At 43.1% G+C, this 72,089-nt stretch overlaps 3 protein-coding genes across 3 annotated transcripts; all 3 read left to right on the plus strand.

The window, feature by feature from the left end:
• Nucleotides 1-35,271: 35,271 nt before the first annotated feature.
• Nucleotides 35,272-37,315, plus strand: LOC147984769 (uncharacterized). Its single transcript, XM_087539800.1, has 2 exons — nt 35,272-35,290; nt 36,690-37,315. Exons 1-2 carry the CDS (start codon nt 35,272-35,274, stop codon nt 37,313-37,315), a joined length of 645 nt encoding a protein of 214 aa, XP_087395926.1.
• A 1,910-nt stretch (nt 37,316-39,225) lies between these two features.
• LOC147984770 (uncharacterized) lies at nt 39,226-41,269 on the plus strand. Its single transcript, XM_087539801.1, has 2 exons — nt 39,226-39,244; nt 40,644-41,269. Exons 1-2 carry the CDS (start codon nt 39,226-39,228, stop codon nt 41,267-41,269), a joined length of 645 nt encoding a protein of 214 aa, XP_087395927.1.
• Nucleotides 41,270-43,179: 1,910 nt separating this feature from the next.
• LOC147984771 (uncharacterized) lies at nt 43,180-45,503 on the plus strand. The gene is made up of 2 exons (XM_087539802.1): nt 43,180-43,198; nt 44,881-45,503. The coding sequence occupies exons 1-2, from the start codon at nt 43,180-43,182 to the stop codon at nt 45,501-45,503; spliced, it is 642 nt and encodes a 213-aa protein (XP_087395928.1).
• Nucleotides 45,504-72,089: the final 26,586 nt, after the last annotated feature.

Raw genomic sequence — 72,089 nt, forward strand, 5'->3', positions numbered from 1 at the left:
GGTGACATAGGAGTTCATATCGTCGTCGTGCTCAATGAAGAGTGGGTTGGTAGAAGTACTTGGCCTATCCACCATTCCAAGAGAAAAATGTTAGTGGTAGAAAGAGAAGAACGAATACCAAATGTACCTTGACCGAAGTTGAAAGTGGATCAATGATCACTCCAATGTGGACAAGGAAATAACACAATTGGTACCAATTCTTGTTGGTTTCTCACACCTACACAAGTAAAATCTTATGGTGGAGCTTGGTTAGGATGGTGGCACAAAATTTAATGCAATTGGAAGTGAGCTTCAATAATGCTGGAAAAGATTCGCAAGTTCGCAATGCAACAAGTAGACCAAGCAAGATAAGGTACACGGAAACACAACGCAAAAAGATAAGTGGGGTCGTGCAACCAAGGATGAGACAAAATGTGGAATCCACAAAAATGCTCTTGTTGCACAATACTAGAGAGACTCTAGCACGATTGCACAATAGGCGGATACAAAGACTTGTGCACAACCTACTAAGCAAAAATGCAACGACTTCTATCCCAAGTATGCTCTATGCAAGGTGTTTCTATGAGATGATCCAAGATGAGCTAATATGACAATCTTAATGTTGTATGATGCTATGGTTCTTGCTTTAAAAGCTCTTTGCTTATCTCTCCCTTTTGCTTAAAAGCTTGTTTGGCTCTTTGTTGTTTGAGCTCTTTTCTCATGCAATGCTTCACGAACCAGGATAGCAATTGTGTATGCAATGACAACCTTGTGACACAAGAGATGATACCAAGATATACAAAACTTATGTATGTATGCTATGGGAAGTATGATCACTAATGTGCACAAGTCTCATTGCCGGCAATACTCAAAAGCTAGTCTCGATGGGTAAGCGACGCAAAGGAGTAAGGCTACGATGGCTATCAATGTAATGGCAAGAATGATATGTCCAATACCAAGGTGAGGTTACCATTTCTTGCGTATGGTATGGTGTCAAAATGGTGGCGCAAATACCAAGATGTAGTCGAGGTGGTCGTTGTTGATGACACGTCTGTGGCGAAGATGAGCGGAGGCGATGTTGATGTCGAACCGTACCTAAATAGCCGAAACACAAGTAGGACACGGAACCGCAACTCAAATTCTCAAAGCAAAATTGGACCAAAATTGTCGGAGTAGCTGTTGGTAAGCGGTGGTTGTGTATGTGGTATATGGTGGTGTTATGCTGAAGTGGTGGTGGTATGCGGAAGTATATGTGGGCACCGGAACAAAATTTGGCGAAATATGGGAGGAAAACGGGCGGTGGAGAGGAAGTGATGCTGCCAGGGGCCGAATGTCCGGGCTTGATGGCCGGATGTCCGGGGTGCCGGATGTCCGGGCTCGAGATCCGGGGACGAATGTGATGAACACCGCGTGGAGAGGTCAAATCCGGGCAAAAATCGGAGGAATTTGTGGATGGAAATTGGGGAAGAGTGGATGGAAAGCTAGATCTACTTGCAACACACGAAATCCGCGGATCAAATCCAACAAAACTTCATCGCACCAACAAATCACAAAAAAATTGTGGCCATTTTTGTGGGGAAATTTTCGAATTAGGGACAAAATCAACAAAAACTAGGCTAGAAACACAATTGGGAGGCTCCAAAATCGTGATCAACGTGGCTCTAAATACCAAGATGATGTAGGGTAGAACTCTAATAGTCCGATCTTTCACGAAAGAAGCGGATCCCACGATGAACATGAAGAACACAAGGGGGAAAACAAGGGGCAACACGGGAAAATCACTAAACCAACAAAAAATAGTCACACATGTGCTAGATCCTCGGGTACATAAGAGATCACATGATCTACGGACAACTAAGGACGATGCAAAGGTAGCCGGTCTTCTCTGTGAGGAGGTCTTGATGTTCTTCTCCACAAGGAGGTCTTGAATCCAAAGGGATCTTCTCCGAAGAGGGGCCGCGGTCTCTCTCGTGGAGTAGGTCCGATGTGGATGAGCAATGCTCTATCTCTAAAATGAGCTAAACCAATGCTAACCCTAAAATGTAGGTAGGAGAATATTATATATAGTCTAGGGGGGCGAAGGGATACACAGGCCTCGGCCCTTACACTGTGCGCAGACAGGGGAGGCCGGACGTCTGGGCGTCGGGCCGAATGTCTGGGCTGTGGAGGCCGGATGTACGAGCCGGTGAAGCTGGCCATGTCGCTCTCAAGTAGGTGGTGTCCGTATATCCGGGCTCGAGGCCAGATTTCCGGGCCGGGCCGGATGTCCGGGCTGGGGACGGATGTCCGGGGCCTGTAGATGCGCGGCGGCTGGTAGGCTTTTGTGGTCGAGGTCTCCAGCGGCCGGATGTCCGGGGTTGGGGCCGGATGTCTGGGTCTTGGAGCTGCCTTCTTCTCCTCTCAGCGTTCCTCTTCATCTGTGAACTTGGGGACTTATACATCTTCATGTGCATCCTCGGGAGGGTCCTCTTGGTACCTAATCATGCACAACAACTCGGACTTAGGTAGTAGCCATGTCTCATGCATAGAAAGTGGAAGTTCGGAGAGGAGAGAGTTCACCTTATCTTAGATAGCCTTGGCTCTGGCTCCTGTCATTGGTCCAAGTGGTGTCATTGGAGGTGTAGGTACGTCCATGGGGATGATCGTGGGATGCTACGCATCACTTTCACTTTGCCATCCTTCTTATCCGCCAAATACTTGGGGCAGTTCCGCTCCAGTGACTAGTCCCTTTGCAGTAGAAGCACCCAGTCTCAGGCTTAGGTCCAGACTTGGGCTTCTTCACTTGAGCAGCAACTTGCGTGCTGTTCTTCTTGATGCTTCCCTTCTTCCCTTTGCCCTTCTTCTTGAAACTGGTGGTCTTGTTGACCATCAACACTTAATGCTCCTTCTTGATTTCTACATCCGCAGCCTTTAGCATTGCGAAGAGCTCGGGAATTGTCTTATCCATCCCTTGCATATTATAGTTCATCACAAAGCTCTTTTAGCTTGGTGGCAGTGATTGAAGAATTCTGTCAATGACACTATCATCAGGAAGATTAACTCCCAGCTGAGTCAAGTGGTTGTGGTACCCAGACATTCTGAGTATATGTTCACTGACGGAACTATTCTCCTCCATATTGCAGCTGTAGAACTTATTGGAGACTTCATTGAACATCTCATATGCTCCATGATGTTCAAAACGTCATTGAAGTCCCGGTTCTAAGCCATAAAGCATGGCACACTGAACTATCGAGTAGTCATCAGCTTTGCTTTTGTAGACATTCTTAACATCGTCAGTATAATCTGCAGCAGGTTTGTCACCCAACGGTGCTTCCAGGACGTAATTCTTCTGTGCAGCAATGAGGATAATCCTCAAGTTACGGACCCAATCCGTATAGTTGCTACCATCATCTTTCAACTTAGCTTTCTCTAGGAACGCATTAAAATTCAACGGAACAACAGCGCGGGCTATCTATCTACAACAACATGACACGCAAAATACTATCAGGTACTAAGTTCATGATAAATTAAAGTTCAATTAATCATATAACTTAAGAACTCCCACTTAGATAGACATCCCTCTAATCCTCTAAGTGATCACGTGATCCATATCAACTAAACCATGTCCGATCATCACGTGAGATGGAGTAGTTTCCAATGGTGGACAACACTATGTTGATCATATCTACTATATGATACACAGTCGACCTTTCGGTCTCAGTGTTCTGAGGCCATATCTGCATATGCTAGGCTCATCAAGTTTAACCCGAGTATTCTGCGTGTGCAAAACTGGCTTCCACCCATTGTATATGAACGTAGAGCTTATCACACCCGATCATCACGTGGTGTCTCGGCATGACGAACTGTAGCAATGATGCATACTCAGGGAGAACACTTGTACATTGAAATTTAGTGAGAGATCACCTTATAATTCTACTGTCGAACTAAGAAAAATAAGATGCATAAAGGATAAACATCACATGCAATCAAATATAAGTGATATGATATGGCCATCATCATGTTGTGCCTTTGATCTCTATCTCCAAAGCACCATCATGATCACCATCGTCACCGGATTGACACCTTGATCTCCATCGAAGCATCGTTGTCGTCTCGTCAACTATTGCTTCTACGACTATCGCTACCGCTTAGTGATAAAGTAAAGCAATTACATGGCGACTGCATTTCATACAATAAAGCGACAACCATATGGCTCCTGCCAGTTGCCGATAACTGTTTTACAAAACATGATCATCTCATACAACAATTTATATAATCACGTCTTGACCATATCACATCACAACATGCCCTGCAAAAACAAGTTAGATGTCCTCTACTTTGTTGTTGCAAATTTTACGTGGCTGGTACGGGCTTCTAGCAAGAACCATTATTACCTACGCATCAAAACCACAACATATTATAGTGATTGCTTTTTGATCTTCAGAAAGAACCCTATTCATTGAAATCGATTCAACTAAAGTTGGAGAAACAGACACCCACTAGCCACCTATGTGTGAAGCACGTTGGTAGAACTAGTCTCGCGTAAGCATACGCGTAATGTCGGTGTGAGCCGCTTCATCCAACAATATTGCTGAATCAAGAATCATCTAGTGACAGCAAGCAATATGTATATACTCATGCCCGCAACTCCTTTGTGTTGTACTCGTGCATATAAAATCTACGCATAGACCTGGCTCGGATGCCACTGTTGGGGAACGCAGTTATTTCAAAATTTTCCTACGCATATGCAAGATCTATCAAGGTGATGTATAGCAATGAGAGGGAAGAGTGTTATCCACGTACCCTCGTAGACCGAAAGCGGAAGCGTTATGACAACACGGTTGATGTAGTCGTACATCTTCACGATCCGACCGATCCTAGCACCGAAGGTACGTCACCTCCGCCATCTGCACACGTTTAGCTCGGTGATGTCCCATGATCTCTAGATCCAGCTAAGGTCGAGGGAGAGTTTCGTCAGCACGACGGCATGATGACGGTGATGATGAAGTTACCGACGCAGGGCTTCACCTAAGCACTACAACGATATGACCGAGGTGGAAATATGTGGAGGGTGCACCACACACGGCTAAACAATCAACTTGTGTGTTCTAGGGTGTCCCCCTGCCCCCGTATATAATGGAGCAAGGGGGAGGCCAGCCGGCCCTATAGGGGGGCGCCCCAAGTAGGATTCCTACTAGGAATAGGAATCATATTCCTAGTAGGTTCCCAACAAGGAAGAGAGGGGGAGGAAGGAGAGGGAGAGAGGGAGAAGGAAAGGGGGGCGCCGCCCCCCTTCCCTAGTCCAATTCGTACCCAAGGGGGAGGGGGCGTGCAGCCTGCCCTAGCCGCCCCTCTCTCTCTCCACTAAGGCCCATGAGGCCAATTAGTTCCCTCTGGGGGTTCCGGTAACCCTCCGGCACTCTGGTTTTATCGGAAACTTCTCCGGAACATTTCCGGTGTCCGAATATAGTCGTCCAGTATATGAATCTTTATGTCTCGACCATTTTGAGACTCCTCTTCATGTCCGTGATCACATCCGGGACTTTGAACTACCTTCGGTACATCAAAACACATAAACTCATAATACCGATCGTCATCGAACGTTAAGCGTGCAGACCCTATGGGTTCGAGAACTATGTAGACATGACCGAGACTCACTTCTGGTCAATAACCAATAGCGGAACCTGGATGCTCATATTGGTTCCTACATATTCTACGAAGATATTTATCGGTCAAACTGCATAAAAACATACGTTGTTCCCTTTGTCATCGGTATGTTACTTGCCTGAGATTCGACCGTCGGTATCTCAATACCTAGTTCAATCTCGTTACCGACAAGTTTCTTTACCTGTTCCGTAATGCAACATCCCATAACTAACTCATTAGTCACACTGCTTGCAAGGCTTATAGTTATGTGCATTACCGAGAGGGCCTAGAGATACCTCTCCGATACATGGAGTGACAAATCCTAATCTCGATCTATGCCAACTCAACAAACACCATCGGAGACACCTGTAGAGCATCTTTATAGTCACCCAGTTATGTTGTGACGTTTGATAGCACATTAAGTGTTCCTCTGGTATTCGGGAGTTGCATAATCTCATAGTCATAGGAACATGTATAAGTTATGAAGAAAGCAATAGCAACAAACTAAACGATCATCATGCTAAGCTAACGGATGGGTCAAGTCAATCACATAATTATCTAATGATCTGATCCCATTAATCAAATGACAACTCATATCTATGGTTAGGAAACTTAACCATCTTTGATTAATGAGCTAGTCAAGTAGAGGCATACTAGTGACACTCAGTTTCTCTATGACTTCACACATGTACTAAGTTTCCGGTTAATACAATTCTAGCATGAATAATAAACATTTATCATGATATAAGGAAATATAAATAACATCTTTATTATTGCCTCTGTATCATATTTCCTTCAGCTGCTCCCTCTGAAGGTCTTGGCGTCGTCCGCCTCGCGAGGGTCTTGTATTGTCGATGCCGAAGATGGGCCGTACCTGGCCGTCGATGGAGCCACGCTGTGGGCAGCAGGCAAGCAGGTCTGGGTACCCTGTTTCCCAGAACACCGACATCGGCGTAAGCATATTTTTGCTCCTGATGTTGATCATTCCATTATACTAAATGATGAGGCCACATTCAAAGCTTTAACGGGCATCGACTGGACAACGTCTCATCTTTAGATGATCGACGAGGAAGAGCCAATGCAGGATGAACCACAATCTTCAAGGCGGCAGGAAGACAACTAATCATAACACTGATGATCCAGGCGGCTCTCAGGCCGGGTTAGGGGAGTGCTCTCCAGAAACACTTGATTCAAACCTTTTTTAGCTCAACATAAAGCCTTGTAATAGGGTAGTGTAAAACAATGATCTGCCATGTCATGCCTTCGTGCATGTCAATCTTGAGTTTTGATCCGCCAGTTTAATCTTTATGACAGGCCTAATGTGATCATACATATGAGCCATACAAGTACTCTTATTTTCATTTGAAGTTTTGCATGTCCTGCAAAAAGTTTAAACAACATATGTCCTGGCGACTTAAGGTCAAGGGCAGGTGACAACCCGAAAAGATGTAGCCTTATATGACCACTAAAAAGTCTATAATCAAGGCTATTCAAGCCAAAACATACTGGCGACATAAGGTCAAAAGCCAGGGCGGGTTACCAAACCCGAAGACTCGTAGTCTCATATAATAGTTGAAAACATACCTGTAGAGTCGAATCATGCCGGCAGCTTAAAAATTAACAGCCAGTGCGGGTGACAACCCAATGACTTGCAGTCTCATGACCTCAACTGTGCAAACCAAAATATACTGGTGACTTTATAGTCCAAAGCGAGGGAGGGTTATAACAGAAAAATACTCAAACATGACCCATATAATCCGCAGCCTCACGACTCAGATAGTCAAAATTTGCACAACAATAAAATCTTAAGATAAACAATTCCAAAGAAATCAAAAGAGAGATACAAAAAATCTCAAATAATTGTTGGGCCGGTTTTCCAAAACACGACCAAACAAGTTGGCTCACAGGCCTTGTGCTTTCAAGGCCGCACAGCCATTGAGTTTATCCTAGCTCATTGTAAGCTGATTCTCACGTGACACAAGCCATCGTTTTAACCTTAACAAGTTTAGGGTCTTAAAAAGATTGAGTGTTAAGAGTTCAGTGGGTCACTTGGCAGAGTAGCAAGTTGCAAACATGCAGGTGTAACTCATAATATGGTGACTCAGGCCGGTCAAGTGGGTATGAAAGGTAAACCCGGTGGGTTGGAAGCCCCCAAGTGACCTTATGACCAATTAATAAAGACTTAGATACACAGAAATGAAACAACAGAGGCCTGACTTTGTAGGGATGTCAGCTTTATTATATTAATCATAAAAAGATATATACATCAACAAAAGTATGTACAATGGGGAGAGCCAGGGGCTCAAGTATAGTAAGGACGAAGATGAGCAATATTCCACGGCCTGTTGGTGTCCTGTTCAGAGGTGTGTGACTTCTTGTGCTCATGTATATCAATGAGATAATATGAGCCATTATTAAGATTCTTACTGACCACGAAAGGTCCTTCCCAAGGTGGGGATAACTTGTGCATATTTTTCTGATCTTGAATCACCCGGAGCACCAAGTCGCCTTCTTGAAATGCTCGAGTCTTGACTCCACGGCTATGATAGCGATGCAAGTCTTGCTAGTATATTTCCAAACGAGCCACCGCAAGGTCACGTTCTTCATCCAAAGCATCAAGTGCATTCTGTTGTGTCGTCTCATTATCAGTTTCCACATAAGCCGCCACTCATGGCGAGTGAGGGAGTCCTGGACTAAGGGGTCCTTGGCCGTCCGGCCTATTGGACATGGGCCGGACTGATTGGCTATGAAGATACAAGACCTAAGACTCTCACCCGTGTCTGGATGGGACTCTCCTTGGCGTGGATGGCAAGTTTGGCATTCGGATATGAAGATTCCTTTCTGTGTAACCAAATTTGTACAACCCTAGTCCCCTCCGTGTCAATATAAACCGGAGGGTTTAGTCCGTAGAGACAATCATAATCACATAGTCTAGACTTCTAGGGTTTTACCCATTACGATCTCGTGGTAGATCAACTCTTGTAATACTCGTATTCGTCAAGATCAATCAAGCAGGAAGTAGGGTATTACCTCCATAGAGAGGGCCCGAACCTGGGTAAACATCGTGTCCCCTGTCTCCTGTTACTATCGACCCTCGATGCACAGTTCGGGACCCCCTACCCAAGATCCGCCGGTTTTGACAACGACAGCGAGTCATGACGGATGTCACTTGGGAGAACCGCCTCTACACCATAGACCATGAAGAAAGGCGTATAGCCTGCTGACCTGTTGGGGGTAGTATTGATACTCCAAAGTACTGAAGGTAACTCAGCCCAGCAACCCGACGTTCATTCCAGAAGAACCATAAGCCGGGGCTTGATGCCTCTCAAAATCTACTGGTTAGCCCTTTCCGCCTGACCATTAGACCGTGCATGAGCCACAGAAGAAACATCAAGACGAATATACTCTCTTTGACAGAACTCCTTCATAGCACCTTTAGACAAATTAGTGCCATTATCAGTGATAATATATGAGGGTAACCAAAGCGGAAGATCATCTTTTTAACAAACCGAACTGCAGTCGCTGCATCACACTTGCTAACTGGCTCCACTTCTACCCACTTGGTAAATTTGTCAACCGCCACCAAAAGGTGGGTCTTCTTATCCTTAGACCTCTTGAAAGGTCTAACCATATCAAGCCCTCAGACTGCAAACAACCAAGTTATTGGAATCATCTGTAACTCTTGAGCCGACACATGAGCTCGTCGAGAAAATTTCTGACATCCGTCACACTTACTGACGATATCTTCCGCATCGGCATGAGTCGTCATTCAATAAAACCCATGAAGAAACTCCTTAGCCACTAAAGATTTTGAGTCGGCCTGATGACCACAATCACCTTCATGAATCTCTCATAAAATTTCATTGCTCTCTTCAGGAGAAACACAACGTTCGAATACCCCTGTCACACTACAGTGGTGCAACTCGCCGTTGATGATAGTCATAGACTTAGACCACTGGGTTATCTGTCTTGCCCAAGTTTCATCCTCTGGTAACTCGCCTCGGGTCATATAAGCCAGATAAGGAAAGGTCCAATCTGGAATAGTGTGAAGAGCCACCACCAATTGCGCCTCCGGGTCAGTAATAGCAAGGTCTTCTTCAGACGGTAATTTGACAGAGGGATTGTGTAGCACATCTAAGAACACATTAGGAGGCACCGACATACGTTGAGACCCAAGTCGGCTTAAGGCATCAGCCGCCTCATTCTTTCGTCTGTCAAGGTGATCCACTTAATACCCTGAAAATGGCCAGCAATAGTATCAACCGCCTGGCGATAAGCCGCCATGAGTGGGTCTTTAGAATCCCACTTGCCAGAAACTTGCCGAGCTACAAGATCTGAGTCGCCAAGACACCTGACCGGGCTTAAATTTATCTCTTTGGCCATACGAAGGCCATGGAGTAAAGCTTCATACTCAGCTGCATAATTAGTACAAGGAAACATTAGCCTCAACACATAACATGATTTATCACCTCATGGGGAAGACAAAATAACTCTAGCCCCCGAGCCTTCCAATTGCCTGGACCCATCAAAGTGGATTGTCCAATACGTGTTGTCAGGCTTCTCCTGAGGTGTCTGCAACTCGGTCCAGTCATTAATGAAATTCCCCAAAGCTTGAGATTTGATGGCTATCCTTGGCACATATTTCAAACCATGAGGCCCAAGTTCAATTGCCCACTTAGCCACCCGGCCAGTAGCTTCGCGGTTCTGAATAATATACCCCAAAGGTGCAGAACTGACCATAGTAATAGGGTGACCAAGAAAATAATGCTTCATCTTACGACTTGCCATGAACACCCCATACACCAATTTCTGCCAATGTGGATATCGTTGCTTGGATACAATCAACACCTCACTGACATAATAAGCCGGCCGTTGCACAGGGTACTCCTTACCCACCTCCTAGCGCTCCATAACTATCGCCACACTAACAGGTCGACCAATAGTTGCACAGGGTTCCTTGTCAACTGGAGCCACAAGGATGGGCGGCTCACCTAGTTGTTTCTTAAGCGCCTCAAATGCCTCATTGGCAGCATCGCTCCAGATAAAATGACATGTCTTCTTCATCATCTGATATAAACGACCTTAGGAGGCCACCTGCTTGATCGTGACTTGTAACGCCCTCGATGCGACTATATCTCCCACGTGTCGAAGCACGACTTAGAGGCATAACCGCATTGAAAGCAATGTCGCAAGTGAGTTAATCTTCACACAACCCATGTAATACATAAGGGAAAGAGATACATAGTTGGCTTACAATCGCCACTTCACACAATACATGAATAAAGCATTACATCAACCAGATACACACAAGGTCTGACTACGGAACCGAAAATAAAAGAAGACTACCCCAAATTCTACACAGATCCCCGATCGTCCCAACTGGGCTCCACTGCTGATCAACTAAGAATCGGAACAACAAGACGAACACGGTCTTCAACTAGCTCCTCCTTGAGCTTGGTTGCATCACCTGCAAGATTTCATCGACACCTGCAAACTGGTTTTGTAAGTATCTGTGAGTAACGAGGACTCAGCAATCTCACACCCTCGCGATCAAGACTATTTAAGCTTATAGGTAAGGGTAAAAGGTATGAGGTGGAGCTGCACCAAGCGACTAGCATATTTGGTGGCTAACATACGCAAATGAGAGTGAGAAGAGAAGGCAAAAGCACGATCGAGAATCTATGATCAAGAAGTGATCCTAGAACAACCTACGTCAAGCATAATTCCAACACCGTGTTCACTTCCCGGACCCCGCCGAGAAGAGACCATCACGGTTACACACGCGGTTGATGCTTTTTAATTGAGATAAGTTTCAGGTTTTCTACAACTGGACACTAACAAATTCCCATCTTCCCATAACCGCGGGCACGGCTTTTGAATGATCATACCCTACAGGGGTGTCCCAACTTAGACCATCACAAGCTCTCACGGTCAACGAAGGATATTCCTTCTCCCAAGACAATCCGATCAGACTCAGCGTCCCGGTTACAAGACATCCTCGACAATGGTAAAACAAGTCCAGTAAGACCGCCCGATGCACCGACATCCTGATAGGAGCTGCACATATCTCGTTCTCAGGGCAACACGGGATGAACACTACGTACAGCTAAAACCAGCCCTCAAGTTTCCCTGAGGTGGCGCCGCAAGTGGCTCTGTTTCGGACCAACACTTAGACAAGCACTGGCCCGGGGGGGGGGGGTTAAAATAAAGATGACCCTTGGGCTGGCCTAACCCAAGGGAAAAAGAGGCTAGGTGGCGAATGGTAAAACCAAGGTTGGGCCTTGCTGGAGGAGTTTTATTCAAGGCGAACTGTCAAGGGGTTCCCATTACAACCCAACCGTGTAAGGAACGCAAAATCCGGGAACATAACACCGATATGACAGAAACTAGGGCGGCAAGAGTGAAACAAAACACCAAGCATAAGGCCGAGCCTTCCACCCTCTACCAAGTATATAGATGCATTAATTAAATAAGAGATATTGTGATATCCCAACAAAATATCCATGTTCCAACAAGGAACAAACTCCAATCTTCACCTGCAACTAACAACGTTATAAGAGGGCTGAGCAAAGCGGTAACATAGCCAAACAACGGTTTGCTAGGCAAAGGTGGGTTAGAGGCTTGGCTTAACAATATGGGAGGCATGATAAGCAAGTGGTAGGAATCGCAGCATAGTCATAGCAAAAGAGCGAGAAACTAGCAAGCAAAGATAGAAGTGATTTCGAGGGTATGGTCATCTTGCCTGCAAAGTTCTCCAAGAAGACGAAGGCTTGAACCTCATAAATGTACTCAACGGGCTCCTCGAACATGAACTCGTCTCCCGGCTCTACCCAAGCAAGAACAACAAGGAAAGGGAGACACAATCAACCACGTGCAATGCACAAGCAACATGATGCAAAACATGGCATGATATGCGGGATGCGATATGTGATGCATATGTATGATTTGGAAAGGAATGATTGAACCTGGACTCAACATGGAAAACCAAGAGTGCCGCTGGAAAGAGGATTTGATTTCGGTTGAAATCGATATAAAGATCGCCGGAATCGGATGCACGGTTTGGAAATGATAAGCAAAACAAATATGGCACTGGTCTGCGATTAACAGCACGAGACCATCTAAATGCATCGAGAACAACATGCTACAACACTCTAACATAGCAACAAAATACATGGCAGGGATCCACTCAAGATGCTTGAAAAACGATGAACACTGAGCTACGGCTAATTCACCCACTAGCAGGTTCAAACAAGCATGGCAAAAGTGCAAACGATAACAGGTTACAGACTTAGTGAAATAAACAACATGCCAGGAATTTAACATCAGGAAGCAATGTTTGGTGCACGAAAACAACATGCTACAGGAACATATCATGGCAAAGCAAGGCATGGCATGAAGATAATCAAAGCATACAACAAAAGTCCCTTACTGACCATAAGCCAAAAGGGATCAGAAAATACAATTGCAAGCATGTGAACATAGCAATTATCATTAACAGATTCAGACTTAGTGAAAAACTGGACATGCAAAACAGACATCAAGTAGGCATGTTTACGAGCTTGATGCACTCACCATGAGGCATTGCATGACAAACTAAGCATACACCCATCAAGTAGACATGGCATGGAAGCTAGACATGGCAAGAACAACAACATAGCATGCACGGATCAACTACAACAAGCTCAGCAAAATTGCTTAACATGTTAACAATCTGCCAGGAACATTTTATAGCAAAAGTAGAGCTTGATTGACTCAAGCTAGATTGCTCCATAAATGCAAATAAAGACATAAATACATGGATGGATAGAGCACCACAATATCTACAAAACATCCTTACTGATCATGCTCAAAAGAGGCACGGATCACTAGGTATCAACATGAACATATGGCATAAAAATAAGGATAGGGCAATAACTTAGAATATTTCGAAGTCCCTGGAATCAGCAACATTAAGTAAGCTACTTTGCATGTTTGTGCTAGTCACCACAGAGATCACAAAAATACATGGCATACACCCCTGTAAAGATGGCATGGCATACTTCAAAACACATGTAGAGCTCAGGATCATAGCATGCACACATTAATCATGGCAAAAATGACAAAAGTGCATATGCTGATAATAAACTGAAACTAACATCACATAGCCCTCTTCCAACAGCATTTCGGGCATCAAGATGAGCTCAAATGAAAATGATGCAGTGGGATTAAATGGAGTACTCGTCGAGACGAACATTTTGATATGCTACACGCACGAATCGGAGCAACGGTGAGTAAGTTATGATGCGTCAAAGATTGCAAAAAATAGGGTTTCGGGGAGAAAGTCAACCGAGTTCGTCCAGATCCAGATCGGGATCTCACGGGCATTGTTCACCGGAGTCGTTCGTCGTCGCCAGAGAAGGAGGCCGGAGCTGGGGGCGAGGTGGCCGGAGCTCCGGTGGCCAGAGGAGGACGGGGGCGGCGCCGGCGGTGGCTGGACGTGACGAGGCCGGCTCGAGCGGCGAGGGGGCGCCGCGGTGGAGCTCGCTGGCGGCGAGGTGGGGCGGCAAAGGCGGCGGGGCAGCGAGCGGCGACTGGAAAAGAGCGAGGCGGCGGGGCGCTGACGGCGGCCGTCGAGGCGAGCGCGGTGAGGAGTCGGGCGGGGGGGGGGGGGGCAGGCGCGTCTCGGGCGGCGGCGACTCGGGCCCAGGCGGGCCAGATCTGGGCGCCGCGGTCCCGCACGGCGGAGGGAGGCGGCGGTGCCATGTGGCGCTGCAGGATTGGCTGGTGCGGGGCTGACGTGGCGGGCTCCTATTGGCCGGAGCGACGTGGCGGTGGTAGCGGACATGTCCAACGGCGCGGGACGAAATGTCCGGCGGCGCACGAAGGAGGAGGTTAGGGTTCATCTGCGCGAAAATTCCGGGAGGGACACATATTTACAGGTAGAGGGAGCTAGGAGTGTCCAAATTGAGCACGGTTTGCGGCCACGTGATCATGATCGAACGGCCTAGATGATAGAAGGGGTTTTGGTGGGTTTTGGGCCACTTTGAAGGGGTGTTGGGCTGCAACACGCACGAGTCCTTATCGGTCCCTCGGTTAACCGTTGGAGTATCAAACGAAGTCCAAATGGCACGAAACTTGACAGGCGGTCTACCGGTAGTAAACCAAGGCCGCATGACAAGTCTCGGTCCAATCCGAAAACGTTTAACACCCGCACACGAAAAGAGGTAGAAAGGGACACCGGATTACATAGGAACACCGGAATGCAAAACGGACAATAGGGAAAATGCTCGGATGCATGAGATGAACATGTATGCAAATGAAATGCACATGATGACACGATAAGAAATGCATGACACGCAAGCAAATGACAAGGCAACAACAGCGAATAACTGGAAGACACCTGGCACATCGGTGTCGGGGCGTCACAACACTCCACCACTACGAGAGGATCTCGTCTCGAGATCTAGGATGGCACCGGAGGGAAAACGGAAGAGAAAGAGAAGAGGTAAAACTAAGTTGCTTCTTTGACAAACGAGTGAAACCAAAGAACCTTGAAAAGGATAAGCCATTGAAAGAAATATTACAACAAAGATGAACGAATTTGAAAACACTTCGTTAGAAAAGAGGAACAAGGATCAATACTAGAACCTTGTAGGTTGAAAGACATAAGAATAAAGGTTGCAATGAACCAGAAGCACATGCAAACACTCTGGTTGAAAGAAGGAGCACATGGAACGATAAAGATCAAATACGACAACACTCCGGTTGGAAATGGAAGGAATTGAACATGATCTTAACAAGATGAGAGGATACTTGAAAAGAGGACGTGACACTCCGGTTAAATGGATAAGCATGAAAAGAACAAGGTCCTGACAAGAACAAGAAGAAGGGTTGAAGAGAGCAACAACACAATGCCTCCGGAACGAAAGGATAGAAGATGGATAATTGAAATAGGAGAATGGAGAAGAAAATGCCAACTTCTGCCACAAAAGAGCTAGAAAAGGCATCTTTAGGAGAAGGGTCGAACGGAGTTGTTGGAAACCCAACAACGAAAAGGATAAGCTTGATATGGTCTTATGGAATACATCTCAAATTATGAGGTGACAACCTGCCACTCACGGAAAAAGAATTGGATTGGTATGAACAAGGAGACGAGAAAGCTATTTCACCGGGAGGATAGATGAAGAACTTGGGTCATTTATGAGCACCATAAATAGCAACAGTCCATAGGAAAGGCTTTAGGTGAAACATGACACAAGATAACTCCAACGAAAAGGTAGATGGATTTAAAATATCTCATTCTTAATAACATGTGAATCATGAAACATGAACTCAAATTATCAAGAATGACATAATACCACATCCAATGATATGGTAGAAAGAATTGCACTCCGGATTGCACGAAGAAGAATACTTGAGCTCCTTAGAAAAGAATGTTGATGAACACTTCGAGAAGGAAATTAATTCCTTGATGAAACCATCATGTAGAACCTTCATGAAGAACTCCGGTAACAAAAGGATAACGAGACAAAAGAGAAGTTGAAAACACAAGGTGAATCCTTGCAATGATTAGATGGACCTTCGCGATGAAATAAGTTGAGAGAGCTTGGAACTCCGGAAAAGAAAAGATGAAACAAGTGAAACCGAGAATTTGATGGACCTCCGGAATAAGGAATTAATCACTTGGATGAAACACGAATAAGAATTACGTTATGCTTACCCTTCACCAATTTAAATTGATGAAGGAACGGATTTTCCATACTACTTATTCTCACAGAAAAGATTAAGAGAGATGTAGCGTAAACTTGAGAAGGTCTTCAAAGAACCACTGTTAGGATTGACAACGAATAAATTGATAAGTAAGAGAACTCTTGAACGAACCACCGTTAGAATTTAAAATAAACGAAGTAAAGGAATGAATTACTGGTAAGAATTAGAGAATGAATCAGGATACTTGAGGGAATTTAGATGCATGAGAATGAAGAGATCATGAACTGACTAGAGAATATTTGAACGATGCACCGGTAAGATTTGGAGGATGAGAGCTGAAAGCTAGAATGAATATCCCGAAATGATGACCTCCGAAGAATCAGACTGAAAAGACTCCTGAATTGTTCCGGAAGGATGAAAAGAATTCTCACAATCAAAAACAATTATGAGAGGATGGCACGAAGCTAGAACTATGAATCTTGAAGAGATTGGAGCAAGATTTAAGAGAAACTCTTCTTCGGTCTTCAAATCCGAGAATGTTGACGAGAAACACCACCATGAATTGTTTAGACACTCCGGAAGAATCAAAAGCGAAAAGATTGAGCCAACGATGAAAAGAATTTAACCGATCTTTGAGAAAGGCATTTGACTGATGATAAATCATTCTTACGTCAAACTTCAAAAACAAGTTTGAGGATAGCTCCGGGAAGATTAGAAGAGTCAGGTAAGATCCTGGGAAAAGACCTGTGGGTTAGGTCCCACTCAAAAGAAACACCGTTGAATGATTACTTGAAAAGAAGATTGCACCGGTTGAGTTAAACGACTTGAATGAGATAACCACCTCAAAATAGGTTTAACGGATCTTGAATGAAAAGACGAGCCTTCTGAGATATCTTCAGCACTCCCGAACAAATGAATAGCGAGAAGTGAATGATTATGAGGTGCAACGGCATGAGAAGGTATTAGAAAGGAGGAAAAGGATATGATCAACAACAAAACTTGAATTTAATTCACCGGAGAAGAAAAGAATGAAGAATGACGATCTTGAAGCTGCATTAGAATCTTCATGAGAATCGCCGGATAAGAACATTGACGGAAAGAACGAAGAAACTTTACATCCATAAGATGGATACTTGATTAAGAAATCTGAATCCTTCAAGAAAAACAAGGGTGGGAGGGTGGGAAAAACACCGTTGAGAATGAAATGAAAACCGTTGAGAATGTTGATAATTGATTTTTTTCTGGTGTTGAAATGATCGGATCCACTTGAAGAGAAAACACGCCGGTTGAAAAGAATTGACATGACAATCTTGATTATCATGAAGGATTAGCATTCACATAGATATATGAGAACACTGCTTAGGAAAGGTATGGCATCAACTCTTGACATTGAAGCAACTCAAATACCACAACAAAACAAAACAAAGGATTGGCTTGCAGAATAAGCCGGAACAAACATATGATAGGGATTTCGTCCGAAGTTTTCGTGGTGGGGCCTACACGGGCTCGATCATACATCACCATCATGTACAAGGCAGTGCACATGACATACGAAGCGTCCCCGAGTCAGCATAGCCAAGGACTCTTTAAGACCCAACGAGACCACTGTAAAACCAACCGTGGATAGGCGGACCACTAGACATCGAACCCCAATTTCATATCATACATCTGTCGGAAAGATATCCTAAGAGCTACTTGAATTCCCACTTATAAACTCCTGAAAGTTTCCCGGTTATGCAATCAGGTGTTGGGGATACAGGGGAAGCATAATATCTCACCCAAAACTAACAAATCCTACATCCAGTTGTATCCATCCTTCAACACATAACCAAGAAACCTTCGGAAATCATTTACCTCAACCTTCGAAAAGCATCTGTTATACGAGTTATGGCAATACTCCCGAACTCCCGCCCCAGTACTGGGTGGCGTCGAGGTTATCTCACCAACAACTGCATAAAAGAGATTTTCGATGTCGATGAAAGTCAGGTATTCCAGAATTGCAACGATAAAATTGTGACGACAACACCTAGGAGCTCAACTCCCCGGGACACTGACACAATCCCTAAATGTCAGGAGGCACCAAGAACAATGTTCTCGTCACAAAACCATCGGAATGATTCCAAGATACCCGCGTGATCCTAAATTTTTTTAGTGAAATTTGAGAAGAGAAGAGTCAAAACTCTACGTCAGGATGCCTCGCCAGAGAGACGAAGGGACTGAGGAGTAAAAAGAATCCTACTCTCCGATATATAAAATCCTAAATGACTCAAAACATTTTTCAAGACTCAACAATGCCAGCGATTCGATCAAGCAGGGGGGCTCCTAAGGTCGGGGAAGGCTCTGATACCAACTTGTAATGCCCTCGATGCGGCTATATCTCCCACATGTCGAAGCACGACTTAGAGGCATAACCGCATTGAAAGCAATGTCGCAAGTGAGGTAATCTTCACACAACCCATATAATACATAAGGAAAGAGATACATAGTTGGCTTACAATCGCCACTTCATAGTGACGCCCCGATACCGATGTGCCAGGTGTCCTCCAGTTTTTCGCTGTTGTTGTGTTGTCATTGCTTGCGTGTCATGCATTGCATATCATGTCATCATGTGCATTTCATGTGCATTTCATTTGCATACATGTTCGTCTCATGCATCCAAGCATTTTCCCCGTTGTCTGTTTTGCAATCCGGCGATCCAATGTCATCCGATGCCCCTTTCTACCTCTTTTCGTGTGCGGGTGCTAAACGTTTTCGGATTGGACCGAGACTTGTCATGCGGCCTTCGTTTACTACCGGTAGACCGCCTGTCAAGTTTCGTGCCATTTGGACTTTGTTTGATACTCCAACGGTTAACCGAGGGACCGAAAAGGCCTTGTGAGTGTTGCAGCCCAACACCCCTCCAAAGTGGCCCAAAACACACCTTAACCCCCTCCATCATCTCGGTCGTTCGATCACGATCGCATGGCCGAAAATCGCACATCTTCTGGACTCTCCTAGCTCCCTCTACCTATAAATATGTGGCCTCCCCCACAAAACCGCGCAGATCAAACCCTAGCCCCGCTCCTCGCACCGCCGGACAAAACTCCCCACCGCGCCAGACATGTCCGCCGCCCCGTAGCCACCTCACTCCAGCTAATAGCAGGTCGCCACGTCACCGCCACCGCTGCCTCAGCCAACCGCGCGCCGCCACCTCACCGCCCTCTCTCTCCTCCCACCACGGGCCCGAGGAGACCCAGATACGGCCCGCCCGGGCCCGGATCCCGCGCCGCCGATCCCGTGCCCGAGCACCGCCCGTGCCCGCGTCTCTTTTCCCGCAGGCCGCCGGCCACCGCCGTTTGTCGGCGCGCCTCGCCGCCGCCGTGCCATTCCCGCCGCCCACGCCGGCTCGGCCCCGACGCCGCATCACCGCCCCGCCCTCGGAGGAGCTCCGTCGCCGCCCGCTGCCAGATCCGGCCACGGGAGCCCGAGCCCGGCCGGATCCGCCGCCCCGCCGACGACGACCTCGCCGGAGCCACCGTCTTGGTCGCTCGGGTCCTCCTCTGCCTCGGCCCGGCCCGATCCGCTCCGCCTCGCCCGACCCGATCCGCCCCGCCTCGTCCGACCTGATCCACTCCACCCGTTGACTTTTCCCGGGGTAGGATTTTCACTAAGTCCCCGAAGTTTCCAGATTCATGTGCCCATGTTCATCACCTCGTAACTCCGCATCCGTAGCTCCGATTCAGGCGTGTAGCATAGCAAAATGTTCGCTTCGATGAGTACATCATTTCATCTCATTGCATTATTTTCATTTGAGCTCATCTTGATGCCCGAAATGTCATTGGAAGAGGGCTATGTGAGTAGTTTGTCAGATCTGTTTCAGCAAATAGATATTTTTCATTTTTGCCATGATTAATGTGTGCATGATATGACCCTGAGCTCTATATGTGTTTTGTTATATGCCATGCCATATTTACAGAGGTGCTTACCATGTATTTTTGTGATATGTGTGGTGACTAGCACAAGCTTGCAAAGTAGTGCAATCGGTAATGCTGATTTTAGGGACTTAGAATTTCTCTAAGCCCTTGTCCTAATTTTGTCATTATGCCATATGTTCATGTTGTTTCCTAGTGATCCGTGCCTCTTTTGAGGATGATCAGTAAGGATGTTTTGTTAACATTGTGGTGCTCTATCCATCCATGTCTTTGTTTGCATTTATGGAGCACCCTAGCTTGAGTCAATCGAGTTCTACTTTTGCTATATCATGAATCCTGGCAGATTGTTGACTTTTTAGCGATTTTGCCGAGGATGTTGCTTTTGATCCGTGCATGCTATGTTGTTGTTCTTGCCATGTCTAGCTTCTATGCCATGTATTCTTGATGGGTGTAGGCTTAGTTTGTCATGCCATGCTCTGTAGTGAGTGCATCGAGCTCGTGAACATGCCTACTCGTTAACTGATTTGCATGCTCCAGTTTTTCACTAAGTCTGAGATCTGCTTATGTTTTTGCTATGTTCACATGCTTGCAATTGTATTTCCTGATCCCTTTTGGCTCAAGGTCACTAAGGGACTTTTGTTAAGTGCTTTGAGTAGCTTCATGCCATGCTTTGCCTTGCCATGTTAAGTTCCTGTAGCATGTAGTTTTCATGCTCTAAAGTGTGCTTCCTGATGATAAATTCCAGACTTGTGTTAATTTCACTAAGTCTGAAACCTGTTATCATTTGCTCTTTTGCCATGCTTGTTTGAACCTGTTAATGGATGAATTAGCCATAGCTCAGTGTTCATCTTTTGTCAAGCATCTTGATTGGATCCCTGCCATGTATTTTGTTGCCATGTTTGAGTGCTGTAGAATATTTAACTTGATGCATTTAGATGGCTGCTTGGTGATTATCACAGACCGGTGCCATATTTGTTTTGCTTGCCATTTCCAAACCGTGCATCCGATTCCGGTGATCTTTATATCGATTTCAACCGAAATCACCTCACCTTTCCAGTGGCGCTCTTGGATTTTCAAGTTGAGGTCAGGTTCAATCATTCCTTTCCAAATCATGCATATGCATCACATACCTCATCCCGCATATCATACGATGTTCATGTGTTGGTTGTTTACTATGTTGTGTGCTTATTTCCGGTGTTTGATTCTTCGGGTTGGTTCCAGTAACGTTGTGTTTGTGAGGACCCATTCGTCTACGTCCATTTATCTTCTTCATGGACTCGTTCTTCTTCCTTGCGGGATTTCAGGCAAGATGACCATACCCTCGAAATCACTTCTATCTTTGCTTGCTAGTTGCTCGCTCTTTTGCTATGCCTATGCTACAATACCTACCACTTGCTTATCATGCCTCCTATATTGTTGAACCAAGCCTCTAATCCACCTTGTCCAAGCAAATCGTTGTTTGGCTATGTTACCGCTTTGCTCAGCCCCTCTTATAGCGTTTTTAGTTGCAGGTGAAGATTGAAGTTTGTTCCTTGTTGGAACATGGAGATTTTGTTCCTTGTTGGAACATGTTTACTTGTTGGGATATCCCAATATCTCTTATCTAATGAATGCATCTATATACTTGGTAAAGGGTGGAAGGCTCGGCCTTATGCCTGGTGTTTTGTTCCACTCTTGCCGCCCTAGTTTCCGTCATATCGGTGTTATGTTCCCGGATTTTGTGTTCCTTACGCGGTTGAGTTATAATGGGAACCCCTTGACAGTTCGCCTTGAATAAAACTCCTCTAGTAAGGCCCAACATTGGTTTTACCATTCGCCACCTAGCCTTTTCTTTCCCTTGGGTTCTGCAGACTCAAGGGTCATCTTTATTTAAACCCCCGAGCCAGTGCTCCTCTGAGTGTTGGTCCAAACTGAGCGATGTCCGGAGCTACCAGGGGCAACTCTGGGCTGGCCACCCGACGTCTGGCTCATCCGGTGTGCCCTGAGAACGAAATATGTGCAGCTCCTATCGGGATTTGTCGGCACATCTGGGTGGCTTTGCTGGTCTTGTTTTACCATTGCCGAAATGTCTTGTAACCGGGATTCCGAGTCTGATCGGGTCTTCCCGCTAGAAGGAATATCCTTCGTTGACCGTGAGAGCTTGTGATGGGCTAAGTTGGGACACCCCTGCAGGGATTTGAACTTTCGAAAGCCGTGCCCACGGTTATGGGCAGATGGGAATTTGTTAATGTCCGGTTGTAGAAAACCTGAAGTTGATCTTAAATTAAAATACATCAACCGCGTGTGTAACCTTGATGGTCTCTTTCCGGCGGAGTCCGGGAAGTGAACACGGTGTTGGAGTTATGCTTGACGTAGGTTGTTCTAGGATCACTTCTTGATCATAGTTGTACGACCGTGCTTTTTCCTTCTCTTCTCGCCCTCATTTGCGTATGTTAGTCACCATATATGCTAGTCGCTTGCTGCAGCTCCACCTCATACCTTTTACCTTACCTATGAACTTAAATAGTCTTGATCGCGAGGGTGTGAGATTGTAAGTCCCCGTGACTCACAGATACTTCCAAAACCAGCTTGCAGGTGCCGTTGAACCGTGCGGATGACGCAACCGAGCTCAAGGAAGATCTTGTCCTTTATGTTGTTTAGTTCTAGTTGATCAGTAGTGGAGCCCAGTTGGGGTCGATCAGGGATCTATGTAGCATTTGGGGTTCTTCTTTTATTTTGGTTCCATAGTCGGACCTTGATTGTATTTGGATGTTGTAATGCTTTATTCATGTAATTGTGTGAAGTGGCGATTGTAAGCCAACTATGTATCTTTTCCCCTATAGTATTACATGGGTTGTTTGCGAAGATTACCTCACTTGCGACATTGCTTTCAATGCGGTTATGCCTCTAAGTCGTGCTTCAACACGTGGGAGATATAGCCGCATCGAGGGCGTTACATTCACACAATACATGAATAAAGCATTACATCAACCAGATACACACAAGGTCCGACTATGGAACCCAAAATAAAACAAGACTACCCCAAATGCTACACAGATCCCCGATCGTCCCAACTGGGCTCCACTGCTGATCAACTAAGAAATGGAACAACAAGACGGACACGGTCTTCAACTAGCTCCTCCTTGTGCTCAGTTGCGTCACCTGCATGATTTCATCGGCACCTGCAAACTGGTTTTGGAAGTATCTGTGAGTCACGGGGACTCAACAATCTCACACCCTCGCGATCAAGACTATTTAAGCTTATAGGTAAGGCTAAAAGGTATGAGGTGGAGCTGCACCAAGCGACTAGCATATTTGGTGGCTAACATACGCAAATGAGAGCGAGAAGAGAAGGCAAAAGGACGGTCGAGAATCTATGATCAAGAAGTGATCCTAGAACAACCTACGTCAAGCATAACTCCAACACCGTGTTCACTTCCCGGACCCCGCCGAGAAGAGACCATCACGGTTACACACGCGGTTGATGCTTTTTAATTGAGATAAGTTTCAGGTTTTGTACAACCGGACATTAACAAATTCGGATCTTCCCATAACCGCGGGCACAGCTTTCAAAAGATCATATCCCTGCAGGGGTGTCCCAACTTAGCCCATCACAAGCTCTCACGGTCAACGAAGGATATTCCTTCTCCCAAGACAATCCGATCAGACTCGGCATCCCGGTTACAAGACGTCCTTGAAAATGGTAAAACAAGTCCAGCAAGACCGCCTGATGCGCCGACATCCTGATAGGAGCTGCACATATCTCGTTCTCAGGGAAACACCGAATGAACACCACGTACAGCTAAAACCAGCCCTCAAGTTTCCCCGAAGTGGCGCCGCAAGTGGCTCTGTTTCGGACCAACACTTAGACAAGCACTGGCCCGGGGGGGTTAAAATAAAGATGACCCTTGGGCTGGCCTAACCCAAGGGAAAAAGAGGCTATGTGGCGAATGGTAAAACCAAGGTTGGGCCTTGCTGGAGGAGTTTTATTCAAGGCGAACTGTCAAGGGGTTCCCATTATAACCCAACTGTGTAAGGAACGCAAAATTCGGGAAAATAACACCATTATGACAGAAACTAGGGCGGCAAGAGTGGAACAAAACATCAGGCATAAGGCCGAGCCTTCCACCCTCTACCAAGTATATAGATGCATTAATTAAATAAGAGATATTGTGATATCCCAACAAAATATCCATGTTCCAACAAGGAACAAACTTCAATCTTCACCTGCAACTAACAAGGCTATAAGAGGGGCTGAGCAAAGCGGTAACATAGCCAAACAACGGTTTGCTAGGAAAAGGTGGGTTAGAGGCTTGGCTTAAGAATATGGGAGGCATGATAAGGAAGTGGTAGGAATCACAGCATAGGCATAACAAAAGAGCGAGCAACTAGCAAGCAAAGATAGAAGTGATTTTGAGGGTATGGTCATCTTGCCTGCAAAGTTCTCCAAGAAGACAAAGGCTTGAACCTCATAAACATACTCAACGGGCTCCTCGAACATGAACTCGTCTCCCATCTCTAAACAAGCAAGAACAACAAGCAAAGGGAGACACAATCAACCACGTGCAATGCACAAGCAACATGATGCAACACATGGCATGATATGCAGGATGTGATATGTGATGCATATGCATTATTTGGAAAGGAATGACTGAACCTGGTGTCAACTTGGAAAACCAAGAGTGCCGCTGGATAGAGGAGTTGGTTTTGGTTGAATTCGATATAAAGATCACCGGAATCGGATGCACGGTTTGGAAATGACAAGCAAAACAAATATGGCACCGGTCTATGATTAACAGCACGAGACCATCTAAATGCATCAAGAATAACATGCTATAGCACTCTAACATAGCAACAAAATACATGGCAGGGATCCACTAAAGATGCTTGATAAACGATGAACACTATGCTATGGCTAATTCATCCAATAGCAGGTTCAAACAAGCATGGCAAAAGTGCAAACAATAACATGTTACAGACTTAGTGAAATAAACAACATGCCAGGAATTTAACATCAGGAAGCAATGTTTAGAGCACGAAAACAACATGCTACAGGAACATATCATGGCAAAGCAAGGCATGGCATGAAGATAATCAAAGCATACAACAAAAGTCCCTTATTGACCATAAGCCAAAAGGGATCAGAAAATACAATTGCAAGCATGTGAACATAGCAATTATCGTTAACAGATTCAGACTTAGTGAAAAACTGGAACATGCAAAACAGACATCAAGTAGGCATGTTTACGAGCTCGATACACTCACGACAAGGCATTGCATGACAAACTAAGCATACACCCATCAAGTAGACATGGCATGGAAGCTAGACATGGCAAGAACAACAACATAGCATGAACGGATCAACTACAACAAGCTCGGAAAAATTGCTTAACATGTTAACAATCTGCCAGGAACATTTTATAGCAAAAGTAGAGCTCGATTGACTCAAGCTAGTGTGCTCCATAAATGCAAGCAAAGACATGGATGGATAGAGCACCACAATATCTACAAAACATCCTTACTGATCATGCTCAAAAGAGGCACGGATCACTAGGTATCAACATGAACATATGGCATAAAAATAAGGACAGGGCAATAACTTAGAATATTTCTAAGTCCCTGGAATCAGCAACATTAAGTAAGCTACTTTGCATGCTTGTGCTAGTCACCACAGAGATCACAAAAATACATGGCATACACCCCTGTAAAGATGGCATGGCATACTTCAAAACACATGTAGAGCTCAGGATCATAGCATGCACACATTAATCATGGCAAAAATGACAAAAGTGGATATGCTGATAATAAACTAAAACTAACATCACATAGCCCTCTTCCAACAGCATTTCGGGCATCAAGATGAGCTCAAATTAAAATCATGCAGTGGGATGAAATGGAGTACTCGTCGAGACAAACGTTTTGATATGCTACATGCACGAATCGGAGCAACGGTGAGTAAGTTATGATGCGTCAAAGATTGCAAAAAAATAGGGCTTCGGGGAGAAAGTCAACCGAGTTCGTCCAGATCCAGATCGGGATCTCGCGAGCATTGTTGACCGGAGTCGTTCGTCGTCGCCGGAGAAGGAGGCCAGAGCTGGGGGCGAGGTGGCCGGAGCTCCGGTGGCCAGAGGAGGACGGGGGTGGCGCCGGCGGTGGCCGGACACGACGAGGCCGGCTCGGGCGGCACGGGCAGCGAGGGGGCGCCGCGGTGGAGCTCGCCGGCGGCGAGGTGGGGCGGCGAAGGCGGCGGGGCAGCGAGCGCCGACCGGCGAAGAGTGAGGCAGTGGGGCGCTGACGGCGGCCGTCGAGGCGAGCGCGGCGAGGAGTCGGGCGGCGGGGCAGGCGCGTCTTGGGCGGCGGTGACTCGGGCCAGGGCAGGCCGGATCTAGGCGCTGCGGGCCCGCGCGACGGAGGGAGGCGGCGGTGCCAAGTGGCGCTGCGGGATTGGCTGGCGGCGGCAGCGCGGCTGACGTGGCGGGCTCCTATTGTCCAGAGCGACGTGGCGGTGGTAGCGGACATGTCCAGCGGCGCCGGACGAAATGTCCGGCAGTGCACGGAGGAGGAGGTTAGGGTTCATCTGCGCGAAAATTCCGGGAGGGACACATATTTATAGGTACAGGGAGCTAGGAGTGTCCAAATTGAGCATGGTTTTGCGGCCACGCGATCGTGATCGAACGGCCTAGATGATAGAAGGGGTTTAGGTGGTTTTTGGGCCACTTTGATGGGGTGCTGGGCTGCAACACGCAGGAGGCCTTATCGGTCCCTCGGTTAACCGTTGGAGTATCAAACGAAGTCCAAATGGCATGGAACTTGATAGGCGGTCTACCGGTAGTAAACCAAGGCCGCATGACAAGTCTCGGTCCAATCCGAAAATGTTTAACACCCGCACACGAAAAGAGGTAGAAAGGGACACCGGATGACATAGGAACGCCGGAATGCAAAATGGACAACGGGGAAAATGCTCGGATGCATGAGACGAACATGTATGTAAATGAAATGCACATGATGACACGATAAGAAATGCATGAAACGCAAGCAAATGACAAGGCAACAACAGCAAATAACTGGAAGACACCTGGCACATCGGTCTCGGGGCGTCACAACGTATGAACTAGCTCATCACTGCAATACAACCCGCTAGACGTTGGACGTCATTGACACATGCCGGCTTGGCAAGTGAAGTGATGGCTTTGATCTTCTCCGGGTTAGCTTTAATGCATCTCTCTCTGAAGCCAGAAAACCCAATAGTTTACCTGCAAGCACACCAAAGACACACTTGGCCGGGTTAAGCATCATCTTATAGACCTAAAGATTATTAAAATTCTCCTTCAAATCATCAAGAAGTGCCTCCTTCTTCTGGGACTTGACCACAATATCATCCACATAAGCATGAACGTTGCGGTCAATCTGACTGTGCAAACAACTCTGAACACAATGCTGATAAGTCGCCTGGGCACTCTTGAGCCCAAAAGGCATAGAAACATAATAGAAAGCTCCAAAAGGTGTGATGAAAGCCGTCTTCTCTTGGTCTTTAACTACCATCTTGATCTGATGATAACCAGAATAAGCATCAGGAAAACATAAGCTCTCACAACCCGTTGTAGCGTCAATAATCTGGTCGATACGAGGGAGAGAAATGGATCAGCTGGACAAGCCTTGTTAAAATCTATGTAATCAACACACATACGCCAGGTGGCATTATTTTTTAGTACCAACACCGGGTTTGCCAACCACTCGGGGTGAAAGACTTCAATGATAAACCCAACCGCTAAGAGCCGGGCCACCTATACTCCAATAGCTTTACGTCGCTCTTCATTGAAAAAAACGAAGGAACTGTTGAACCGACTTAAACTTGGTATCCACATTAAGAGCATGCTCAGTGAACTCTCTCGGTAAACCGGGCATGTCACAAGGTTTCCATGCAAAGATGTCCCAATTCTCATGGATGAACTCAATGAGCGTGCTTTCCTATTTAGGATCCATATTAGCCCCTACTGTGAACTGCTGAGATGAATCATCAGGGACAAAATCAATCTGTTTAGTGTCATCAGCCTGGAACTTCAACAAAGGGTCCTGCTCAGTAGTGGGCTTCATTAAGGGAGTCATATCGATCAGGTCAACATTGTCCTTATAAAACTTAAGCTCTTTTGTGGCGCAGGCCGACTCAGCATAAGCAACATCGCCTTCCTCAAACTCCAAGGTGATTTTTTGGTCACCATGGACCGTAATTGTGCCCTTACGCCCTGGCATCTTAAGTTGTAAATAAACATAGCATGGTCGGGCCATAAAATTTGCATAAGCTAGTTGCCCAAACAAGGCATGACATGGGCTCTTGATTTTAACCACCTCGAACCACATTGTATCTGCTCTGTAGTCATAGTCATTACAGAAGGCGACTTCCAAGGCAATCTTTCCAACAGGATATGCCGACTTACCAGGCACCACGCCATGGAAAACTATGGAAGATGTCTTAAGATCCTTGTCGTTTAAATTCATCCGACAAAAGGTGTCATAATACAAGATGTTAATACTGCTTCCTCCACCCATAAGCACTTTAGTAAATTTATAGCCCCCAACCTGAGGGGCCACCACCAAAGGAAGATGACCCGAATTTTCAACCCGGGGCAGGTGACCCTCCTGACTCTAGGTGATTGGAAATTCCGACCACCATAAGTACTAAGGTACAGTCGGCTCAACAGTGTTGACCGCACGCTTATGAACCTTCTGATCTCGTTTACAAAGACATGTGGTAAAAACATGGTATTGGCCACCATTGAGATGCTTTGGATTACTCTGGTATCCTGACTGATTAACCTACTGTTGGTTGCCCTGACCAGACTATTGGTGATATCCACCTTGACTGTTCTGGCCTTGCTAACCGGAATTAGAGCCGCCTCCACCAAAGTTGGGCCCCTGTGCACCAGATCCTGACCCGCCGGACGGCCCATGATTGTTACCATGATTCTGACTAAAGTTGGAATTCCTTTACTCTCGCTTGATGAAACAATCCTCCCAAGTGTGACTCGCCAGATTGTCAGGCAAACCGTGCTTTGGGCAAGGCTCATTGAACATCACCTCAAGATTAAAGTTTTTCCCACCAAAGAACGGCTTACCATTACCGTTTTGGCGCTGGCCCTTATACCCAGTGTTGGTGTTAGCCACAAGATCTGACCCGCCATCGGGGTGTCTGCATTTCCCACCATTACCTTGGTTGTTGCCATTGTTCGTCGCCGTATTCTGCTATTGACCTTTACCATTGCTACTCTTCTTACCCTTATTGGACCTCTCATCATCAGATCCAGGGTCCTTGGTGTTATTAGAATCATCATACTTAATTAAAGCCACCATAAGCTCCCCATGTCATTGCAATGTCGTTTATGTCGCCCAAGCTTCTGCTTGAGAGGGCTAAAATGACAATTCTTCTGCAAGAACAGAACTGCAGAACCCGTTGTGATGCTATCTGATGAATGTGTTGGGGAACGTAGCATGCAATTTCAAAACAATTCCTACGCTGACGAAAGATCTATCTAGGAGATGCATAGCAATGAGAGGGGGAGAGTATGTCCATGTATCCTCATAGACTGAAAGCAAAAGCGTTTGGCAACGCGGTTGCTATAGTCAAACTTCTTCTCGTTCCGACCGATCAAGCACCGAACATAGGGCATCTCCAAGTTCTGCACACGTTCAATTCGATGACATCACTTTAACTCTTGATCCAGCAAAGTGTCGAGGGAGAGTTCCGTCAGCATGACGGCGTGGTGACGGTGATGGTGAAGTGATCCACGTAGGGCTTTGCCTAAGCACTACGTGAATATGACTGGAGGCGTAAACTATGGAGGGGGGCGCCGCACACGGCTAACAATGTTGTGTGTTCTAGGCACCCCCTCCCCACATATATATAGGTGGGAGGGGGAAGGGGACAACCATGGGGCACCCCAAGTAGGAGGAATCCTACTTGGGTGCCTTGTCCAATTCGCCCCACTTACCATCTTTTCCGGAGAGGGAAGGAAAGGGGAGAGAGGAGGGAAGGAAGGGGAGGCCGAATTGCGTCCCCTTCCTTCTCTCTTCCCCCTTGCCTTTCCCCTTCCTATTTTGTCAGCAAGGGGGGCGCAACAGCCCATGTTGGCTGCTGCATTTCCCCTCTTGGCCCAATAGGCCCATATAGTTTGTCGGGGTTAGCCCGGAACCCCTTCCGGTGACCCGATACGTACTCGGTACCCCCGGAACACTTCCGGTGTCCAAATAGTATCATCCTATATATGAATCTTTATGTCTCGGCCATTTTGAGACACCTCGTCATGTCCGTGATCTCATCCGGGACACTGAAAAACATTCGGTCACCAAATCACATAACTCATATAATACAAAATCGTCATCGAACGTTAAGCGTGCGGACCCTATGGGTTCGAGAACTATGTAGACATGACCGAGACACCTCTCCGGTCAATAACCAACAGCGGAACCTGGATGCTCATATTGGTTCCTACATATTCTACAAAGATCTTTATCGGTCAAACCGTAATGACAACATACGTTCTTCCCTTTGTCATCGGTATGTTACTTGCCCGAGATTCAATCTTTGGTATCTTCATACCTAGTTCAATCTCATTACCGGCAAGTCTCTTTACTCGTTCTGTAATGCATCATCCCACAACTAACTCATTAGTAACATTGCTTGCAAGGCTTATCATGATGTGCATTATCGAGAGGGCCCAGAGATACCTCTCCGATACTCGGAGTGACAAATCCTAATCTCAATCTATGCCAACCCAACAAACACCTTCAGAGATACCTGTAGAGCATCTTTATAATCACCCAGTTACTTTGACGTTTGATAGCACACAAGGTATTCCTCCGTTATCCGGGAGTTGCATAATCTCATAGTCAAAGAATTATGTGTAAGTCATGAAGAAAGCAATAGCAATAAAACTTGACGATTATTATGCTAAGCTAACGGATGGGTCTTGTCCACCACATCATTCTCCTAATGATGTGATCCCGTTCATCGAATGACAACACATGTCTATGGTTAGGAAACTTAACCATCTTTGATTAACAAGCTAGTCTAGTAGAGGCTTACTAGGGACACTGTGTTTTTTCTATGTATCCACACATGTATCAAGTATCCGGTTAATACAATTCTAGCATGAATAATTAACATTTATCATGATATAAGGAAATATAGATAACAACTTTATTATTGCCTCTAGGGCATATTTCCTTCAGAATGGATAATAGCTGAGACCCGACGGACCCAATGGTGTGCCGACTCATCCTCCCGTTGCACACAGTTATCTAGATCAATAATTGTTAGAGGCTACTTACACGTTCCTTTAAAATTCTAAACAGAGCATGCTTTTAACTCAGGCCATGAATTGATAGAATTGGCGGGCAACCCTTTCACCCTGGTTCAAGCCAGCCCATCCAACATCATGGTGAAGTACTTGGCTGATACAACATCATTAACATCCAGCATCTCCATGGCCAATTCATAGCTCTCAATCCAAGCCTCAGGGGGAAGATCAGGTGTATAATTAGGAACCTTACGAGGGCCCTTAAAATCCTTGGGTAGACGTTCATTACACACAGCCGGTACCAGAGATGGAAAACCAACTGTCCTGGAAGTCGTCCCACCTTCAACGGATGCCGAGGGTTCACTAGAAACTGCTGATGAACCCCCAATTGAGCCGGCAAATCCGCCTCATGACGAGCTCTAGCCTGATCCACATGGGCATGAGCATTGTTCAGCAGATTATGATCACGGGGCGGGTTATGTCCATGGGGCAGGTCATCATTACGAGGCAGGTTACGACGCAATTCACTACTGGAAGCCGCCGATGACTCAATACGATGGTTGTAGCTTCGAGTTAGGTGGGGAGTTGAGTGAACACGCTCATGAGTGTACGAATAAGCTGCCTGATGTGCGACAACCCTCTGAAGAAGCTCCACCACGTTCCGGGTTTCCACTGCAGTCGGAGATTCGCCCTTGATCGGGATAGCCGCCAGCCGTGTTGATGCCTCTATCATATTATCTAGCTGGTTAGAATAATGGCCAGAGGGTGTTGGAACCCATTGAGGCGGGATCTAATCCCTATGAGGTGGGTCTGGCAAACGAGGCTGAGCCGCCGCCTCGATCCCTAGCACCTCAGTAGCCCAGGTTATGATACGTCCATTTTACATCATGTTTTCGTACTATTATTTGTAATGTTTTTATCCATAATAATGATTTTCAGAGTAATTATAATGCCTTTTCTCTCATAATTTGCAAGGAACACACCAAGAGGGAGAATTTCGGCAGCTGGAAATCTGGACCTGGAAAAGCTACGTCAGGCCACCTATTCTACACAACTCCAAATGAGCTGAAACTTTACGAAGATGTTTTATGGATTATTGGAGAAATACTGGAGCCAATAAACACTAGAGGGGGCCACCAAGTGGGCACAACCCACCTAGGAGCGCCCAGGTGGGCTGTGGCCTCCTCGGCCCACCTCCGGTGGCCATCTTCTGCTATATAAGTCATTTTGACCTAGAAAAAATAAGAGGAGGACTTTCGGGACGAAGCGCCACCGCCTCGAGGCCGAACTTGGGAAGGACCACTTTTTCCCTCTAGTGGAGCGATCCCGCCGGGGGAACTTCCCTCCCATAGGGGGGAAATCATCGTCATCATCATTACCAACAACTCTCCCATCTTGGGGAGGGCAATCTCCATCAACATCTTCAACAACACCATCTCCTCTCAAACCCTAGTTCATCTCTTGTGTTCAATCTTGTTACCGGAACTATAGATTGGTACTTGCGGGTGACTAGTAGTGTTGATTACATCTTGTAGTTGATTACTATATGGTTTATTTGGTGGAAGATTATATGTTCAGCTCCATTATGCTATTTAATACTCCTCTGATCATGAACATGTTTATCATTTGTGAGTAGTTACTTTTGTTTTTGATGTCATGGGAGAAATCATGTTGCCAGTAATCATGGGAACTTGATATGTGTTTGATATTTTGATAGTATGTATGTTGTTATTCCCTTAGTGGTGTCATGTGAACATCGACTACATGACACTTCACCATATTTGGTCCTAAGGGAATGCATTGTGGAGTAGCAAATAGATGGTGGGTTGCGAGAGTGATAGAAGCTTAAACCCTTGTTTATGCGCTATTTCCTAAGGGACCATTGGATCCAAAAGTTTAATGCTATGTTTAGAATTTATTCTTAGTACTTTTCTCGTAGTTGCAGATGCATGCGGGAGGATTAATCATAAGTAGGAGTTTGTTCAAGTAAGAACAACACCTAAGCACCGGTCCACACACATATCAAACTATCAAAGTAGCAAACACAAATCAAACCAACATGATGAAAGTGACTAGATGAACTTCATGTGTACCCTCAAGAATGCTTTGCTTGTCATAAGAGACCGTTTTCGCCTGTTCTTTGCCTCAAAAGGGTTGGTCTACCTTGGTGCACTCTTGTTGCTATTATCATTACTTGCTCGTTACAAATTATCTTTCTATCAAACTACTCCGCTTACTTACAATTTCAGCACTTGCAGACCATACCTTACCAGAAACTACTTGTTATTTCCTTCTGCTCCTTGTTGGGTTCGACACTCTTATCGAAAAGAGCTATAATTGATCCCCTATACTTGTGGGTCATCAAGGCTATTTTCTGGCGCCGTTGCCGAGGAGTGAAGTGCCTTTGGTAAGTGGAATTTGGTAAGGTAACATTTATATAGTGTGCTGAAATTTATTGTCACTTGTTACGATGGAAAACAATCCTTTGAGGAGTTTGTTCGGGGTATCTTCACCTTGTGAAGAACCACAATTAGCTACCCCTCACACTACTAGGGAAAACATTATGCACAGAATCTTAGCAGCAGCGTGGCACAAAAAGAGGCGCTACTGCTAATTAGTAGTAGCGCGGGTTGTAAACCCACGCTACTACTAAGTTGATAGTAGTAGCACGGGGTATAAACCCACGCTACTACTTAGTGTTCTCCACCGCGCCCGCCCCGACAAGCAGTAGTAGTAGCGCGGGGTATAAACCCATGCTACTACTAAGTTGATAGTAGTAGCGCGGTTTGTAAACCCCGCGCTATTACTATGTGGTCTTCATCGTGCCTCCCGCGACATACCGTAGTAGCAGCGTGGGGCATAAACCCAGCGCTACTACTATAGAACCACTGACACATGTATACACACATAGCTCCGCCCGCTCTTCCTCTCCTTTTTCCCAAGTCCCGGGCGCCGCTGCCCAACGTCCCCACCAAGCACCACCCATCCGCCACCGCCACCGCCTCCCTCCCCCTCTCCACCCGTGCGCGCGCCGCCTCCCCCAGCACCCTGTCCCCCACGCCGTCTCCTCCAGCAGATGGGGTCAGCCCTGCGGCGCCGGCACGGGGCAACGTGTACCTGGGGCGGCAGCTCGCGGCCGCGGCCACGGCGGGCGCCCGCACGCGCGCGCTGTAGGAGGACGTCGAGAGGCGCCGCCGCTACAAGGAGAAGCGGATGGCCCTGGCCAAGAAGATGACCCCAACACACACACTCCCACTCCCATCCTCTTCTCCCGGGATGCAAGCAGCTGCAAGGAAGGGCGCGGCAGCGGCGGCGTCCTTCCGCTCCACCGCCGCGGCGCTCTCAAAATCCACGGTGTGCCCACCCTGACTTTCCCCATCCATCACTTTCTCCCTCTTACTTTTTCTTCATGATGAATCATTTCGATCCATGCATCCAGTGTTGAAATTATTATGTGATCAAATGGTCAAAAAGGTTAATTATCATAAATTACTGTTGACCCATTAATTAATTTCAGGATTAATATCAATTAAATGGAAATTAACAAATCATGCCCGTGATTGGGGGGGGGCTGAATTAATGCTAATATGGTTCAGGTCCCGCGGTCAAAGCCAATGCATTATATAAGGAGCAGATTTGCACGTACGAATTAGTCCATCGCATTAGCCATCGCCTACTCCGAAAATCACTCCTTTTCCAATCAGGAGAGCATGGCTCATTGACGTGAAGACTTTCCATTACTCCGACGAGGTGCTGGAGACGTTGTCGAGTTCTTCGTCCTCTCTAGACCCAAGATGGCATCACAAAACGGAGGTATAATCAATCTACTGCTCCTAATTTCCGCATTAGATCAAATTGTGTTCATGTATATTAGATACGATCCGATTAGCAGTTGAATAATCTCACTAATTAGTCTAACATTTGGTATCATAGCATGGTTGGATCTAATTACATGAATCGATTTGATAATCCCAAGTAGACTAATCCTACTAGCAAAGAAATTGCAAATCTGATAGAACTTGCCTGCAAAATCACGCCATCGTACACAAGTTTCAGGGATCGGCGCCACGAGCATTAAGCAGCATCGGCAGAAAATCGCACCTTCTGTACGCATGGGACCTCGGCATCCGCTCATCAGTTTGGAGCGCCATCGTCTTCGATTGTGCATGAGCGGTACCCGCATCACGAGCATATCATGTCATGCGCCGCCGCACTCCTCACGGTCGTGCGCCCGCCGTGGCGCGCATTACGGTCGTGCATTAGGGCCGCGCCTAAGGCAGCGCCTCGGCCTCCTCCTCCTGCCGCGGGCATCAGGGCGGTACTCCCGCCGCCGTGCGCATTAGGGGGACGCAGTAGCCCGGATCGCGCGCATCAGCACCTTTCCCACACTTCGGGCTCACTACTGTAACGGCCGCCGGCACTCGATCGATCCTTTTTTCCGCGAGTAGTGGCGGCGGAGTGAGAGCTGGCTAGGTCGATTCGGGATTTGGCTTTGCACTTTGCGTAACTAACTTGTGTATCACTAAGACTGGGCATTAGACCGGCCTTGCTTATAACTGGGCCACACGGAGGCATTTTGTGTTATCAGAGTTGGATAATGGCCTAGTACTAGCACGGGCAGCTTGTTTAATTTTTAATTCCATCGATGCCTAGTTCCTTCAGGAAGAGCACATGCTGATGTATTTACTTTTTGGATTATGTTTGTTATTTTGAAACAATAGATGGCTGTTTAATTATTTGTGTGATGTATGATTCAGTATCTTATGAGTTTTTTCTCTCTCTCGGTGTTGTTTCATACAGTTACATCCTTAGCCTGTGCCCTGTTGTACTTTTGATAGGTTACACATGCATTTGTTTCGGTTAATACCGGTTATAAGTTAGCTGCTCATTTAAGCGTCAGCCCGTGATGCCTAGGCTGCACTACTATCATCTCCTGGGATGCACAAAAGTTAATCATGTGATGTACCTTATGACGCATGATTATATTCTGACCAAAGTTGATTATTATCATGATTACTATAATTAATTTTCCAATAAAGATATTTCATTTTGTTCCTTTTTGTTACTGCCCAACGGTGTTGCGAATAAGGATTTAATTAAATTTGCCATATTATTAATCAGACCAACATAGGATTAATATCATGCATTAAGTTTCCTTATATATGGATATTTTCATAATGTTTAATATCCATGTTATTTATGTTTTATTCAGCTTTGGACCCATCAGTTATTTCCGGGCACATCAGTGGAATTGAACATCACAATGAAACTAATTTTCCTTCCTGGAAGGAGCATATTCTGAATGCCCTTGTGATCATGGACCTTGACTGTGCACTTAGAGAAAAGGCTCCTATTCCTCCGCCTTCTGATGATGAAAGCCTTCTTGAGAAAAGTAAGGTTTATGAGGCTAATATGGAGAAATGGGAGCGCTCCAACCGCATGGCTATCAAGCTCATGAAAAGCACAATAAATCATGGGATCAGGGGAGCAATTCCTGACTTTGTGTGTGCTGAAACTTACCTGGCATTAGTGGAGGAGCAATTCAAAAAATCCTCAAAAGCACATGCTAGCACGCTGATCATGGAAATACTCACCACTAAGTATGATGGTGTAAGAGGCATTAGAAGGCATATCATAACTATGAACGATATGGCCGCGAAATTAGAGGGCATGTGCATTGAGATTTCTGAGGGCCTTTTGGTAGACTTCATTATGAATTCCCTTCATGTGGAGTATGGTCCATTTAGGATCAATTATAACACACATACAGAGAAGTGGACCATGAGTGAGCTCATACATATGTGTGTTCAAGAAGAACATCTCTTGGGCATGTTATGAAAGAGTTGGGCTCAAAGGCTTGCTAATAAGGGTAATGAAAATTCCTTAAATTCCTGAATCATTGGTTTACTTATCTTCCCATAAATAATTGTGAGTTGACTCAGGTGCCACTTGCACACTTCGAACTCATTTAAGGGATTCCATTCTGTGAGGACACTCCAAAAGGATGGATCCAAGTCTTAGATTTTTCCTGTTGGGCTGATGTTCAAGCATTTTGATTTATGCTTAACCATTGAAGCTTTGTTCATCCTCCATCCTAATAATATTGTTATGTTCCTAGCATAAAGAGGGACCTTATTCTGTTTCTCTATTAGATGATGGATTTAAAAATGTGTTATTAGGAGATATCATGATAGTTCTCGTTGTGATGTATCTTGTGAATCCTTGAATGTGTATTACGAGTGCTCATCGAAATGATGATACTGTCATTTAAGAAAAATTTCGAAGGGGAGAAATGAACACTCTCATTAAGTAAGAGACACATTCCTTTCATCTACTTGGCTTATCTAGGTTAAACTATTAGTTACATTGTGGGAAATAAGCAAAGACAACTTATACATGAGTTTTCCATAGTACTCGGGATATGGAATTAGTACGCATAAAAAATGTGATCCAGTTCCTAGCACTTATAAGTGTTTTACTCTTTCATTACCTTCACACATAAGTATTCGCATTGACCCTTTTTCTAGAAGAACAATGTTTTTGTTTGTTTGTTTGTTATTGTTGCCCAATATTCACCGGTGTTAAACACTCTAATTCTTTATAGAATGTTTGCATCAGTGGGAGGTATATACAAAAGGGCAAATGAAAATTAAAATTGATGGGTTCATATAGGAAATAAGAAGGGAAATGGCATGTACGCTAAGATGAGTGGGAGCTAGTATATCACGTTCGTACTATATGGTACAATACATATAAAATTAGTTTTCCACTAGTAAGCCTACTGTCTAAGGTAACAACAAAGCAACTTTGAATTTTAGCTATGTTGCGATACAACCAGGCAAGCCTTGTGGCTGAACAATTTTATCCGGACTTAGATTGGTACACTACATAACTAATATTTTTGTGCGATAAGAAATCCGCACATTAGTTCATGAGTAACAACAATTAAGAGAGTATCATGTTGTGAAAGATATTGTCCAAGAACAAATATTAAACTCAGCATATATGTACTAAGTGCATGATAGCTGATCCCCAAACTAAAGGCATGCCATTAATTTTGCTAGCATAAGTATAACTCAAGGCCTCTAATTGGTGGGATAATTGTATAAATGAGATCTCAAATTTTGATCTGGACAATAAGGAAGTTTGTTTCTCTAAATAAGTGCACATAATGATTAATAAGAAACAAACTACTAGGACCATAAGTAGGGAGTATGCCTGCATGCACATACAAACTCCCAACCATGAATAATTATCTATGCTGAGACGGAGTATTATGCTATAGATAATGGGGTTCCAGTAATAACTCTTCAATTACTGTGAATACATTACCTTGGTATGATGCTTTTGTCGAAGTATGGACTGATGATGTTAACCATTCGATCAAGTGGGAGAATGTTGGAATTATTATGTGATCAAATGGTCAAAAAGGTTAATTACCATAAATTAATGTTGACCCATTAATTAATTTCAAGATTAATATCAATTAAATGGAAATTAACAAATCATGCCCGTGATTGGGGGGCTGAATTAACGCTAATATGGTTCAGGTCCCGCGGTCAAAGCCAATGCATTATATAAGGAGCAGATTTGCACGTACGAATTAGTCCATCGCATTAGCCATCGTCTACTCCGAAAATCACTCATTTTCCAATCAGGAGAGCATGGCTCATTGACGTGAAGACTTCCCATTACTCCGGTGAGGTGCTGGAGACGTTGTCGAGTTCTTCGTCCTCTCTAGACCCAAGATGGCATCACAAAACGGAGGTATAATCGATCTACTGCTCCTAATTTCCACATCAGATCAAATTGTGTTCATGTATATTAGATACGATCCGATTAGCAGTTGAATAATCTCAGTAATTAGTCTAACATTTGGTATCAGAGCATGGTTGGATCTAATTACATGAATCGATTTGATAATCCCAAGTAGACTAATCCTACTAGCAAAGAAATTGCAAATCTGATAGAACTTGCCTGCAAAATCACGCCGTCGTACACAAGTTTCAGGGATCGAGGCCACAAGCATTAAGCAGCATTGGCAGAAAATCGCACCTTCTATACGCATGGGACCTTGGCATCTGCTCATCAGTTTCGAGCGCCATCGTCTCTGATTGCGCATGAGCGATACTCGCATCACGAGCATATCATGTCATGCGCCGCCGCACTCCTCACGATCGTGCACCCGCCGTGGCACGCATTACGGTCGTGCATTAGGGCCGCGCCTAAGGCAGCGCCTCGACCTCCTCCTCCTGCCGCGCGCATTAGGGCGGTACTCCCGCCGCCATGCGCATTAGGGGGGTGCAGTAGCCCGGAACGCGCGCATCAGCACCTTTCGCACACTTCGGGCTCACTACCGTAACGGCCGCCGGCGCTCGATCGATCCTTTTTTCCGCGAGTAGTGGCGGTGGAGTGAGAGCTGGCTAGGTCGATTCGGGATTTGTCTTTGCACTTTGCGTAACTAACTTGTGTATGACTAAGACTGGGCATTAGACCGGCCTTGCTTATAACTGGGCCACACGGAGGCATTTTGTGTTATCAGAGTTGGATAATGGCCTAGTACTAGCACGGGCAGCTTGTTTAATTTTTAATTCCATCGATGCTTGGTACCTTCAGGAAGAGCACATGCTGATTTATTTACTTTTTGGATTATGTTTGTTATTTTGAAACAATAGATGGCTGTTTAATTATTTGTGTGATGTATGATTCAGTATCTTATGAGTTTTTTCTCTCTCTCGGTGTTGTTTCATACAGTTACATCCTTAGCCTGTGCCCTGTTGTACTTTTGATAGGTTACACATGCATTTGTTTCGGTTAATACCGGTTATAAGTTAGCTGCTCATTTAAGCGTCAGCCCGTGATGCCTAGGCTGCACTACTATCATCTCCTGGGATGCACAAAAGTTAATCATGTGATGTACCTTATGACGCATGATTATATTCTGACCAAAGTTGATTATTATCATGATTACTATAATTAATTTTCCAATAAAGATATTTCATTTTGTTCCTTTTTGTTACTGCCCAACGGTGTTGCGAATAAGGATTTAATTAAATTTGCCATATTATTAATCAGACCAACATAGGATTAATATCATGCATTAAGTTTCCTTATATATGGATATTTTCATAATGTTTAATATCCATGTTATTTATGTTTTATTCAGCTTTGGACCCATCAGTTATTTCCGGGCACATCAGTGGAATTGAACATCACAATGAAACTAATTTTCCTTCCTGGAAGGAGCATATTCTGAATGCCCTTGTGATCATGGACCTTGACTGTGCACTTAGAGAAAAGGCTCCTATTCCTCCGCCTTCTGATGATGAAAGCCTTCTTGAGAAAAGTAAGGTTTATGAGGCTAATATGGAGAAATGGGAGCGCTCCAACCGCATGGCTATCAAGCTCATGAAAAGCACAATAAATCATGGGATCAGGGGAGCAATTCCTGACTTTGTGTGTGCTGAAACTTACCTGGCATTAGTGGAGGAGCAATTCAAAAAATCCTCAAAAGCACATGCTAGCACGCTGATCATGGAAATACTCACCACTAAGTATGATGGTGTAAGAGGCATTAGAAGGCATATCATAACTATGAACGATATGGCCGCGAAATTAGAGGGCATGTGCATTGAGATTTCTGAGGGCCTTTTGGTAGACTTCATTATGAATTCCCTTCATGTGGAGTATGGTCCATTTAGGATCAATTATAACACACATACAGAGAAGTGGACCATGAGTGAGCTCATACATATGTGTGTTCAAGAAGAACATCTCTTGGGCATGTTATGAAAGAGTTGGGCTCAAAGGCTTGCTAATAAGGGTAATGAAAATTCCTTAAATTCCTGAATCATTGGTTTACTTATCTTCCCATAAATAATTGTGAGTTGACTCAGGTGCCACTTGCACACTTCGAACTCATTTAAGGGATTCCATTCTGTGAGGACACTCCAAAAGGATGGATCCAAGTCTTAGATTTTTCCTGTTGGGCTGATGTTCAAGCATTTTGATTTATGCTTAACCATTGAAGCTTTGTTCATCCTCCATCCTAATAATATTGTTATGTTCCTAGCATAAAGAGGGACCTTATTCTGTTTCTCTATTAGATGATGGATTTAAAAATGTGTTATTAGGAGATATCATGATAGTTCTCGTTGTGATGTATCTTGTGAATCCTTGAATGTGTATTACGAGTGCTCATCGAAATGATGATACTGTCATTTAAGAAAAATTTCGAAGGGGAGAAATGAACACTCTCATTAAGTAAGAGACACATTCCTTTCATCTACTTGGCTTATCTAGGTTAAACTATTAGTTACATTGTGGGAAATAAGCAAAGACAACTTATACATGAGTTTTCCATAGTACTCGGGATATGGAATTAGTACGCATAAAAAATGTGATCCAGTTCCTAGCACTTATAAGTGTTTTACTCTTTCATTACCTTCACACATAAGTATTCGCATTGACCCTTTTTCTAGAAGAACAATGTTTTTGTTTGTTTGTTTGTTATTGTTGCCCAATATTCACCGGTGTTAAACACTCTAATTCTTTATAGAATGTTTGCATCAGTGGGAGGTATATACAAAAGGGCAAATGAAAATTAAAATTGATGGGTTCATATAGGAAATAAGAAGGGAAATGGCATGTACGCTAAGATGAGTGGGAGCTAGTATATCACGTTCGTACTATATGGTACAATACATATAAAATTAGTTTTCCACTAGTAAGCCTACTGTCTAAGGTAACAACAAAGCAACTTTGAATTTTAGCTATGTTGCGATACAACCAGGCAAGCCTTGTGGCTGAACAATTTTATCCGGACTTAGATTGGTACACTACATAACTAATATTTTTGTGCGATAAGAAATCCGCACATTAGTTCATGAGTAACAACAATTAAGAGAGTATCATGTTGTGAAAGATATTGTCCAAGAACAAATATTAAACTCAGCATATATGTACTAAGTGCATGATAGCTGATCCCCAAACTAAAGGCATGCCATTAATTTTGCTAGCATAAGTATAACTCAAGGCCTCTAATTGGTGGGATAATTGTATAAATGAGATCTCAAATTTTGATCTGGACAATAAGGAAGTTTGTTTCTCTAAATAAGTGCACATAATGATTAATAAGAAACAAACTACTAGGACCATAAGTAGGGAGTATGCCTGCATGCACATACAAACTCCCAACCATGAATAATTATCTATGCTGAGACGGAGTATTATGCTATAGATAATGGGGTTCCAGTAATAACTCTTCAATTACTGTGAATACATTACCTTGGTATGATGCTTTTGTCGAAGTATGGACTGATGATGTTAACCATTCGATCAAGTGGGAGAATGTTGGAATTATTATGTGATCAAATGGTCAAAAAGGTTAATTACCATAAATTAATGTTGACCCATTAATTAATTTCAAGATTAATATCAATTAAATGGAAATTAACAAATCATGCCCGTGATTGGGGGGCTGAATTAACGCTAATATGGTTCAGGTCCCGCGGTCAAAGCCAATGCATTATATAAGGAGCAGATTTGCACGTACGAATTAGTCCATCGCATTAGCCATCGTCTACTCCGAAAATCACTCATTTTCCAATCAGGAGAGCATGGCTCATTGACGTGAAGACTTCCCATTACTCCGGTGAGGTGCTGGAGACGTTGTCGAGTTCTTCGTCCTCTCTAGACCCAAGATGGCATCACAAAACGGAGGTATAATCGATCTACTGCTCCTAATTTCCACATCAGATCAAATTGTGTTCATGTATATTAGATACGATCCGATTAGCAGTTGAATAATCTCAGTAATTAGTCTAACATTTGGTATCAGAGCATGGTTGGATCTAATTACATGAATCGATTTGATAATCCCAAGTAGACTAATCCTACTAGCAAAGAAATTGCAAATCTGATAGAACTTGCCTGCAAAATCACGCCGTCGTACACAAGTTTCAGGGATCGAGGCCACAAGCATTAAGCAGCATTGGCAGAAAATCGCACCTTCTATACGCATGGGACCTTGGCATCTGCTCATCAGTTTCGAGCGCCATCGTCTCTGATTGCGCATGAGCGATACTCGCATCACGAGCATATCATGTCATGCGCCGCCGCACTCCTCACGATCGTGCACCCGCCGTGGCACGCATTACGGTCGTGCATTAGGGCCGCGCCTAAGGCAGCGCCTCGACCTCCTCCTCCTGCCGCGCGCATTAGGGCGGTACTCCCGCCGCCATGCGCATTAGGGGGGTGCAGTAGCCCGGAACGCGCGCATCAGCACCTTTCGCACACTTCGGGCTCACTACCGTAACGGCCGCCGGCGCTCGATCGATCCTTTTTTCCGCGAGTAGTGGCGGTGGAGTGAGAGCTGGCTAGGTCGATTCGGGATTTGTCTTTGCACTTTGCGTAACTAACTTGTGTATGACTAAGACTGGGCATTAGACCGGCCTTGCTTATAACTGGGCCACACGGAGGCATTTTGTGTTATCAGAGTTGGATAATGGCCTAGTACTAGCACGGGCAGCTTGTTTAATTTTTAATTCCATCGATGCTTGGTACCTTCAGGAAGAGCACATGCTGATTTATTTACTTTTTGGATTATGTTTGTTATTTTGAAACAATAGATGGCTGTTTAATTATTTGTGTGATGTATGATTCAGTATGTTATGAGTTTTTTTCTCTCTCTCGGGTGTTGTTTTATACAGTTACGTCCTTAGCCTGTGCCCTGTTGTACTTTTGATAGGTTACACATGCATTTGTTTCGGTTAATACCGGTTATAAGTTAGTTGCTCATTTAAGCGTCAGCCCGTGATGCCTAGGCTGCACTACTATCATCTCCTGGGATGCACAAAAGTTAATCATGTGATGTACCTTATTATTTAATTCTGCTCATTAAATTACACCCTTGATTATTATTTTTATTATGTGCATTCCGGTCGTTATTCACGAGCATTAAGTGTTGAATTAGAATGGAACCAACGAGAAATTTTGGTTTAACACTGCTATATATTCTCATAATAATTGTGATGATTACTTTTAGTACTTCATGGTTACATACTGACCAACGTTGTATGTGATCATGATTATTATGATTTTTTTGGACCTTTTATCTAAGGCTACTATATATCTTGGGATAATTACAATGATTAATTTTTATGACGCATGATTATATTCTGACCAAAGTTGATTATTATCATGATTACTATAATTAATTTTCCAATAAAGATATTACATTTTGTTCCTTTTCGTTACTGCCCAACGGTGTTGCGAATAAGGATTTAATTAAATTTGCCATGTTATTAATCAGACCAACGTAGGATTAATATCATGCATTAAGTTTCCTTATATATGGATATTTTCATAATGTTTAATATCCATGTTATTTATGTTTTATTCAGCTTTGGACCCATCAGTTATTTCCGAGCACATCAGTGGAATTGAACATCTCAATGAAACTAATTTTCCTTCCTGGAAGGAGCATATTCTGAATGCACTTGTGATCATGGACCTTGACTGTGCACTTAGAGAAAAGGCTCCTATTCCTCCACCTTCTGATGATGAAAGCCTTGAGAAAAGTAAGGTTTATGAGGCTAATATGGAGAAATGGGAGCGCTCCAACCGCATGGCTATCAAGCTCATGAAAAGCATAATAAATCATGGGATCAGGGGAGCAATTCCTGACTTTGTGTGTGCTGAAACTTACCTGGCATTAGTGGAGGAGCAATTGAAAAAATCCTCAAAAGCACATGCTAGCACGCTGATCATGGAAATACTCACCACTAAGTATGATGGTGTAAGAGGCATTAGAAGGCATATCATAACTATGAACGATATGGCCGCGAAATTAGAGGGCATGTGCATTGAGATTTCTGAGGGCCTTTTGGTAGACTTCATTATGAATTCCTTTCATGTGGAGTATGGTCCATTTAGGATCAATTATAACGCACGTACAGAGAAGTGGACCATGAGTGAGGTCATACATATGTGTGTTCAAGAAGAACATCTCTTGGGCATGTTATGAAAGAGTTGGGCTCAAAGGCTTGCTAATAAGGGTAATGAAAATTCCTTAAATTCCTGAATCATTGGTTTACTTATCTTCCCATAAATAATTGTGAGTTGACTCAGGTGCCACTTGCACACTTCGAACTCATTTCAGGGATTCCATTCTATGAGGACACTCCAAAAGGATGGATCCAAGTCTTAGAGTTTTCCAGTTGGGCTGATGTTCAAGCATTTGGATTTATGCTTAACCATTGAAGATTTGTTCATCCTCCATCCTAATAATATTGTTATGTTCCTAGCATAAAGAGGGACCTTATTCTGTTTCTCTATTAGATGATGGATTTAAAAATGTGTTATTAGGAGTTGTCATGATAGTTCTCGTTGTGATGTATCTTGTGAATCCTTGAATGTGTATTACGAGTGCTCATCGAAATGATGATACTGTCATTTAAGACAAATTTCGAAGGGGAGAAATGAACACTCTCATTAAGTAAGAGACACATTCCTTTCATCTACTTGGCTTATCTGATTTAGGTTAAACTATTAGTTACATTGAGGGAAATAAGCAAAGACAACTGATACCTGAGTTTTCCATAGTACCCGGGATATGGAATTAGTACGCATAAAAAAATGCGGTCCAGTTCCTAGCACTTATAAGTGTTTTACTCTTTCATTACCTTCACACATAAGTATTTGCATTGACCCTTTTTCCAGAAGAACAATGTTTTTGTTTGTTTGTTATTGTTGCCCAATATTCACCAGTGTTAAACACTCTAATTCTTTATAGAATGTTTGCATCAGTGGGAGCTATATACAAAAGGGCAAATGAAAATTAAAATTGATGGGTTCATATAGGAAATAAAAAGGGAAATTGCATGTACGCTAAGATGAGTGGGAGCTAGTATATCACGTTTGTACTATATGGTACAATACATATAAAATTAGTTTTCCACTACTAAGCCTACTGTCTAAGGTGACAACAAAGCAACTTTGAATTTTAGCTATGTTGCGATACAACCAGGCAAGCCTTGTGGCTGAACAATTTTATCCGGACTTAGATTGGTACACTACATAACTAATATTTTTGTGCGATAAGAAATCCGCACATTAGTTCATGAGTAACAATAATTAAGTGAGTATCATGTTGTGAAAGATATTGTCCAAGAACAAATATTAAACTCAGCATATATGTACTAAGTGCATGATAGCTGATCCCCAAACTAAAGGCTTGCCATTAATTTTGCTAGCATAAGTATAACTCAAGGCCTCTAATTGGTGGGATAATTGTATAAATGAGATCTCAAATTTTGATCTGGACAATAAGTATAACGCCCCGGACACACCCGCCGGTGGTCGCTACTCCTGGCGGGATCTAGACTGGCCCCATAGATCAATACTAGCCTTTTCTGCGCACTTTGTCCTCACTCGTGCGCACCCGGGAGCAACTTCCCGGTCGGTCACCCATCCTGACACTACTCCAAGCTGAGCATGCTTAACTTTGGAGTTCTGTCTGAATGGGCTCTCGGAAAAGAAGGAATTCCTTATTGATATGAGTAGTCTATCATCCCTATTAAGCCAGGCTATCACATACACCCCCACTCAGAGGAACTGACGTCCTCGTCGGGCCACAGGAACGTTCCCTCTTGGCACATACGTCTGTGCATCCAGTCCGGTACATGTGCCATGCCGGGTGCCACGACGGGTCACAAACGACATGAACAACATGACCGCGCACCTGTCCGCAACTATCCGTGTAACCGTGAGGGTCGGCTCTGATACCAATTTATAACGCCCCGGACACACCCACCGGTGGTCGCTACTCCTGGCGGGATCTAGACTGGCCCCATAGATCAATACTAGCCTTTTCTGCGCACTTTGTCCTCACTCGTGCGCACCCGGGAGCAACTTCCTGGTCGGTCACCCATCCTGACACTACTCCAAGCTGAGCATGCTTAACTTTGGAGTTCTGTCTGAATGGGCTCCCGGAAAAGAAGGAATTCCTTATTGATATGAGTAGTCTATCATCCCTATTAAGCCAGGCTATCACATACACCCCCACTCAGAGGAACCGACGTCCTCGTCGGGCCACAGGAACGTTCCCTCTTGGCACATACGTCTGTGCATCCAGTCCAGTACATGTGCCATGCCGGGTGCCACGACGGGTCACAAACGACATGAACAACATGACCGCGCACCTGTCCGCAACTATCCGTGTAACCGCGAGGGTCGGCTCTGATACCAACTTATAACGCCCCGGACACACCCGCCGGTGGTCGCTACTCCTGGCGGGATATAGACTGGCCCCACAGATCAATACTAGCCTTTTCTACGCACTTTGTCCTCACTCGTGCGCACCCGGGAGCAACTTCCTGGTCGGTCACCCATCCTGACACTACTCCAAGCTGAGCACGCTTAACTTTGGAGTTCTGTCTGAATGGGCTCTCGGAAAAGAAGGAATTCCTTATTGATATGAGTAGTCTATCATCCCTATTAAGCGCGGCTATCACAATAAGGAAGTTTGTTTCGCTAAATAAGTGCACATAATGATTAATAAAGAAACAAACTACTAGGACCATAAGTAGGGAGTATGCCTGCATGCACATACAAACTCCCAACCATGAATAATTATCCATGTTGAGACGGAGTATTATGCTATAGATAATGGGGTTCCAGTAATAACTCTTCGATTACTGTGAATACATTTCCTTGGTATGATGCTTTTGTCGAAGTATGGACTGATGATGTTAACCATTCGATCAAGTGGGAGAATGTTGGAATTATTATGTGATCAAATGGTCAAAAAGGTTAATTACCATAAATTACTGTTGACCCATTAATTAATTTTAGGATTAATATCAATTAAATGGAAATTAACAAATCATGCCCGTGATTGGAGAGCTGAATTAACGCTAATATGGTTCAGGTCCCACGGTCAAAGCCAATGCATTATATAAGGAGCAGATTTGCACGTACGAATTAGTCCATCGCATTAGCCATCGTCTACTCCGAAAATCACTCCTTTTCCAATCAGGAGAGCACGGCTCATTGACGTGAAGACTTTCCATTACTCCGGCGAGGTGCTGGAGACGTTGTCGAGTTCTTCGTCCTCTCTAGACCCAAGATGGCATCACCAAACGAAGGTATAATCAATCTACTACTCCTAATTTCCGCATCAGATCAAATTGTGTTCATGTATATTAGATACGATCCGATTAGCAGTTGAATAATCTCAGTAATTAGTCTTAATCCAGTTCAGTTCTTGCTATCCAAATCCCATTAGGATGCTATACTAGATTGGCTAGGAGAGCTGGCTAGGCTGTAAAAGAGGAATATCGGGATCATCATCACAGTCAGCTTAGCAGGGTGATTAGTTTGCACGCTTCAGCAATAGAAGCTCTATCGTGCTGTGCATTTTTTAGTTCCACTTTACGTTTGAGGTCTAGCGCAATTTCATAATGAAATTCAAATTGGGGGTTCCTTTAATTTCACCCACAAAATATTGAGTGCCTAAGGGCTTGCCAGATGCCAAGTACAGTAGCATATGTGCGTATTCAATAAAACTATTTGGGATGTGAGCTTGACCATGGTTCTGTAATTATTTTTGCGCAGCCTCGTATTCGGTTCAACGTCCGAGAAAAGCGCACAGACGCGAAGAATGCCCTTAAGATCATTCTGCTTATCAGAGCATGGACTAACATGACACAGTGTGTTTCCTTTCGCTTGTCGTCACTGTCGGTAGTGAAAATTTGATGCCAAATCACACCTGACGGCTGATGTAGTGTCTGCACTAGGAAATTAAATTCTAAAGTGACGATTTGTTTATCTTGACTGTATGATTGCTGGACATGACAACATTTTCTTGTTTGTATCCTATGTGAGCAGAAGAAGAGGCACAACCAACTGAAGACCGTGCTATGCGGGCCGTGCAAGCTGCTGTCGCATGGAAGGTGTTTGACAAAATGACCAAGTAAGGTAAGAGTTTCTTTCATAGTTCTAGTACTACTTGGTGTTTTTGTTTCTCTCTATAATGTACTAATGTGAGTCTAACAATTAAATGGGAGGCGAGATGACATCGTCGCTTTGACTCCAACGAACCGTCGGCTCGGCCGCCGCCTGCTACGACGATCGACCTCCGTAGGTCATTTTCTAGGATTTGATAGGGTTAATGTGACACAATCCCCGTAGGTCATTTTCTAGGATTTTATAGGGTAAATGTGCTACTCTTATCAGGCATGTACTTTATTCTAATCAAATTTGATAGGGTTAATGTGACACAATACCCGTAGGTCATTTTCTAGGATTTGAAAATAACTACTAGTACTTGTGTGCAGGCTGCTAATAGTAGCATATTTTGTTCTAATCAAAATTTCTATGCAATTCAATCCGGAAAGCCACTCTGTTAGTAATACAGAACTAGCATTTATTTAGACTAAAAATATGCACTGTAATTTAATGTGCATTTTTGCCCAGTAATGTGTATTCCTTCTCTTTTTGGTTGCCTGAATTTAAAGTGGTTTTGGACTATAATTTTCAGTATTGTGTCACTTCTAGTTTACCTGAATATTTTTGTATTCTTATCAGTTTTGTGCCCCATTCTAAATAAGTTCAGTAAATGTGTACATCCCATTTTGTAAATACAATATTTTACAAACCATTTAGATACAAAAACTTGATCTTTGTTTTCTTTTTCACAAGAAGCTATTTTGGCTTACATGAAGGGAAGCATGCTCTTCATCTTGCAGGTATGACTCATCCTCACATTCTTACTCCACCTTTGTTTCCTTCGGCTTCTTGATTCTGAAATTTTAAGATAAATTGTAAGTACTCAGTATCATGTTCTTAAGCAAAGCTGCTGTTTTTTGCTTGAATTACAGTGTTTTGTCTGACCTATGTATAGTGTCAATAGAATCTAAATTTCAAGATGGAGATACATTTTTTGGTGGCATCTTACATCACAGTCGTTGGTCGTAGGATTTTAGAGAAAAACACTATATCAGGAATACAAGTGTTTATGAAACTACTGTTGTTGGTTTAGCCAAACACCTCACAGTTTCCAAAACTACAATTTTGTAGAAACCATAGTATTCTGATTGAGCTAAGCTAGCCGTGTATCTCCACCTGTGGGAGTCAAGGTGCGTATGCTCCTTGTCTTTTTCACTTTTTAGATTAAATTGAATAACAAGAATTGCTAATCAACTGTAAAAAAATTAATTACCAATCTGCATGCACAAGACATATATATTTCTCATCATGTTAAACAGTAACCATTGATACTCCAAGCATACATTTTCTGAGAATTACTCCATATATGTAGGATGGCAGCGGTGTTTGCAAATCACCACGGAGAAAGTAAAGATCTCGAGAGGATTCCGTTTGTTTGCTCTATGTATTGTCTTTCGAAGCGCGGGAAAAAACATAAAAAAATTCTAGTTTATTTTACTCCCTTTTGTAGTAAAAGAAAATGAAAATCACAAAAAAAATGTTTCTCTGCCTTTTTTACTAATGGAGAGGGAAAGTCACAAAAAATGTTTGTTTTTAGGGTCTAGCAGTCAGTTGGTTTGTTGCTCACTCACAAATGTTTTTGGTTTTGGGGGGTTTGATGTGTACATTCTGCATCAGCATACACTGCTAGCTGCCCGTGGCGATCAGCACTAAAGAATAAACAAATCCTGGTAATTCTTTCATCTAGGATGCTTATGCCATCTCGAAACTGTCAACCTAACTCATAGAATGATCTTTTTATTTAGGATTCATGGTTATTTTTTCTTTTTCTTGTTATTATGCATTACTATGAGTTCATTGTATTAAGATTCCTTACAACTTTAGGCACCTGAGCTATTTACAGAAGGAGGGGACCCAACCTTCTTCACGGCTCGCGGCAATGTCTCCCATTGATTCGTTCGTGAAACAAGGAGGGAACCCGCCCTTCTTCACGTCTCGTGCAACAAGTATGGACCAGCCTCTGGCTATTACTATTGATTCGTGTGCATGTGCTAAAAAGTAAGAGAATACCCTACTGGATTAGGACATTGACGAGCACTAACAATTTTTCACTTTCCCGACGTGGCCACATGGGTGATCGACGTGGACTACCGCTGCTTGGTGGGCGTCGTGCTCTTCAACCACTCTGACGTGGACTTAGTCGTGAAGCCTGGCGACCATGTCGCACAGATGATCGTCCAGGTGATCGTGACATCGGAGGTCGCCGAGGTGAAGGACCTCAAAACCATCGTTTGGGTGGGGGGGAAGGATCGGGTTCCACCAGCATCTGAACTTCGAGCCTTGGTAGATACATCTAGAGAAGTGGTATGTTTAGGCTGTTGGTGGAACACTAGGAAAGGTACCCACCTTTGGTTGTGTGCGTTTATTGTTAAATGGAATCAGGTGATCTCTTGTAGTTGAGATGTTCAATGTTGCATCCATGAATGGTGCAAGTGTTAAGATGGTCCTGTGACCTTAATTTATTTTGCACTGGACCTGTCTCTGATCTTCATCCATGAATGCTACATCTAATATTTATTTTTTTAATTCTTAATTTGTTAGTAGTAGTGTGGAGGGGGGGGGGAATGTGTGCTACTAGTATTTCAGATACTAGTAGCATGTGGTATAATAGATGCGCTACTACTATTCTATTATTAGTAGCGCAGGCTTCAAATAGTAGTAGCGTGGGTGGCATCCGCGCTACTACTAACTTTTTAGTAGTAGCGCGGGTTGCACCCACGCTACTACTAACTTTTAGCTGTAGTGCGATACTAGTAGCGCGGGTACCCGCACTACTAGTAGCCAATTTACCCGTGCTGCTAGTAGCCTTTTCCCTAGTAGTGTCAACCTACTGCACCTACTGAAAATATTGAATATGAAATTCCTTTGGGTATGATAGAACAACTGCTAGCTAATCCTTATGCAGGAGATGGAACCGAACATCCTGATATGCACTTGATATATGTGGAACAAATTTGTGGATTGTTTAAGCTTGTAGGTTTACCTGGAGATGAAGTTATGAGAAAGGTTTTCCCTTTATCTTTGAAGGGAAAATCATTGGCATGGTATAGGCTATGTAATGATATTGGATCATGGAATTGGAATCGTTTGAAATTGGAGTTCCACCAAAAAATTTATCCTATGCATCTAGTTCATCGTGATCGGAATTATATATATAATTTTTGGCCTCGTGAAGGAGAAAGTATCGATCTAGCTTGGGGGAGGCTTAAGTCAATGTTATATTCATGCCCAAATCATGAGCTCTCAAGAGAAATTATCCAGAATTTTTATGCTCGGTTTCTTGTAATTATCAAACCATGCTTGATACTTCTTGTGCTGGTTCATTTATGAAGAAGACTATTGAATTTCGATGGAATATTTTGGAAAGAATTAAACGCAACTCTAAAGATTGGGAACTCAACGAAGGTAAAGAGTCAGGTATTAAACTTAAGTATGTTTGTGTTAAATCTTTTATGGATACCGATACTTCTCAAAAGTTTTGCACTAAATATGGACTTGACTCTGAGATAGTAGCCTCCTTTTGTGTATCATTTCCTACTCATGTTGAACTCCCTAAGGAGAAGTGGTTTAAATGTCACCGACCTATTAAAGAAGAAATTAAAGAACTAGTACCAGTTAAAGAAGAAACTATACTTTATAATGTTGATCCAGTTGTTCCTTCTGCTTATATTGAGAAACCACCTTTCCCTGTTAGGATTAAGGAACATGCTAAAGTTTCAACAGTGGTTAACAAAAGCTATATTAGAACACCTAAACCTGATTAACAAATTAAAGTTGAAGCTAGTATTGCTATGGTTAAAGATCTCTTAGAAGAAGATATGGATGGGCATGTTATTTACTTCTGTGAAGAAGCTACTAGAATTGCTAAACCAAATAAAAGAGATAAGCATAGACCTATTGTTGGCATGCATGTTATTTTAGTTAAAATAGGAGATCACTGTTATCATGGTTTATGTGACATGGGTGCTAGTGTGAGTGCTATTCCTTACACTTTATATGAAGAAATCATGAAAGAAATAGCACCTGTTGAGATAGAAGAAATATATATTACTATTAAACTTGCTAATATAGACACCATATCACCAATTGGGATTGTTTGAGATGTTGAAGTCTTGTGTGGGAAAATCAAATACCCTACTGATTTTCTTGTTCTTGGTTCCCCATAAGATGACTTCTGTCCCATTATCTTTGGTAGACCTTTCTTGAATACAGTTAATGCTAAGATAGATTGTAAGAAACAAATTGTTGGTGTTAGCTTTGGTAATGAGTCTCATAAGTTTAATTTTTGTATGTTTAGTAGAAATCATGATGAAAAAGAATTGCCCAGTAAGGATGAATTGATTCGGTCTTCCTTCTATTCCTGTTCCACCTACTGATCTTTTAGAACAATATTTGCTAGACCATGAAAATGATTTACATATGCATGAAAGAAATGAAATAGATAAGTTTTTCTTTGAACAATGTCATCTGCTTAAACACAATTTGCCTATTGAAACTCTGGGAGGTCCTCCTCCACCTAAAGGTGATCCTGTGTTTGAATTAAAACAATTGCGAGACACTTTGAAATATGCTTATCTCGATGAAAAGGAGATATATCCTGTTATTATTAGTGCTAACCTTTCAAAACATGAAGAAGAAAGATTATTGAAAGTTCTGAGGAAGCACCAGGCTGCTATTGGATATACTCTTGATGATTTAAAGGGAATTAGTCCCACTCTATGTCAGCACAAAATTAATATGGAACTTGATGCTAAACCCGTTGTTGATCACCAACGTTGGTTGAATCCAAAAATGAAGGAAGTGGTAAGAATGGAAATCTTAAAACTTCTGGAAGCAGGTATAATCTATCCTATAGCTGATAGTAGATGGGTAAGTCTCGTTCATTGTGTCCCTAAGAAATGAGGTATTACTGTTGTTCCTAATGATAAAAATGAACTTATTCCACAAAGAATTGTTATACGCTATAGAATGGTAATTGATTACAAAAAATTAAACAAAGCATCTAGAAAAGATCATTACCCCTTGCCTTTTATTGATCAAATGCTTGAAAGATTATCTAAGCACACACACTTTTGCTTCCTAGATGGATACTCTGGCTTTTCACAAATAACAGTCTCTCAACCTGATCAAGAAAAGACTATTTTACTTGTCCCTTTGGAACTTATGCTTATAGACGTATGCCTTTTGGTTTATGTAATGCACCTACTACCTTTCAAAGATGTATGACTCTGATTGCTCTCTCACTATAGCGCTAGAAAAGCTCCAGTCTGCTAGGACTATGTCGGTATTTCCCCAAAGAGGAAGGGATGATGAAGCACATCGACGGTAGGTATTTCCCTCAGTGAAGAAACCAAGGTTATCTAACCAGTAGGAGACCCAAGCAACACAACATAAACAACATCGGCACACAAATAACAACACCTCGCAACCCGACGTGTTAAAGGGGTTGTCAGTCCCTTTTGGGTAACGATGCCAGAAAATTGTAGTAGATTGAAATAATAGATCACAAAAATAATAAGGTGCAGCAAAGTATTTTTGTATTTTTGGTTTAATAGATCTGAATAAAAATGCAAAGGAAAAGTATATCGCAAGCAAATATATGAGGAGAAGACCCGGGTGCCATATGTTTCACTAGTGGTTTCTCCCGAGAAAGATAACAAATGGTGGGTAAACAAATTATTATTGGGCAATTGATAGAACCTCAAATAATTATGAGGATATCTAGACAATGATCATTACATAGGCATCACGTCCAGGATTAGTAGACCGACTCCTGCCTGCATCTACTACTACTACTCCACACATGGACCGCTATCCAGCATGCATCTAGTGTATTAAGTTCATGGAAAAAATAGAGTAATGCAATAAGAACAATGACATGATGTAGAAAAGATTCATTTATCTTTTTCGTATATATAGATCCCGTCTTTTTATCCTTAGTAGCAACGATACATATGTGTCGGTTGCCTTTCTGTCACTAGGATCAAACACCGTAAGATCGAACCTACTACCGGGCACATCTTCCCATTGCAAGATAAATAGATCAAGTTGGCCAAACAAAACCCAAATATCGGAGAAGAAATACGACGCTATAAGAGATCATGCATATAAGAGATCAAAGAAACTCAAATAACTTTCATGGATAGAAAAAGATATGACTGATCATAAACTCAAAGTTCATCAGATCCCAACAAACACATCGCAAAAGAGTTACATCATATGGATCGCCAAGAGACCATTGTATTGAGAATCAAGAGAGAGAAATGAAGCCATCTAGCTACTAACTACGGTCCTGAAGGTCTACAAAGAACTACTCATGCATCATCGGAGAGGCACCAATGGCGGTGGTGAACCCCATCCGAGATGGTGTCTAGATTGGATCTGGTGGTTCTGGACTCTGCGGCAGCTGGATGAATATTTCGTCGACTCCCCTAGGGTTCAAGGATTTTTGGGGTATTTATAGAGCAAAGAGGCGGTCCGGGGGGCACCCGAGGTGGTCACAACCCACCAGGGCGCGCCTGGGCCTCCTGGCGCGCCCTGGTGGGTTTGTCCCCTCCTCGGGACTCCCCCCAGGTGCAACCGGGCCCAACATGTTCCTTCTGGTCCATAAAAAATCTTCGTAAAGTTTCGTGGCATTTGGACTCCGTTTGATATTGATTTTCTGCGATGTAAAAACACGGAAAAAACAGGAACTCACACTTGGCACTATGTCAATAGGTTAGTACCAAAAATGATACAAAATGACTATAAAATGATTATAAAACATCCAAGATTGATAATATAACAGCATGGAACAATCAAAAATTATAGATACATTGGAGACGTATCACCATCCCCAAGCTTAAGTCCTACTCATCCTCGAGTAGGTAAGTGATAAAAACAGAATTTTTGATGTGGAGTGCTGTTTTAACATGTCAGATCATATTCTTTTCTTTATAGCATGGAAAATTGGACTTTTATGTGATTCAAAGCAATAGTCTAGTGTTGACATAATAATTTAAATACTCAAGCATATCAACAAGCAACCATGTCTTTCAAAATATCAATGCTAAAATAAGTTATCCCTACGAAATCATATAGTCTTGTCATGCTCTGTCTTCTTAACACAAAGTATTTATCATGCACAACCCCAATGACAAGCCGAGCAATTGGGTTGTACTTTCTAACGCGCTTCAGCTTTTTCAACTCTTATGCAATACATGAGCGCAAGCCATGGATATAGAACTATGGGTGGAATAGAGTATGATGATAGGGGTAAATATAGAGAAGACAAAAAAGTAAGAAAGTCTCACATCGATGCGGCTAACCAACGGGCTATGGAGATGCCCATCGATCTATATCAACGTGAGGAGTAGGGATTGCCATGCAATGAATGCACTAAGAGCTATAAATGTATGAAAGCTCAATATGAAAACTAAGTGGGTGTGCATCTAATCCTAAAATGAAAAATTCCAACTAGTATATGAAAGTGACAACATAGAAGACTCTCCATATGCAAATCATCGTGCTACTTTGAAGCACAAGTGTGTTAAAGGATACTAGCAATGCCCCTTCTGTCTTTGTTTATTATATGTTTTTTTCTTTTTTTTCTCATTTTTTCTTTTTCTTTTTTTCTTCTCTCATTGTCTGGAGTCTCATCCCGACTTGTGGGGGAATCATAGTCTCCATCATCCTTTCCTCACTGAGGCACTGCTTAAAAAAATTATTAATGATGATCATCACACTTCTATTTACTTATAACTCAAAAGAAACAAAAATTACAACTCGCTGCCTATGACAAAATATGACTCTATATGAATGCTTCTGGCAATGATCTAGCGTAACATGTATGAAAAATGATGAACGGTGGCTGAGCCACAAACACTATGTCAGCTATATGATCATGCAAAGCAATATGACAATGAATGCTAAAGTCATCAAACGGAAGTGGTGATGTTGCATGGCAATATATCTTGGAATGGCCATGTAAAATCTATAATAGGTAGGTATGGTGGCTGTTTTGAGGAAGATATAATGAGGCTTATGTGTGATAGAGCGTATCATATCACATGGTTTGGATGCACCTGCGAAGTTTGCACCACGTCTCAATGTGAGAAAGGGCAATGCACAGTATCGTAGAGGCTAGCAAATTGTGAAAAGGTAAGAGTGCATATAATCCATGGACTCACATTAGTCATAAAGAACTCATATACTTATTGCAAAAGTTTATTAGACCTCGAAGCAAAATACTACTACGCATGCCCCTAGGGGGATAGATTGGTAGGAAAAGACCATCGCCTGTCCCCGACCGCCACTCATAAGGAAGACAATCAAAAATAAATCATGCTCCAACATCATAGCATAATGAGAGACTATACGTGCATGCTTCGGGATTCAGAAACCTTAACACCAATATTCCTACTAGAGCATAATTACTCATCAACATAACTCACATATCACATCATCATATCTCAAAACTATTACTAAGAATCAAGTTTATTTTGTCCAATGATCTTCATGACCTTATTCTTTTATTTATCCTTCTTGGATATATATCACTTTGGGACTAATTTTCATGTGTCACTTTTCATAAGCTAAAACAAATATAAGTGAAGATCATCAGCATAATATTTCTTTCTCTCAAAATAATTTAAGTGAAGCAAGAGATAATTTCTTCAAAATTTTACTAACTCTCAAATAAATCTAAGTGAAGCAAGAGAGAATTTATTCAAAAATACTAAGCACACCGTGCTTAAAAATATATAAGTGAAGCACTACAGCAAGTCCTGGTTCATAAAAGATTTAAGTGAAGCATAGAGAGCAATTCTAGCAAGTCATGACATAATTTTTGCTCTCTCAAATAGGTGTGTCCAGCAAGGATTGATGACTTAAAACACAAAATAAAACAAGCAAAGACACATATCATACAAGACGCTCCAAGCAAAACACATATCATGTGATGAATTAAAATATAGTCTCGAGTAAAATATGGATAGTTGTTGGTTGCTCATTCTTGGATACTAGCTTGGAATTTCGGTGCATCCCCAAGCTTAGCCTCTTCCATCTTTCCTTCATCGATCGTAAGATAACCCAAAACTTGAAAACTTCAATCACACAAAACTCAACAAAACCTTCGTTAGATCTGCTAGTATAAGAATAATAAACCACTACTATAAGTACTGTATCAAACCAATTCATATTTTGTTTTTGTATTATATCTACTGTATTGCAAATTTTCTATGGCAAAAACTCATCAAATAAAACCATAGAGCCATCAAAATAAACACACAACAAAAAGAAAACAGTATCTGTCAAAACAAAACATTCTATAGCAATCTGACTATTTCGAATACTTCTGTAACTCCAAAAATTCTGAAAAATTAGGACGACCTGATAAATTTGTATATTGATGTAATGCAAGTGGAGTGGGTATTTTATCGCTCTCTGGTAAAAGATGAAAATTAATTTTGTGAGTGTAAAAGTTTCTATTTTTCAGCAAGATCAAACAACTATCACCCAAGAATATCCTAAAAACTTTACTTGGCACAAACACTAACTAAAACACAAAAAGCACAATCATAACATTAGCATAATTAGGCTAACACACAATAACAGGAAGCAAAAATAAAAAAGAAAATTTATCATTGGGTTGCCTCCCAACAAGCGCTATAGTTTTACACCCTTAGCTAGGCATAAAGCAAGGATCTAAGTTTTGTCATCTTTGGTTCGAGATCCATAAGATGCCCTCATGATTGATTCATAGGGTGGCTTAATTATAGTTCTAGGAAAGTGTTCCATAACCTTCCTCAAAGGAAATTGGAACTTAATATTGCCTTCTTTCATAACAATCACGACACCGATAGTGCGTAAAAACGGTCTATCAAGAATAATTGGACAAGACGGATTGCAACTAATATCCAGAACAATAAAATATATGGGCACATAATTCCTATTTGAAATAATAAGAACATCATTAATTCTTGCCATAGTATTTTTAATAGTAGAATCCGCCGAGTGCAAATTCAAAGAACATTCTTTAAGATTAGTAAGACCAAGCACATCACATAAAGATTTCGGAATTGTAGAAACACTAGCACCCAACTCACACAAAGCAAAAAACTCATAATTTTTAATCTTGACTTTGATAGTAGGTTCCCATTCATCATGCAATTTTCTAGGAATTTATACTTCTAATTCCAATTTTTCTTCAAGAACTTTCACCATAGCATCATCAATATGTTTAGTAAAAGCTTTATTTTGCTCATAAGCATGGGGTGAATTTATCATGGATTGCAACAAAGAAATACAATCAATCAAACAGAAACTATCTTAATTAAAGTCTTTGTAATCCAAAAGAGTGGGCACATCACTAGCTAAAGTTTGGACCTCTTCAAACCCACTTTCATCAATTTTTTCAACAAGATTTTCACCCTCTGAAATATAGGGACGCCTTCTACCTAAAGTTGACTCTTCTACAGTCCCTTTTTCATCAATATTAACTTTACTAAACAAAGAATCAATAGAATAAACACCAATCATTTTAAGATCTTCATCACTTTTGCGAAAGAATTCACTAGAAAACACATTTTCTAAAAATTCTCTTTTAGCTCTAAGCATAGCGGTCTTTTCTTACTTTCATTCATAGAAACATAAAGAGCTTCAATTGATTCATATACTTTAGGCAAAAAAAATTCATCTTGAGATTTTCCACATCATGAGCAATTCTATCAACACTTCTAGACAAATCATCAATCTTATTCAACTTTTCTTCTGTGGAAGTGGTGAAAACTTTTTGCGTGTTGATAAATTCTTTAATATTATTCTCAAGATCAGAGGTGTTCCTATTACTATTATAAGATTGAATTCCATAGGAATTACCATAATTATTAGAGGAATTACTAGGAAAAGGCCTAGGATTGAAATTACCTCTATAAGCATTGTTGTTGAAATTATTCCGAGAGATAAAATTCACATCTATGGCATCACTATTTTTCTTAATCAAAGTAGACAAAGGCATATCATTAAGATCAATAGGAGCACTACTACTAGAAACCAATTTCACAAGAGCATCAACTTTTCTACTCAAAGAAGAAATTTCTTCAACCGAATTAACTTTTTTACTAGTAGGAGCCCTTTTGGTATGCCACTGCGAATAATTTGCCATGATATTGTCAAGCAATTTGGTGGATTCACCCAAAGTAATTTCCATAAAGGTACCACCCGCGGCAGAATCTAAAAGATTACGAGAAACGAAATTCAACCCCACATAAAATTTTTGTATGATCATCCAAAGATTTAACCCATGAGTTTGGCCAATTCCTTAGCATCATTTTCATCCTTTCCAAAGATTGTGCAACATGCTCATGTTCAAGTTTCTTGAAATTCATGATCTGGGTTCTAAGGGAAATAATTTTTGTGGGAGGAAAATACTTAGTGATAAAAGCATCTTTGCACTTATTCGAAGAATTGATACTATTGCGACACAAAGAAAAGAACCAAATTTTTGCAGAATCACGCAAAGAAAACAAAAATAATTTCATCTTGACCACATCATTGTCCACATCTTTTTTCTTTTGCATATCACATAATTCCATGAAGGTATTAAGATGGGACGCGACATCCTCATTAGGAGTACCGGAAAATTGGTATTTCATAGCAAGATTCAGCAAAGCAGTATTAATATCACAAGCCTCCACACTAGTGGTAGGAGGAGCAAGCAGAGTGCCAATAAAATCATTATTGTTGGTATTTGAGAAATCACATAACTTGGTGTTCTCTTGAATCATGATGACCACACAACAAGACTGCACTCAAAAACAGATTCGGCAAGAAAACGGCGAACGGAAAAAGAGAGGCGAATAAAACAACAAATTTTTGTGAAGTGTGGGAGAGGAAAACGAGAGGCAAATGGCAAATATTGTAAATTGCGAGGAGATGAGATTTGTGATTAGGAACCTGGTTGTGAAGAAGATCCTCCTCGGCAACGGCGCCAGAAAATCCTTTTGATCGCTCTCTGACTATAGCGCCAGAAAAGCTCCTGTCTGCTAGGACTACATCGGTATTTCCCCAAAGAGGAAGGGATGATGCAGCATAGCGACGGTAGGTATTTCCCTCAGTGAAGAAACCAAGGTTATCATACCAGTAGGAGAACCAAGCAACACAACGTAAACAACACCTGCACACAAATAACAACACCTCGCAACCCGACGTGTTAAAAGGGGTTGTCAATCCCTTTCGGGTAACGATGCCATAAAATTGTAGTAGATTGAAATAATAGATCGCAAATATAATAAAGTGTAGCAAAGTATTTTTGTATTTTTGGTTTAATAGATCTGAATAAAAATTCAAAGGAAAAGTAGATCGCAAGCAAATATATGACGAAGAAGACCTGGGGGCCGTAGGTTTCACTAGTGGCTTCTCTCGAGAAAGATAGCAAATGATGGGTAAACAAATTACTATTGGGCACTTGATAGAACCTCAAATAATTATGACGATATCTAGGCAATGATCATTACATAGGCATCACGTCCAAGATTAGTAGACCGACTCCTGCCTGCATCTACTACTATTACTCCACACATCGACCGCTATCCAACATGCATCTAGTGTATTAAATTCATGGAAAAAGGGAGTAATGCAATAAGAACGATGACATGATGTATACAAGATCCATTTATCTATTGTGTAGATAGAGATCCTGTCTTTTTATCCTTAGTAGCAACGATACATATGTGTCGGTTCCCTTTCTATCACTAGGATCAAGCACCGTAAGATCGAACCCACTACCGGGCACCTCTTCCCATTACAAGATAAATAGATCAAGTTGGCCAAACAAAACCAAAATGTCGGAGAAGAAATACGAGGTTATAAGAGATCATGCATATAAGAGATCAAATAAATTCAAATAAATTTCATGGATATAAAAAGATATGACTGATTATAAACTCAAAGTTCATCAGATCCCAACAAACATACCGCAAAAAGAGTTACATCATATGGATCTCCAAGAGACCATTGTATTGAGAATCAAGAGAGAGAGATGAAGCCATCTAGCTACTAACGAAGGACCCGAAGCTTTACAAAGAACTACTCACGCATCATCGGAGAGGCACCAATGGAGGTGGTGAACCCCATCCGAGATGGTGTCTAGATTGGATCTGGTGGTTCTGGACTCCGCGGCGGCTGGATGAATTGTTTTGGGATTTTGGGGGTATTTATAGAGCAAAGAGGTAGTCCGGGGGCACCCAAGGTGGGCACAACCCACCAGGGCGCGCCTGGGCCTCCTGGCGTCCCCTGGTGGGTTGTCCCCTCCTCGGGACTCCCCCCAGGTGCAACTAGGGCCCAACATGTTCCTTCTGGTCAATAAAAAATCTCTGTAAAGTTTTGTGGCGTTTGGACTCCGTTTGATACTGATTCTCTGCGATGTAAAAAACATGGAAAATACAGGAACTCGCACTTAGCACTATGTCAATAGGTTAGTACCAAAGAATGATATAAAATGGCTATAAAATGATTATAAAACATCCATGATTGATAATATAACAGCATGGAACAATAAAAAATTATAGATACATTGGAGACGTATCAGACTGCTATATTCTTTGACTTTTGTGAAAAGATTATTGAGGTTTTCATGGATGACTTTTCTGTTTATGGGAAGTCTTTTGATGATTTTTTAAGAAATCTTGAGCGAGTTTTGCAGAGATGTGAACTGATACGTCTCCAACGTATGTATAATTTTTGATTGTTCCATGCTATTATATTATCCATCTAGGATGTTTTATATGCATTTATATGGTATTTTATATGATTTTTGGGACTAAACTATTAACCTAGACCAGTGCCAATTTTTTTTTCCTTATTTTTGAGTTTTATAGAAAAGGAATACCAAACGGAGTCCAATTGACGTGCCAATTTTTGATGAATTTTTATGGACCAAAAGAAGCCCCCGTACTAAAAGAGTTGGGCCAGAAGAGTCCCGGGCCGTCCACAAGGGTGAGGGGCGCGCCCTACCCCCAGAGCGCGCCGCCCTATCTCGTCGATGACTTGGGGACCCCCCCCCCCCCCCCGAATTGTTCCTGACACCAAAAATTCCTATGAATACAAAAACCTCCAGAAAAAACCTAGATCAGGAGTTCCGCCGCCACTAGCCTCTGTAGCCATCGAAAACCAATCTAGACCCGTTCCGGCACCCTGCGGTAGGGGGGAATCCCTCTCCTGTGTCCATCTTCATCATCTCGGCGCTCTCCGTGACGAGGACGGAGTAGTTCACCCTCGGGGATGAGGGTATGTACCAGTAGCTATGTGTTTGATCTCTCTCTCTCTCTCTCTCTCGTGTTCTTGATTCAGCACGATCTTGATGTATCGCGAGCTTTGCTATTATAGTTGGATCTTATGATGTTTCTCCCCCTCTACTCTCTTGTAATGGATTGAGTTCTTCCTTTGAAGTTATCTTATCGGATTGAGTCTTCAAAGATTTGAGAACACTTGATGTATGTCTTTCATGTGCTTATCTGTGGTGACAATGGTATATTCATGTGATTCACTTGACGTATGTTTTGGTGATCAACTTGCAAGTTCTATCACCTCGTGAACTTATGCATAGGGGTTGGCACATGTTTTCGTCTTGACTCTTCGGTAGAAACTTTGGGGCACTCTTTGAAGTTCTTTGTGTTGGTTGAATAGATGAATTTGAGATTGTGTGATGCATATCATATAATCATACCCACGGATACTTGAGGTGACACTGGAGTATCTAGGTGACACTAGGGTTTTGCTTGATTCGTGTCTTAAGGTGTTATTCTAGTATGAACTCTAGGATAGATCGAACGGAAAGAATAGCTTCGTGTTATTTTACTACAGACTCTTGAATAGATCGATCAGAAAGGATAACTTTGATGTGGTTTCGTACCCTACAATAATCTCTTCGTTTGTTCTCCGCTATTAGTGACTTTGGAGTGACTCTTCATTGCATGCTGAGGGATAGTTATATGATCTAATTATGTTATCCTTGTTGAGAGAACTTGCACTAGTGAAAGTATGAACCCTAGGCCTTGTTTCAACGCATTGCAATACCATTTTCGCTCACTTTTATCATTAGTTACCATGCTGTGTTTATAATTTCAGATTACAAAAACCTATATCTACCATCCATATTGCACTTGTATCACCATCTCTTTGCCAAACTAGTGCACCTATACAATTTACCATTGTATTGGGTGTGTTGGGGACACAAGAGACTCTTTGTTATTTGGTTGCAGGGTTGTTTGAGAGAGACCATCTTCATCCTATGCCTCCCACGGACTGATAAAACTTAGGTCATCCACTTGAGGGAAATTTGCTAGTGTCCTACAAACCTCTACACTTGGAGGCCCAGCAACGTCTAGAAGAAGAAGGTTGTGTAGTAAACATCAAGCTCTTTTCTGGCGCCGTTGCCGGGGTGGTTAGCGCTTGAAGGTATATCTTTAGATCTTGCAATCGAATCTTTTAGTTTCTTGTTTTATCACTAGTTTTGTCTATGAAAGAAAATTACAAAAAATGGAATTAAGGTGGCCTCATATTGTTCATCTTTTTAATGTCTTTCGTGAAAATAAGGATTCCGATAATTGTGCCAAAGTGTTAGAAGAAGAGTGCATTAGAATGTTTGGCACTAAATTTTTGTATGATGAGCATGACTGCAATGTTGTTAGTATGAATTCTTTGAATACCCATGATGCTAATGATATGCAAAGCCACAAGCTTGGGGATGCTATGTCTGATGAATATGATATTTTAGTCCCCCAAGTTTTGATGAGAATATTTATTATGATGAAAGCATGCCTCCTATTTATGATGATTATATTGATGAAAGTGGGTTTGGAAGAGTGTCAACTTTAGGAAGTAATGATCCCACTATTTTGGAGGGTGTTGAATCTTATTGTTATAATTATGGAAGTGGATTCGGAGAGGTCATGACTTTATTTAGTGATGAATCCACTATTTCGGAAGAGGTTCCAATTGATTATGAGAACAAAGTTGCTATCTATGATGATTATTGTGATGACACGTATGCTATAAATAATAATGATAACCATTAAACTTGTCATCATGACTTTAATTTTCAATTGGATTATGCCTCACATGATAGTTATTTCGTTGAGTTTACTCCCACTATTCCAAATGAGAAGAATTTTGCTTATGTGGAGAGTAATAAAATTTATATGCTTGTGCATCATGAAAATAGTGCTTTATGTGATATTTATATTTTTGAACTCATTCATGATGCTACTGAAAATTATTATGAGGGAGGAATATATGCTTGTAGAAATTGCAATAATATCAAGTTTCCTCTCTATATGTTGAAAATCTTGAAGTTATCCTTGTTTTACCTTCCTTTGCAAGTTGATTCTTGTTCCCACAAATTGTTTTCCCACAAAATACCTATGCATAGGAAGTGGGTTAGACTTAAATTTGCTAGTCATAGTCTTCATGATGCTCTCTTTATGTTACAATTCTTATCTTTTATGTGAGCATCATTGAAATCATCATGCCTAGCTAGGGGCGTTAAACGATAGCGCTTGTTGGGAGGCAGCCCAATTTTATTTTTGTTCTTTGCCTTTTGCTCCTGTTTAGTAATAAATAATCTACCTAGCCTCTGGTTAGATGTGGTATTATGTTTTAATTAGTATTTGCGCCAAGTAAAGCCTTTATGATCTTCTTGGGTGATTGTTATTTGATCTTGCTGAAAAAATAGAAATTTTCATTTTTCACCAGAGATCGATAAAATACCAAATCCAACTGCAGTAGATAAATATACAAATTATTTAGGACTTCCTAATTTCTTAGGATTTTTGGTGTTACAGAAGTATTCGAAACATCCAGATTTCTACAGACTGTTCTGTTTTGACAGATTGTGTTTTCTATGTGTTGTTTGCTTATTTTGATGAATCTATGAGTACTCTCGGAGGGTATGAACCATAGAGAAGTTGTAATACAGTAGATATTACACCAATATTAATTTAGAATGAGTTCACAATAGTACCTAAGTGGTGATTTATTTTCTTACACTAATGGAGCTTACGAGTTTTCCGTTAAGTTTTGTGTTCTGAAGTTTTCAAGTTTTGGGTAAAAATTTGATGGACTACGGAATAAGGAGTGGCAAGAGCCTAAGCTTGGGGATGCCCAAGGCACCCCAAGGTAATATTCAAGTACAACCAAGAGCCTAAGCTTGGGGATGCCCCGGATGGCATCCCCTCTTTCATCTTCGTTCATCGGTAACTTTACTTGGAGCTATATTTTTATTCACCACATGCTATATTTTTATTCACCACATGCTATGTGTTTTGCTTGGAGCTATATTTTGAGAGTCCTTTAGAACAGCATGGTAATTTTCTTTGGTTATGAATTTAGTCCTAATATGATAGGCATCCAAGAGGGATATAATTAAAACTTTTATATAGAGTGCATTGAATACTTTGAGAAGTTTGATACTTGATAATTGTTTTGAGATATAAAGATGGTGATATTAGACTCATGCTAGTTGAGTAATTGTGAATTTGAGAAATACTTGTGTTGAGGTTTGCAAGTCTCGTAGCATGCACGTATGGTAACCGTTGTGTAACAAATTTGAACCATGAGGTATTTCTTTGATTGTCTTCCTTATGAGTGGCGGTCGGGGATGAGCGATGGTCTTTTCCTACCAATCTATCCCCCTAGGAGCATGCACGTAGTGCTTCGTTTCTATTCACTTGTAGATTTTTGCAATAAGTATGTGAGTTCTTTATGACTAATGTTGAGTCCATGGATTATACACACTCTCACCCTTCCACCATTGCTAGCCTCTCTAGTACCACGCAACTTTCGCCGGTACCACAAACCCACCATTTACCTTCCTCACCATACCTACCCATTATGGCATTTCCATATCCACTCTGAGATATATTGCCATGCAACTTTCCACCGTTCCGTTTAATATGACACGCTCCATCAGTGTCATATTGCCTTGCATGATCATTGAGGGAGTCCTGGATTAGGGGGTGTTCGGGTAGCCGGACTATACCTTCAGTCGGACTCCTGGACTATGAAGATACAAGATTGAAGACTTCATCCCGTGTCCGGATGGGACTTTCCTTGGCGTGGAAGGCAAGCTTGGCGATGCGGATATTCAAGATATCCTACCATTGTAACCGACTCTATGTAACCCTAACCCTATCCGGTGTCTATATAAACGGGAGGGTTGTAGTCCGTAGGCAATCAACTCCATATACAACAATCATACCGTAGGCTAGCTTCTAGGGTTTAGCCTCCTTGATCTCGTGGTAGATCTACTCTTGTACTACCCATATCATCAATATTAATCAAGCAGGACGTAGGGTTTTACCTCCATCAAGAGGGCCCGAACCTGGGTAAAACATCGTGTTCCCTGCCTCCTGTTACCATCCGGCCTAGATGCACAGTGCGGGACCCCCTACCCGAGATCCGCCGGTTTTGACACCGACATTGGTGCTTTCATTGAGAGTTCCTCTGTGTCGTCGCCTTTAGGCCCGATGGCCCCTTTGATCATCAACAACGATATGGTCCAGGGTGAGACTTTTCTCCCCGGACAGGTCTTCCTCTTCGGCGGCTTCGCTCTACGGGCCAATTCGCTTGGCCACCTGGAGCAGATCGAAAGCTACGCCCTTGGCCATCAAGTCACGTTTGGAAGCTTAAACTACACGGCTGACATCCGCGGAGACTTGATCTTCGACGGGTTTGAGCCACGGCCAAGCGCGCCGCACTATCTCGAGAGGCATGATCTAGCTCTGCCTCCGGACAGTGTCCTGGAGGCCGCACACGCATCGGTTCCGACCCCTAACTCGGAGCCTATTGCGCCAATCGAGGATGAGCGGTTGGACGTCACCTCGGGGGCTTCGATCTTAAAGGCGATCGAGCCGAATGCTAGCCCCGCACTCTGCATGATCCGTGAATCCGAGGATCCAGACTCCTTTCCGAACTCCGAACCCCCTGTGCCCCTGCTGATCGAATCCGATTGGGCGCCGATAATAGAGTTCACCGCCGCAGACATCTTTCAGCACTCGCCTTGTGGCGATATCCTGAACTCTATCAAGTCTCTCTCCTTATTAGGAGAGACTAGCCGAACTACGGTCAGCGAGGATGGGATACAGACGATAAAGAAATTCAAAGCCCACCCACCACCCACTTGGTAGCCACTGTCGACAATTTAAACGACGTGCTCAACTTCGACTCCGGAGACACCGACAGCATGGATGACGATGCAGGAGATACCGACGAACCAACGCCCATAGGGCATTGGACAGCCACCTCATCTCACAATGTGTACATGGTGGATACCCCTAAAGTAAGCGACAACGAGGAAAAAGGGGATGGGACGGGAGCTCGACCCCCCGAAAAGCAATCAAAGCGCCGGCGTAAACGCCGACCCAAGCCCCGCCTCGACAAAAACCCAGCCATAGAGCAGGACGAGCCGGTAGACGACGAGCAGGCCTTAGAGCAACCGTCCGAACAGGGCAACACGGATAGAGAAACCGAACATCCCTTCTCCAGCGAAAACGGCATTCCGGACGACCTCACGCCAAATAAACCTATGGAGGAGAAGAATCTCCACGAGAAGCTCGTTGCAACTGCACGCAGCCTAAAGAAGCAGAAGCGGAAGCTAAAAACAGCGGAAGATGCACTCCGGATTAGATGGAGCAAAGTAATCAATACCATAGATAAGTACGGCGACAGTCGCCGCACTAAAAGCTATCCGAAAAGAAAGCTACTACCTGAATTCGAGGAAGAGGCCCTCGAGCCCTCGCATTCAAAAAATGAAAAAGCCACACGGTCTGATAGACGACCCCATAAAGCGGCAAGCGGCGTCGCGCCTAAATCGGCATGCGACCCACTTAAGGATTCGCATCATGGCCCAGTAAGGTCCATTTATGGGCCAAGAAAGCAAGCTCTCGTAAGCAACGCTATGAAGCCATCATCAGAATCCGGCACACCCAAATACAGGGGCGCCGCACACCCCCTATGTTTCACCGATGAGGTCCTGGACTATGAATTCCCAAAGGGATTCAAACCCGTAAACATAGAGGCATATGATGGAACAACAGAGGCATATGATGGAACAACAGACCCTGGAGTTTGGATCGAGGATTATATCCTCCACATACACATGGCTAGAGGAGATGATCTCCACGCCATAAATACATACCCCTTAGGCTTAAAGGGCCAGCCCGGCATTGGCTTAAAAGCCTTCCCGAAAACACAATTGGAAGCTGGGAAGAGCTCGAGGATGCTTTCCGAGCAAACTTTCAAGGGGCCTATGTCTGCCCTCCGGATGCAGACGATCTTAGTCACATAACTCAACAACCCGGAGAATCAGCTCGACAGTTCTGGAATAGATTCCTCACTAAAACGAATCAGATAGTCGACTGTCCGGATGCCGAAGCCTTAGCAGCTTTCAGGCATAACGTCCGAGACGAATGGCTCGCCAAACACCTCGGCCAAGAAAAGGCAAGAACAATGGCCGCACTAACAAGCCTCATGACCCTCTTTTGTGCAGGGGAGGACAGCTGGTTGGCAAGCCCAGCGACCCAAGTACATCCGAAACTAGGGATGGAAACGGAAAACCACGACGCAACAAGGACCATCGCTGGACTAAGGACAAAAGTACGAAGAGCACTGCAGTCAATGCCGGATTCAAAGGCTCACGACAAAATTAGGAAAAATCACCCCCAGGATAACAGGGACGATCCATCCAACCTAAATAAAATCCTGGACAGGATATGTCAGATACATAGTACTCCCGGGAAGCCTGCTAACCATACCCACAGAGACTGTTGGGTTTTCAAACAATCCGGCAGACTCAATGCCGAACACAAGGGGCCCGACACACCAAGCGAAGACGAGGACGAACCCCAAAAGCAGAGCACCAGGAAACAAAAGAACTTGCCACAAGAAGTAAAAACAGTGAACTCACTTCACATAACAAAACGTGCGGCGCCTGTAAAGGTACGCACCACACGGCCCAAAGGGTCCTACCACTGGTTGTCAAAACCGATCATCTTCGATCAGCTAGATTATTCTAGGAATATCAAGAATGTAGGCTGGACTGCCTTGATACTCGATCCAATAATTGGCGGACTCCAGTTTTCAAATGTCCTTATGGACGGCGGCAGTGGACTAAACCTGATATATCAGGATACAATCCAGCACATGGGGATAAACCCAGCAAGAATCCGCTGTAGCAAAACCTCCTTTCAAGGGGTAATACCTGGTCTGGACACCCATTGTATGGGTTTTCTCCGGCTCGAAGTCATATTCGGCTCTGCCGATAACCTCCGCCGCGAAAAGCTGACCTTCCATATCGTCCCGTTCTCAAGTCGCTATCAAGCACTACTAGGACGCGAAGCTTTCGCTCGCTTTAACGCAATACCGCATTATGCATCTCTTACGCTTAAGATGCCCGGTCCACGAGGCATCATCTCTTTGAAGGGGAAGCACTAAAGTGCGCCTCCCCAAGCGGAGGACTGTGCGGCCGCTTTGACAGCCCCACAACAAAATGGCCTCACCGGCCAAAAAAACTTCGAAATGGAAGGCCAAAAATGGCTTCTAGGGTTTAGCCTCCTTGATCTCATGGTAGATCTACTCTTGTACTACCCATATCATCAATATTAATAAAGCAGGACATAGGGTTTTACCTCCATGAAGAGGGCCCGAACCTGGGTAAAACATCGTGTTCCCTGCCTCTTGTTACCACCCGGCCTAGACGCACAGTGCGGGACCCCCTACCCGAGATCCGCCGGTTTTGACACCGACAATCATGTAGTTCACATTGTATTTTTGGCAAAGCCACCATTCATAAATTTTTCATACATGTCACTCTTGATTCATTGCACATCCCGGTACACCACCGGAGGCACGCATATAGCGTCATATTTTTGTTCTAAGTATCAAGTTGTAATCTTTAAGTTGTAAATGAATAGAAGTGTGATGATCTTCATTATTAGATCATTGTCCCATGTGAGGCAAAAAAGAGAAAGGCCAAAAAAAGAGAAGGCCAAAAAAATGAGAGAAAAAGAGAGAACGGGCAATTCTACTATCCTTTTACCAGACTTGTGCTTCAAAGTAGCACCATGATCTTCATGATAAAGAGTCTCTTATTTTGTCACTTTCATATACTAGTGGGAATTTTTTATTATAGAACTTGGCTTGTATATTCCAACAATGGGCTTCCTTAAAATGCCCTAGGTCTTCGTGAGCAAGCAAGTTGGATGCACACCCACTTAGTTTCTTTTGTTGAGCTTTCATACATTTATAGCTCTAGTGCGTCCGTTGCATGGCAATTCCTACTCCTCACATTGACATCAATTGATGGGAATCTCCCTAGCCCATTGATTAGCCGCGTCGATGAGCCTTTCTCCTTTTTATCTTCTCCACACAACCTCCATCATCATATTATGTTCCACCTACAGTGCTATGTCCATGCCTCGCGCTCATGTATTGCGTGAAAGTTGAAAAAGTTTGAGAATACTAAAGTATGAAACAATTGCTCGGCTTGTTATCGGGGTTGTGCATGATGGGAGCACTTGGTGTGACAAAAATGAAGCATGGCCAAACTATATGATTTTGTAGGGATGAG

The sequence above is a fragment of the Triticum urartu genome, chromosome 2A (assembly GCF_056163025.1).
Source record: "Triticum urartu cultivar PI428250 chromosome 2A, HENAU_Tu73, whole genome shotgun sequence".
NCBI classification, from domain to species: Eukaryota; Viridiplantae; Streptophyta; class Magnoliopsida; order Poales; family Poaceae; genus Triticum; species Triticum urartu.